The sequence below is a fragment of the Arvicola amphibius genome, chromosome 2 (genome assembly GCF_903992535.2).
Source record: "Arvicola amphibius chromosome 2, mArvAmp1.2, whole genome shotgun sequence".
NCBI lineage: Eukaryota > Metazoa > Chordata > Mammalia > Rodentia > Cricetidae > Arvicola > Arvicola amphibius.
Genome location: NC_052048.2, coordinates 76,454,997 through 76,508,961, shown reverse-complemented (window position 1 = coordinate 76,508,961; position 53,965 = coordinate 76,454,997). Strand labels below are relative to the sequence as shown.

The window sequence follows — 53,965 nt, the reverse complement described above, 5'->3', positions numbered from 1 at the left end:
AGAAGACAGAAAAATAATTCTATTCCACATATTCTTTAAAAATAGGAATAAATTTTAGCCAGGCAGTGGTGGCACACACCTTTAATCCCAGCACTCGGGAGGCAGAAACAGATGGATCTCTGAGTTTAAGGCCAGCCTGGTCTACAAGAGCTAGTTCCAGGACAGGCTCCAAAGCTACAGAGAAACCCTGTCTCAAAAAAAAAAGGTAGGAATAAATTTCAAGGAAGTAAAAGACCTTTACGATACAAATTGTAAAATAGGCCTGGTGATATGACCTAGTAGGTAAAAGCACTTGACACTATGCCTAGCAACCCAAGTTTATAGTTTATATATAAGTTTATAAGTTTAACCCTAGCAATCCTCTGGACCCATAATGAAGAAGACAGACTTCCACAAGTTGCCCTCTGACCTTCACATGTACATATAGACACATGCACACATAAAAATGTAAGAATTAATTTTAATACAATGATAGAACATTTAAGAAAGAAAGTAAAAGAAACTAAAGAATTGACTCAGCAGTTAAACTGTGTCCATACTGTACTGAAGAGGACCTGAGTTCAGTTCCCAGCTCCCATCCAGGGCAATTCATAATCTCCCATAAGTGCATAAGGGGGTCCAGATGCCTCTGCCCTCCTCCGGCATACACTCTCACATGCACAGACACATACACATAACTAAAACATTTGTAATTAAGAAACTAGACAGTGGAAAGGCCTTGTGTGTTCATAAATTGGGAGAATTAGTTTTATAAAATGATGATTCTGCTGAAAGGTCTACAATTGAATGCAGTCCCTACTAAAGTCAACAGCATTCTTCACAGACCTAGAAAAGACAATCCTAAAAATTAGACATGCACACAAAAGACCCTGATGGCCAAAAGTCTGAGACGAAAATACAATGCTATCAGGCCTGGCAACACATGTCTTTAATTTCAGCACTTGGGAGGCAGAGATAGGCAGACCTCTATACAAGTTCAAAGCCATTCTAGTCTACAGAGTAAATTCCAGGACAGCCAGGACTGTGTCGACATACTTTTTTTTAAAAAAATAATGCAATGCTGAGACATCACAGTACCTCATTTTATACAGAGCCATGGTAACAAAAATAGCATACTACTGCCGCAGAGATGGAAGCAGAGCCCAATAGAACAGCTAGAGTGTCCAGAAATACACCTATGCATCTACAACCATCTGATTCTTATTGTAAAACTCTAAAATTAACTCTGAGGCCTCTCAGCCTTAGTGCTTTCCCCCCTCCCCTGGGAACCAGGAATCTAACAATTACCCACACACTACTGAAATGTTGGGAACTTTCCATCTCCCTGAGTTTTTTTGTGAATGTTTTCCAGATAGAACTCAGTTATTGAAATTAGGGCAAGATAACTCTTAAGATGTTGACTCAGTTCCTGATGTTTTGACTTAGTCCCTGGGAGGGGGTCAAAGTAACCCTCAAATGTTTCCTCTTACTTCACCTGATCTGGCAACTGCCCTCTAGCCCTGGCTCAGACTAATTATTGCTTGTAGCCCTTTAAATAAGCCAATCCCAATAGTTGGAAAACAACCCCTGAGTTCCCCCCCCCCTTTGTTTCTATGACTTTTTGCTTTAAATGTAGCCTGTACCAGCTATTCAGAGTCTTTTGGCTTCTTGAATGCTGAAAGACCCTGTTGCAACAGAATTAAAAATCCTCATGCTTTTACATCAACTGTGGTGTGAGGGTAGTCTCTTGGGGCCACTCCTTCTAATAGTTGGACTTCAGGGTCCAACACTATAAAGTTGCCAAAACCACATATTGAAGAAAACACAGCCTCCTTACCACATGGTGCTGGTTAAAAATGCATATCTGTATAAAAAGGTAAAAATTACATCCTTTGTTTGCATTCTGTCGAAAAAACTCAAACTAGATCCAGTCCTTAATGTAAGACCTGAGACTTTGAATATATTAGAGGAAAATAGGGGGAACACTTCAAGTGGAGGAAAGGATTTCCAAATAGGACTTCACTAGTTTGGGAAATAAAAGTTAGAACTGGCAGAGGACTATATCAAAATTTAAAGAATCTGTATAAGGAAGGAAGCCTTCCATAAAGACAAAACCTCCAGAATAAGAAAATCTTTGCCAGCTATTTATCCCCCGTAGATGATTAATCAAATGGTCAGAATATTAAAGGAAATCATGGTTGTAATGGTCTGACCTGTCCCTTTAAGAGACAAGCCATGCCACTCCCTCCCCTGTCTGCAGAGGCAAGCTGATCTTCAGCCTTAGTCCCGTCACTTTCTGTCTCTCAAAGAGGCAGCTTCTGTCTCTCCCTTCTCCCTACTTCTCCCTTTCCCCTCTCTGTTTCTCTCACTCTGCCTGGCGTGCCTATCCATGTCTCATCTCTCCCCCCTGCATGGTTCCCTGCCTGGGACCAGCCATCTTTGGAGACCTGTGGCATGGTCTCATGGCACGCCCATCTATCTGTCTCTCCTCATGGGACTGGTTGCCCCATTGAGGTCTCTCATCCACCACGCGGCTCCAAGCCTGGGACTTGCTGCCCCTCGTGGCCCACTTGGGGAACTGCGCAGTCCCTGCCTGGGACTGGCTGCTCTCGGGACCTGCTGCCCACTGCCTGAAATCACTCGGGGACCTGCAGCATTTTATTTAAACCATAACAATGATGGCACATGCCTATAGTCCCAGTACTTATAAGGCTAAGACAGTAAGATTATGTATCTGAGGGCTATCCTGGACTACAAAGTAAAACTGTTCTCAAATAAGATTGTTAGCAATAAAGTAATAAACAGTTTAACCAATAGGCAAATTATTTGAGAAGTATCTTTCAACAGGAATCCAAACAGACAATAATATGTAATGAAAATATTCAGTATCTTTAGCCATCAGGGAAACACAAATCAAAGTGACAATGAGATTCCATCTAACTTTGTTCAGAATGGCTGTGGGTGGGGGTAGGGCTAGGAATGCACTCGAGTCTGAGAGCTGTGCCACTATACTGTTATTTAGGAGGTTTGAGGCAGGAGCACTGCCGCAATACTCAGGTCAGCTTCATAGTGAGTTCTAGACCATCTCAGGCTTCAGAATAAGACCTGTTTTAGAAACCAGTTGTGGGGGAAATGGCTCAGTCGATAAAAGCACATAGCCCAAGGACCCACGTGGTGGAAGGAGAGACATGACCCCTGCAAGATCCCTGACTTCATAGCATACTATGGTTTGTATGCACTCTTATTCTCACACAATTAAACAAAGAGGATACACTTTCAATTTTATTTTTAATTTCTGAAACTTTATTATAAAAGCGGTTGAAAAAAATCACACACCAAAATTAACCAGACACAAACACTATACAACTCAATGGACTTCTATGCAATTGGAGTAGACTTTTTTTAATTTTTTTTTAATTTTTTGGTTTTTAGAGACAGGATTTCTCTGTGTAACAATCCTAATTGTCCTGGAACTAGCTCTTATAGGTCAGGCTGGTCTAGAACTCACAGAGATCCACCTGCCTCTGCCTCCCAAGTGCTGGGATTAAAGGCATGCACCACCACTGCCCAGCTTCAAATATATTTTTATACACTTATTCACAATAAAAACAAAAACAACAACAAAAAGTCACAGCAGAGTTAGAACTAGAAAAACAACTATGCTTATATCCATATCCTCTTTTGTAACTTGTGTTTATTACCTGAATTCAGGTTTTTTTGGGGGGAGGGGTGTTGTTTTTGAGATGAGGTTTCTCCGTGTGACCCTGACTGTCCTTGAACTCATCTATAGACTAGGCTGGCCTCAAACTCAGAGACCTGCCTGCCTCTGCTTCCCTAGTGCTGGGATTAAAGGTGTGCACCACCACCATCTGGCCAGCATTTTTTTAAAAAAAGAAACAAAAACAGGATAACCTGGAAAATCCACATAGGACTATCACAGAAAGGAAAGGGGTGGGTGGAGAGCACACTTGGGGGAGTTTTAAAGGGGGTACTACCGTGCAGGACAGCAGCAAGGGATCAGACACCTGGGCTAGGAGTGACTTCACGGAAGATGAAGGAACTCAGCCGAGCGGTGAGTTCAAGGACAGACTGGTCTACAAGAACTAGTTCCCGGACAGGCTCCGCAGCTACTGAGAAACCCTGTCTTGAAAAAACATAACAGAAGACAGAGGAACTCCAAAGTAGAGTTCCTTAGCTACACTGTGGTATGGCCACAGCGGGCGAGAGAGCTGCTTTTGCCAGACTGGGAAGGGAACTCTGAGCTGGCAAGCAGTGTTTGGGTGTCAGGATGTACTGGAATAGTCGCTGTGGCTAGCAGTAATCTTTCCCCGAGGCAATGACAGTCTTAACTCTGTGTCAGAAATGCCAAGCATGACCACCCACCCATCCTACGCTGGCGACTGCATTTTGTAGCGAGGGTTTTTAGGATTAGCTCCTTTGACAAGGTAATGATCCTGGCTGGAGACAGTGGTGACTTTGCCCTGAGCACAGCCTTGCTCTGAGATCAGTGTCTCAGCACAGCCAGCCCCACTACGGCATCCACAGATAAGACTGAATCAGATACGTACACAAAATAACAATGTCACCATGAAAGTCCCTCCAGTCTATAATTGTTACTAATTATAATTCAAAAGATGAATAGGGGGAAAAAATTAACCCTGTAAGAGTGGTTGCTGAATTTGACAATATTTTCCAAAGTACAGCATTTAGGATTGATTGTAGCTCAGTTGGTAAGAGTGCTTGCCTCGCTGGCATACTAGAGGTGCTGGGTTCAACCCTTAGTGCATGTAAACCCACATGCTGGCTCAGACCAACAATCCTAACACCCAAGAAGTGGAGCCAGAAAGCTTCAGAAGGAGATCAAAGTCATCCTTTGTAGAGTGAGACTGTCTCAAAAAGGAGGAGGAGGAGGGGAAGTGCTTGGTGGGGGTGGGCTGGAGTATACTAAAAACTTGGATTGCTTCCCCCCGCCCCCCCCCGCCCCCCAAGACAGGGTGTCTCTGTCACTTTGGAACCTGTACTGGAACTAACTCTTGTAGACCAGGCTGGTCTGGAACTCACAGAAATCTGCCTGCCTCTCCCTCCTGAGTGCTGGGATTAAAGGCGTGCACCACCATCACCTGGCAAAATTGTATGTCTTATTTGCTTTTTCAAGATAAACTCCAGACAGGATTGACTAGGCTGATTAAGCTACATTCTGGTTTTTGTTGTTATTCGCAGGCAGTGAACTCAGTTGAGGTCTTTACTCAATCCCTTTAAAGTGTAAGATTGGATTTATTTCCCTGTGACCTAGAATTACAGGTTGAGAAGGCAGAAGCACCAGAACCCAGATAGGAAGGGGCGTGACCTCCTACTTCTGGCTCCCAGGCATCCTGCCCAGAAGAGCGATTAGCACAGTCGCTGGGAACCTGGGATTCTTCCGGTGCTCCCTGTAATTCGTCATCCGTGTGAGGCTCTTTCTGCAGATTCTAGCCAGGTAGACCCTGCGGCTTTGTGGTATACAAGGGTCTTCTGCATTAAGGACCCCTAAGGCTCGTGAGCTTGAGAAGGCCAGGAATTGTGTGTGGCAGTCTTTCTCAGTACAAGGTGATCGTTCCAGATAGGAACTGACCCAAACGTGTTTCTCATTCGCTCTGATGTTTGGTGGCATTTTGGAGCACTAGTAAGGACCACCACTCAGGTACACAAGGGAACGCTGGGACTGGAAGGGTGGGCTGCTTGGATCTGGGGTTCCTAGTGAACCTCAAAACGTAAGGAGAGGTCAGGGTCTTTCTCCACTGGTTTCTTCGTGAAGCACCTAGCTGACGCCAGGCAGAGTTGGGCGTGGCGAGGAAAATGGTGAACAGAGAATCTCTGCTCGTGAGGACTTTGCGTGCAGTGGAGGAAGTTAGAAAGAACCTGGCGTGAGAAAGTGTTAGTTCTTGCTGCTCTGTGTGGAGTGGGTGAGAGAAGGGCCGGCAGCAGCAGGGAACCCGGGAGAAGGGAAGCGCCGGAATCAGCTGTTTGCGATGATAGCCAAGGCTGAACTAAGACTCAGAAACCCAGCTAGCTCTACACTCAAAATCCTGCTTCAGCCTCCCTGGTGCTGGGCTTACAGGCACATGCCACCACACCCGATTCCCAATCGGCCATTGAGCTTGCATGGCATGCCGGGAAGCTTAGGGAATGATAACGCAGGGGATAGCAGAGGGGTGTCGTAGTGGTCATCAAAGCTGAGGTTGCATTCCAACCAAGGCCTAGGTGATAATCTTTCGGTGTGCTTGCTTAGAGACATGGAGCACAAAGGCTTGGAGACCAGTGTGCCTGTGTGTATCCTTCTGGCAGAGACTGTGTTTGGAAGGCCAGAGCAAGAGAAAAATTGTCTTGAGGATGCACGGACCCCAGGGCTGTAGGCAATCAGTGGATAATTGACCTTCCCTCTGAAGGAGGGAAACCTGTGAGCAAGTAAGAGGAAACTATAAGGATTATTCTGAGTTTGGAAACAGACCCGGTGGGCTGGAGCAGTGAGCCCAAGTGAGAGGGAGTGTCCCCAGTCCAGAAGTGATATTGCAGTTTGACCCTGGAAGGAGCATTTTGGATACTGAAAGTGAATGTGGGGGCTGGAGTATAGCACAATTGATCGAGTGTTTATCTAGCGTGCACAGAGCCCTAGCCCAGCATAAAGGTGGGTGTGGTAGTACATGCCTCTAATTCCAGTGCTCTGGGGGTAGGGTCGGAAAAGGCCTCCGAGAGTTCAAAGCCTTCTTTGGATAGATGAAACCCTGTCTCCAAAGGAAAAGGAAAGCCAGCACTGACAGGGTTTCCTCCAGGTAGGGAAGAAGCCAAAAGCAGAAGAGGCTGTCAGTGAGGACAGGTGGGCACTGGTGAGGAGAGAGCACAGGCAGGAAGGGCTCCCCAGGTAAGGAGATTCCCCTGTGGTGAGCACGGCCTGGAGCCTCCTGCATCCAGGGAGAACTCGGAACAGAAGGAAACGTCTGGTCTCAGCGTGGCAGTTTTCTTCCTTTCCCTCCTTTTTCTCAACTAAATATTTCTTAGGCTTTTTTTCCCCTTGTCATTTGTCTCTGTCTGTCTCCCTCCCTCCCTCCCTCCCTCCCTCCCTCCCTCCCTCCCTCTCTCTCTCTCTCTCTCTCTCTCTCTCTCTCTCTCTCTCTCTCTCTCTCGGCTTTTCAAGACAGGGTCCTGGAACTCCTTCTATAGATCAGGCTGGCCTCAAACTCACAGATCTGCCTGTCCCTCTGCCTCCCAAGTGCTGGAATTAAAGGCATGCACCACCACCATCACCCGGCTTGTCATTTTTTTGGTTTTGTTTTCTCGAGGCAGGGTTTCTCTGTAGCTTTGGAGCATGTCCTGGAACTCACTTGGTAGACCAGGCTGGCCTCAAACCCGTGGAAATCTGCCTGTCTCTGGGATTGAAGACATGCACCACCACCTGGCTTGTTCCCCCCCTTTTTTTCTTTCTGTTGCACATATAGCAGTATTCTCTTGGATACAGTACAAGAAGAATAGCCGGGTGGTGGTGGCGCACGCCTTTAATCCCAGCCCTTGGGAGGCAGAGGCAGGTGGATCTCTGTGAGTTCGAGGCCAGCCTGATCTACAGCCAGGGCTACACAGAGAAACCCTGCCTCAAAACAAAACAACCCCCCCAAAAAAACAAAACAAAAAACAAAACAAAAAAACTCCAGCTCATCTTGACTAGGGGTAAGAATTCCTGACAACCCCAGTTCATGTTTCATGGCCAGAGGGGAAGCCTGGATCCCAAACAGGGTGAAAATAATAAATACTGTGAGTAAGAAAAGACTCAAAGTGGGTGACCTCGAGTCTTAATAAGTATTATCATTTGAACCAAAGAGAAACATGGGGTTTTCAGCTGGCAATGACATGATCCGATGAATCTTAAATCAATTCTGTTGTTGCTTCTTGGAAACTGGCTCCTAGTGGGCCAAAGTAGAAGGAAGACTGAGGCACTAGATGGGTGTGGTCACATGAGCCGGTAATCCCATAATCCCAGTGGAAGTACCGTGATCTAGTCCAAGCCCAGTATTAAGGGGTGATATGGACCAGTGAGTAAAGCTCTCACTGCCAAGGCTGATGACCTGAGCTTGGTCCTACATGGCGAAGGAAAGAACCAACTCCCCAAAGTTGTCCTCTGATCACTCATGTGCCACAGAATATGTATGCCCCCCATTTATGTACATACCCACACAAATTAAAAATGAATGCAATAAAATTGGAGTGGGGGTTGAATTGCAGTTTTGCAAAATGGAGGGCAGTAGGTAAACCCCATGGAAGCTGAGTAGGTAGACTTGGTGAACGTGGGTGCCCTTATTTTCTGCCAACATCTAAGCCCTTTTTAAAGAAGGTCATTGGCAGAGAAAGAAGTGGGCAGTCGTTCCACCCAGTGTCACCACCCCTGACTTCCTCTTCTCCTCGTCCCTAGAAGACAACCCAGGCCTTTCCTGTTACCAGCTGGAGATTAAATGTGGCCGCCCCGTGTTCTCCACGCTGCACCCCCAGCCCTTGTTCTGCATTTTGGGGTGGGCTCAAAGGTCATCTATTATCCTAGCATCAGCAAAACTGGAAGCTTGGGTGTGCTCAAGGTCAAGCCTGGCTCAGAGGAACTGCAGCAGATGGGACACACCATAAACTGCCAGCTCACACCACAGGGCACTCCCGCAGAGGAGCTGAGGTACTGAAAACAGCAATCAAGCAGGTTGGCACATGAGTACAGGACAGTGTGGTTCCTAAGTCACATCTTGATGTGTGACCTGCTCATAGAGGCTTGCCTAGGATCCGGAAGCGAAACCAAGTAACATCTGTGCCTCTGGAGTGCCTCCTCCCCCCTGTGGGTGGACATTGGTTTTCTCCCTGGCACCTTACAGAACACCAGGGTGCTAACCACCTCCCCATTACTACTATGGGTATCTCCGTCAGAAGTTCGCTCTTTGTCTTTCCACATTGAAGAAACATCTTGAGGCCAGTGAAAATCATTTTACTTCAACCAAATCTGAACTCAATTTAAATCTTTCCACAGACAAAATAAAACCCAAGACTGGGGAGGTAGTTCAGGGGTAGTGAGCATGAAGCCCTTGTCTGCCTTCCAGCACCACATAAGCCAGAGAGGGTGGTGGTGTACCTTCCTTCAGGATTTGAGAGGCAAAGGCTGGAACATCAGAAGTTCAAGGCCATCTTTGAGAACAGAGTGTTCCAGGTCAGCCCTGGACTACCTGAGATCCTTTTCTCGCAAAAAGGGTCGGGGGGGGGGGGGATAGGAAAGGGCGGTGGAAAAGGAGAAAGACCTAAGTCCCTGGTGGGAACTTCAGCTTCCACATCTGCTTTAGAATTAGGCTGGCAGGCATAAGAATGGGGGTCTTGGCCCCAGAGCCTGCCTCCTAGGTTTGAACCCTATATCCATGGCAGACTACGTATCCAGAACACTGTTGCTTCATTAGCCAAACCTAAAACCACAAATAACCTGAATTTAGAGACTTGGTTAAAAGAAAATCACATTTCAAACCTGTTTCAGCGTGCCAGGCAGCTCTCTGAATTATATACACCCACTATGAAATAGAAATAGAAAATGGATATTAACATAGCTGTGCTTTGCTTATCAATGAGGATGACATATTAAGAAATATGGGTTTTTTGTTTGTTTGTTTCTTTGGTTTTTGGTTTTTCAAGACAGGGTTTCTCTGTGTAGCTTTGGAACCTTTCCTGGCGCTAGCTCTTGTAGACCAGACTGGCCTCAAACTCAGAGAGATTCACCTGCCTCTGCCTCCCGAGTGCTGAGATTAAAGGTGTGTGCCACTACTGCCCGGCCATATTATAAAATCCTAAGTGACCAGAGTGCCTGCATTCCAAGTAGGACAGCTGTGTGGTCACTATGCCACAGTCTTTTTGTTTTGTTTTGCCTTAAGGAGATTTTCATTCAAAAAATGTAGTATATCTTTACTTTAGTGTGTGTGTGTGTGTGTGTGTGTGTGTGTGTGTACTTGCACAGATGCCACAGGGCATGTGAAGGTCAGAGGACAATTTGTAGGTCCCAAGTATTGAACTGCGGTCATCAGGCTTGTCAGCAACTGCCTTTACCTACTGAACCATCTCACCAGCCCAGCAATGCAATCTTAGGGACCTCCGTTGTATATATAAATTCTGTCCTTGACTAAAATGTTATGTAGCACATGACTATATATATTTTGGGGGGATATTAAATCTCAAGCGAACATGGCAAATCTGACTTCACACTTAGTGAGTTGCATTTATAATTTTATTTATGATAAAGCAGCAATTAGCCCAGAAGGGTAGAATAGCAGATTAGATTGTATGATAGGTACCGCCTCTACAACAGGCTTTTTGTTAGAATTACGCTACCTTAGCTAGGTGGAAAGAAAACCATAGAGTAAAATGAAGTCAAGGTTTCAGAATAGGCCACCCATTGGATGCTGCTGGTTCTCATTCTACTGTTTATTGTTGTTGTTGTTGTTGTTTTTAAACATGGTCTCATTATGTAGCATTGACTGGAATGGAGTTTACTACATAGACCAGGTTGGCCTCAAGTTCATGAAGATCACTTGTCTCTGCCTCTCAAGTGCTGGAACTAACACCCTGCAAAAAACATGCCTGGCATAATTTCAGTTTAGTTTAGTTGCATGATAGTCTCTGTGTTTTCTTCTTTAAATGTCTTCATCTCGCTGGGAGGTGGTGTTGCATGCCTTTAATCCCAGCACTTGGGAGGCAGAGATAAGCGGATCTCTACAAGTTTGAGGCCAGCCTATTCTACAGAATGAGTTCCAAGACAAGATCCAAAGCCACAGAGAAATCCTGTCTCAATAACAACACACACACACACACAGTCTTAGTCTTATACATGGAATAGTATTTATGGTATAAAGAAAAGATCTAGGCCTGGCGGTGGTGGTGCACGCCTTTAATCCCACACTCAGGAGGCAGAGGCAGGCAGATCTCTGAGTTCAAGGCCAGCCTGGTCTACAGTGCAAGTTCCAGGACAGGCTCCAAAGCTACAGAGAAACCCTGTTTCAAAAAACCAGAAAAAAGTCTAAAATTACCTGATTTTTAAAAAAAGATTTATTTTTATTTTGTGCATGTGTGTGTGTGCTTGAGTGCCTATCTATGTACAATCTGCATGCAGTGCCTGCAGAGGCCAACAAAGGGCAAAGGAGTCCCTGGAGCTAAAGTTATACAGATGGCGGTAAGCTGCCACGTGGGTGCTGGGAACTGAACAATCCTCGGTAAAAGCAGCCAATACTTTGAACTGCTAAACCAACCTTATCTCTGTAGCCCAAACTCTGATTTTCAAACCTGTCACAACCATTCCATTGGTAATACTACCTAATAGTGTGTGTTACACTTGAGCTCTGGTGACGGCTCAGTCCAAAGAGTACTTGCAGGGCAAACATGAGTGCTGAGTTCGATCTCCAGCACCCACGTGAAAAATTGTGGCACATGTGTGACCCCAGTGCTGAGTCGGAGACAGAAGATCCGAGAGATCACTACCAGGCATCCTATCCTAAAGGGCAAGCCCTGGCTCCCAACAAGAGACCCCTGGCTCCCAACAAGAGACCCCGTCAAAAAACAAAGCTTCTGAGGAATAATCCCCGAGCGTAGCCTCTAGCCTGCTCACACATGTACAGCTGCACACAATGAATGCACACTCAACTGGGCACACACACATGCTATACACTACTATGTTTTACCTTTATTTATACTTCTAGAACCTAACATTTACAGTGATTTAAGACTCATTTCCCACCAGCTATGACAAGTGCTTGTAATCCCAGCTCTCAGGAGGCAGAGACAGAGGAACACAAGTTCCAGCCTATTCTACAGAATGAGTTCTAAGCCAGCTAAGGCTACTTAGTAGAACCAAGTCACCGTGTTGAAAAAGAAAAAAATGTTGGCTTGAGAAATGGCTCAGCAGTTAAGAGGAACCTACATAAGGTGGCTAACAACCACCTGTCGCCCCAGGGGCATCTGACACCATTGGCCTTGTGGGCACTGTGTACAAAGCCATACTCATGCATACTTACACTTTTTTTAAAAAATGAAACGACAAGAGCAATCCTTTTCCTCCTCCCTTATACTATCCCGTGCACAGTACATCAAAAGTGCTCCTGTCCAACATCGGTGACTACTCGCTGTTTACTGTGTGATGTGTAATGTAATGCTCTCCCTTAGGACAGAGAAAATGTCGTAAGCAAAGCGATGTACTAACAGAATCTTCCCCCATTTCATTCTAGAGAAATCTGTCCGTGGCCAGTGTAATGGGAGAGCCCCAGACCAATGACTCTTTTCAACAAGAGCTTGAAGATTTCATTAGAAAGCAGAAAGCCAGAGGATTACATCCAAGGGTCAACTTCAGAAATATGGCAGAGAACTCTGTTTACCAAGAAAGAAACCGTGTCAACCCTGGCGCTCCAATGCCCTCATTCAGAGAGCATCCCGGATCCTCTACTTCCTATGAAAGATGGATGGTGGAAAGCGTGGCACCTCACTGCAGACCAAGACTGGAATCCCTAAGCTATCATCAGAAGAACCAGAATCAAGACAGAAAGGAAATGCCACAGCACCAGGAGCGGGGAGGAGCTGCCACTGCAGAGCAAGAGTCGCCCAAGAGGAAACACCACAGAGAGAGGGCTTCACGCAAAGACGAGGAGGGCCTCAGGAGAAGGAAGTTCTCATCAGAATTAGCTGGTACCAAGAAGTCCAAACACAGAAAGGGGACCCACCATGATGAAAGAGACCCCACCAGAGGCAGGCGGCAGTCTCATCGAAAGAAGGAACCAGAGGAGAGGGATTTGTGGGATGAAGCAATCTTGGGTGGTTGCTACTGATGTTTGGGCGTTTGGGGTCCCAAGAGTCAGTGACTTGGTTCTGATGGTGAGGATGGATTAAATGACCTTAAAGCAATAGATGCCAGTCTTCTGCCATGGTCCATTTGCTGTACTGGTGTCAAAATTGTCAGTCTGCCTGGGGGCACTCTGCTGGTGCCAGCAGTGACCGCCCTTTAGTGCCAAAGGCCTTTGGGGTGTGCTGACAGGCCAGGGGCTTTAGAAGCCAGTCAATCAAGGCAGCTCTAGGTACAGAGGCTGGAGATGTTCTGTGATTTAACTAGCGGAAGCTCTCAAACAAGACAGGGTTTCTCTGTAGCTTTGGAGCCTATCCTGGAACTATCTTTGTAGACCAGGCAGGCCTCACAAAGATCCACTTGTCTGTCTCTGCCTCCCAAGTGCTGGGATTAAAGGCATGCACCACCACCGCCCGGCAAGCCACATGCTATTAAACAAAAAAGATTCATAAATATATTTGCCAAAACATTTAGAGTTTGTGTAACGCAGAAGATTTTGCTATAAAATCTATAAAAAAGTAGGATCTTGAAAATAAGCATTAAATAAACACAGAAAGACACTGAGTATCTGGTAGGAGACAAGAATTGAGTGGGCCGTGTGGATTAGACCAACCTTTGTGGGGCTAGTGAGAGGGCTCAGAGGGTAAAGGTGCTTGCCACCAAGCCTTGCTTACCTGAGTTTGATCCCTGGGACCCACGCTGTAAAAGGAGAGACCCAACTCCCGCAATGTGCCATATTTATTTATTTATTCTCATTCAGAATTTTGTTTCATATGAGACTTTTCTGGGAGATATTTGTAAAGGCAAGAAACAGTGGGAAAACCACTTTTACCACTTTGTTAGCTTGCATCTCTACCCGTTATCAAATTATCACCTCTTAAAGCAGGACCTTACAAACTAGCCTGTTTTCACTACTTGGCTTTGTAGTCTCCTCCAATAGATGGCACTAGAAGGTCATTAGAGTAGAAACAGGAAATGGGGGCTGTTCCTTCCCTTTCCCTGGCTTCCCCTTTTCTTGGTAACAAAAATGGGGAGAGAGGCTGGAGAGATAACTCGCCGTTAAGAGCACTGACTACTCTTCCAAAGGACCCAGGTTCAATGCCCAGCACCTATAAGGCAGCTCACTATAATCCAGTCCATAAGTCCAGTTTCAGGGAATCTGATGCCAATGTACATAAAATAAAGTTAAATAAATTTAAGAAACAAAAATGAGGAGGTGTGAGGAGTGTATCCTACCTGTAGATACCAGTTCTAGCTGCAGAGTCTAAATCTCAGTAGTCGTAGGGAGGACCCTCGGCCCCCCTTCCTCCCCTAGTTGTAGCTCCTCAGTGTCACCCATGAAGCCCCAGGCAGGCCAACAACCACTTGCAGGTCACAGCCGACTACCTACTTGGCCGTCTTGAGCTGACAGTGGTTCTTGCTTTTGAATCTCAACTATACAAAGTGGATATGTCTTAATTAATTGAAATGTATTTCGAAGCATGTATTTGTGGGCCTGGCCAATGGCTCAGTGGGTGAAAGCCCTTATTGTCAAGCCTGACAACCTGAGTTCAATCCCTTGGTCCCACATGGCAGAAGGATAGAGAACCACCTTCCCTAAATTCTCTGACCTCCACATGTGACATGCACCCACTCCCTATACCCTCAACACACAATAGATAAGCATAATACAGTTTTAAAAACATGCACTCATTTTTATCTTGGATTTCATCAATAAAAATGTGGTGGATGTTTACTTTGTGTTGTAACGTGTGATATTCTTGGCCATGACTCTTGCTCACAAAGCCCAAATTATGGCTTGCCCCTTTACAGAAGGCCCATCAACGCCTGACCTAGAGTCCTCTTGTACTCATTTGGTAATTAACCTTTTTTTATTAGTTACTTTTTTATATTTAATTTTCTCTGCTTAAATTACTGTTGTGGCTTTGATTTGGCCCTGACTGATAAAGTTCTACTAGACAAACCATTTCTGCCAATTACAAAATCATAAAGCAAATATCAGAGTAAGGATTTCACCTGTTAATTTAGACAAGAAATGCTGGGAAGGTGACTTGGTAGGCAAGACTCTCGCTGTGCAAGAGGCCCTGAGTTCAAATCCCCAGATCCCATGTGAAGTCAGGATATGTCTATAATCCCAGAGCTCCTATGGTATACAGGAGGTAGAGACAGAATTTTAAGAAACCTGCAGGCCAGCTAGACTGACATACACAGCAGCCAACCAGAAAGACCCTGTCTCAGGGTGAAGATGGCTTCCAGAGATGGTGCTACACACACCCTACTGTGGCTCACACTTGCCTGCACACACATTGTACACACATTTTTTTTTTTTTAAATCTGAACAGTGGCCTTGTGGTCATTTGCAGAAAATCACTTGAGCCATTGTGATGTGTTCCTCTGCCTCCTCTCAGAAAAGCGCAGGCCTCCCATGGACACTGACCAAACATGTCATAACAAGTTATGACGGACCAGGCACATATCATCGTCTCAAGGCTGGATGAGGCAACCCGGTATGAAGAAGAGAGTTCCGTAGGCAGGCAAAAGACTCAGTCAGTCGCTGCTCCCAACGTTAGGAATCCCACAGGAACACGAAGCTACTTGTCCACAACATATATGCAGAGGACCTAGGTCAGACCCCTACAGGCTCCCTGATATCTGCGAGCCCCCGTGAGCCCTGGTGAATTGATTCTGTGGACCATGTTCTCCTGGTGTCCCTGACCCATTTCATTGCTCCAATGCTTCCTCCCCCTCCTCCGCAGGACTCCCTGAGCTCTGCCTACTCTTTGGCTGTGGATCTCTGCATCTGCCCCCATCAGTTGCTGGGTGAAGTCTCTCCATTCTCTCTGTTGAGGATTCTGCTAGGCTCTGGTCCCAGGTCGCAGGTTTTGTGGCTGGGTTGGTGTCCTAATCCCTTCGCTTGAAGCCTTGCCTGGTTACAAAAGATGGCCGGTTCAGGCTCCATGTTCCCCGTTACTAGGAATTTTTGCTAGGGTTACTCTTGTAGGTTCCTTGGAGTTTGTACTGCACTAGATTTCTACCTGGTCCCTGAAATGCCTTCAATTCCAGCTGTTTCTCCCAATACTCCACCCCTCCCCAACACATACACCTGATTCCTCCTGTTCGCAACCCTACCTACTCCCAGTCCACTGGAGAAATCTGTTTCCTCTTCTCAGGGAGGTATTTACACATACAAAATTTAAGTTATTGAATTCTAGTCATAGGTCTAGCCACTGAGGTGCAAGAGAGAATGACAGAAACAGATACAGAAATGAGGGAAGAAGGAGAAAACATGGAGGGGATTGGTGTGTAAATTGGAGCTCAATTCTGGACATCTGTTGGAAGGAACAGGTAATATCTGTCACCCCTGGACCCATCCACTAAATGCTAGTATCCCTCTCTGTTTCCACAATAAGACAATCAATATGGTCCACCATAATGTAGAACATGCATCCTCTATGGGCTCCAGCTCACATCCAAAGTTCCAGACTCAACCCTTCAGTTCATGTGTAGGGGAAAAAAAAACACCTTTCTTCCTTCCTTCCTTCCTTCCTTCCTTCCTTCCTTCCTTCCTTCCTTCCTTCCTTTCCCTATCCTCCCTTTCCCCCTTCCCCTTTCTTCCTTTCTTTGTTTCTTTCTTTCTTTTTTTTTTTTCAAGACAGGATTTCTCTGTGTCCCTGGCTGCCCTGTAACTCACTCACTCTGTAGACCAGGCTGGCCTCAAACTCAGAGAGATTAGCCTGCCTCTGCTTCCCAAGTGCTGAGATTAAAGGCGTGTGCCACCACCTCCTGGAAAATGTTGCATTTCTTTCTGAGATGAATTTTCTTATGTTTTTATTATTTAAGTTTTTCTTTTCAAGGAGTTATGGTCAATCTTTGTTGTCAACTTAGCTGCATTGAGAGGTACTTCATCAGTACAGCAGGCTATGAGTGCCTGTTGATAGCTCCTGGAGAGACTTGTGTCACCAGGCCTCTGGCCTAATGGATCTGTCTGTACACTGGTGGATTTAGGCCACAGAGGATGCACCCTTGAGGCTCCACCCTGCTCTGGTCCCTTCCTATCAACTGCTCCACACTGCTTCTGGCCTCCCATGATGTGAGCTGTTCCATTCCACCATGACGAACGGAGACTTCTCAAACCCCAGAGAATTCCTCCTGGGTTAGTGAGATGGCTTAGCAGGTAAGGTGCTTGCCACCAAATCTGACCATCTAAGCTCGATCCCTGAGGCCACAAAGTGGAAGACAAGAACTAACTCCTGTGTGCTGTCCTTTGACCTCCAAATGTGGCATGCATGCCTCACCAAAACAAATATATGTAGTAACATCAACAACAACAACAAAAAATTTAACAGCCCACTTCCCAGGTGTTGGTCACAACAATAAAAGTATGACAGGAGTCAGATGTCCTCTTAGAATGCAGCTCTGTGAAAGCCAAAATGATGGTGGGTGGCCAGAGGCCCACAGACAGCACCTACCACACCAGGCCTGCCCTCTGCCTCTCAAACCCACACTAAAATGCTAGAGCTTGGGTACAGAGTAGAAAGTAATTGAGGGGAAATCTGGAAACTTGTTGGAGTGATTTCATCTGTAACTGGATATGAAGGCTGAGGTGTTTAGGTTTCCGGAAAGGTCCAGGCTAGCCTTGGCTAATCAGGAAGCACTTGATGTGAGCCATGTTTAGCTGCGCCTCTAATGAGCTGAGCTGCCCAACTTAACCAGAGGGTTTCCACATCAGTCAGTATCAGGATGTCCTGCAGAGCATCCACAAGCACCATGCCTGCATCTGGAGGGACATACCATCCACAAGCACCATGCCTGCATCTGGAGGGACATGCCATCCACAAACACTATGCCTGTATCTGGGGGGACATGCCATCCACAAACACTACGCCTGTATCTGGGGGGACATGCCATCCACATGCACCACGCCAGCATCTGGGGGGATATGCCATCCATAAGCACCACATCTGCATCTGGGGGGACATACCATCCACAAGTACCACTCCTGCATCTGGGGGGACATACCATCCACAAGCACCACACCAGCATCTGGGGGTACATGCCAAGCAGGTTCCACAGCAGGGTAGAGTTGGCAGGGTTCACCAGACTGAGAGCTGAGACCCTATGAGCCTCAAGGTAGCTAACAAGGAAACATCTAGAAATGAGCTCATCCTTATCTTCCTAGGGATCAAAAGAGCCAGGACTAAAAATTTTGTCTTTATCCAAAATTGTGGCTAAGGTGAAAAGGTAGAAAGTAAGGGGGTGGAGAAAAGTAATTCAAGATGAAGTGGGGGCTGGTCCCATGGCTGCCCATGCTTGCATGCCTTGGGCAGACACATGGCTGCATGCCTTGGGCAGACACATGGCTGCATATCTTGGGTAGACACGCCTGTATTCTTTGGGTAGATACATGGATGCATTCTTTGGAGAGACACATGGATGCATTCTTTGGGGAGACACATGCCCTAGGTCCCACTCTGGCTTTTCTACATCATAAGTGGCTCAGGCTGCAGGATTTCTATCAGATTCTACTAGACAGAGTTTTTTCCTGGTTCTAATTCAGGTTGGGTTCCCAGATTTACAGACATGCCTAAATATCTGTATATAATGGGTAGAAAGTTGCCAAACAGAGAGGCCAGACGCCAGGTGCCCCTCTCTGGAGTGTCCTCCAGGCAGGAGTAAGAAGGTTCAGATGGAAGGTTGAAACACAGGTAAACAGCAGAAAGGGCTGAGAAAAGCCAAGACAGAAAGGCTATCATGCAGGAGGCTTCTTTATCATGACAACTACAGCTTTCTGGTTTGGGAATTGGGCTCTTTTCTCTCCTGGGTCAACTTGGCTTGGAGCTTCAGCATGATTCACTTTAAGACTCAAGCTTGGGCCGGGCGGTGGTGGCGCACGCCTTTAATCCCAGCACTCGGGAGGCAGAGGCAGGCGGATCTCTGAGTTCGAGGCCAGCCTGGTCTACAAGAGCTAGCTCCAGGACAGGCTCTAGAAACTACAGGGAAACCCTGTCTCGAAAAACCAAAAAAAAAAAAAAAAGACTCAATCTTGGGTATAGACAGCTTTCAACTTATGTAACAGAATGCTGAGTCATGGGTATTAGTCAGGGTATCAATCAACTTATGTAACAGAATGCTGAGTCATGGGTATTGGTCAGGGTATCAATCAACTTATGTAACAGAATGCTGAGTCATGGGTATTGGTCAGGGTATCAATCAACTTATGTAACAGAATGCTGAGTCATGGGTATTGGTCAGGGTATCAGAACATTAAACAGTGAGCCAGGCAAACATATGCATGCAAGCTCACATAACTTCATATGTAGTCACAGTGACGAACACAATCATAAATGTTTGTGCATGAGCACACGTGTGCACATACTGGGGTCTTGAATAAAATGAGTACATCCCCTGATCAGCTCATTAATTTGTTAGATAAAATGACTGAGCCCCACATTGGAGCACCAGACTGAGCTCCCAAGGTCCTGATGAGGAGCAGAAGGAGGGAGAACATGAGAAAGAAAGTCAGGACCGTGAGGGGTGCGTTCACCCATGGAGACGGTGGGACAGAACTAACAGAACAACTCCAGTTGGAATGGGACTGATGGAACATGCGACCAAACCGGACTCTCTGAATGTGGCCGACGGTGGAGGCTGACTGAGAAGCCAAGGACAATGGTGCTGGGCTTTGATTCTTCTGCATGGATGGGCTCTGTGGGAGCCTTGTCAGCTTGGTTGATCACCTTCCTGGACCTGGGGGGAGTTGGGAGGACCTTGGACTTAACATAGAGTAGGGAACCCCGATGGCTCCTTGGCCTGGAGAGGGAGGGAGGGGGGTATGGGTGGAGGGGAGGGGAGGGAAGGAGGAGGAGGAGGGGAGGAGATGGAAATTTTTAAATAAAAAAAAAACATGAAAAAAATCATAGGTTATTGATCTAGACTAGGCTTTTGTACTGTGTGCCATAGAACAGATTAAAAGTCAAAAAGAGAGCATGTGGGAAGATGGTTCAGCCAGTAAAGTACTTACCGTACCAGCCTGAGGACCCGAGTTCAGTTCCAGCCACTACATAATAACTGAGTATCGACTCCTGCCTGTAAGGCCAGCACTGAGGAAGAGGGGGCAGGAGAATCCGTGGGGCTTACTGACCCGCCAGTCTAGACAAACCTGAAAAGTGCAGGCTCAGTGAGGGACCTGCCTCAAAAGGTGAGGTGGAAATCGGCTGAGGAAAACACCGAGTGTTGATCTTTGGCCCCTCTGTGTACCTGCACACATGCATACACGTAGAGGAACACATACATACAAGTACACACATGCATGTGCACAAACAAAACATCAAAGGGAAGTCACCATGCCAAAGTTCCATTTCATCAAATCAATCCTAAGCCATTTATTTGACCTTCCAAGAGTCAAAGAAATGAGAGGTAACTTCCAGATTCCCCCAGTGGGCTAACTTCAACTCGTGGTCATGTTTCCTCTGCCTTGTTTCTTCACTCTTGCAGCCTGTAAACATTTCAAAATAAAACAAACACAAACAAAAGCCAGCCAACCAAAGGAGCAAACAAAACACCCTGAAATGATCAAATATTAACCAGTCAGTTTTCCATTGTTCTGTGCCCACCTTAGAAGGCAAGAGCCCTTTGAAATGGCCTGGTCCAGACTGTTTAGTTTTGCTTTGGTGGGGTTTTATTGTTGTTGCTGTTGTTGTTTGGTCGGTTGGTTGTTTTGTTTTGTTTTTAGAGACAGAGTTTCTCTGTGTAGCTTTGGCACCTGTCTTGGAACTCGCTCTGTATACCAGGCTAGCCTCAAACTCACAGAGATCTGCCTGTCTCTGCCTCCCGAGAGCTGGGATTAAAGGTGTGCACCACCATTGCCTGGCCTAGTTTTGTTTCTTGATTGCTGTGCTCCTTCTCTGTCTAGAAAATCAGCCTCATCAGCTCAGACCCTAGGAACACTAATTCTGTTTTATGAACAGAAGTGTTGCTCCATTCTAGAATAGAAAATAAACTAGCTAATGTCTTTAAGTGAATGCCTGGCATAGTCATGCACATCTGTAATCCTGGCACTTGGGAGGAGCAGACAGGAGATCAGGAGTTCAAAGTCATGCTCAGTTGTATGGTGAGTTCAAGGCCTGCCTAGGATGAATGAGATTGTCTCAAAGGAAAAAAGAATCTCAATTTATTATTTTTATTTTTCAACTTTCATGTGTGTGGTGTATGTGTATGTATGTGTGTATCTGTATTTGTATGTGTGTGTATTCATATCTGCTGGCACACACGTGTGTTTGGGCGTGTGTGTGTGTGTGTGTGTGTGTGTGTGTGTGTGTAAGCTGAGACTGATGTCATGAATCATCTTGAATCACTTATCCACATTATTCATTGAGTCAGGGTCTCCCAATCAAACCCTGAGCTCACTGATGTAGCTAGTCCTGTCAGCCAGGCTGTTCTGGGGATCCCATGTCCCATGTCTAATCTGGCACCAGAGGTGGCCAGCCACACCCACTGGGCATTATACATGTGAGGATCTGAACTCTGGTCCTAACACTCATGAGGCAAGTGCTCTAAAGGCAGCCATCTCTCAGGCCCCCACCAGACATTATTTAAATTATCGTAATTTTGTACAAACTGCCCAGTTTTCCGTATCTCTTTAATATTTGTCTATCTCACAAAGACTGTCTACTTCCTGTGGATAGAAATTCTGTCTGCCTAGCTCATGAATCCACACCACTGCCTGGAAGGTATGGGGTCTGGAACAGCAGAACGTGTGCCCTGTAGCCACATATGCTGCCATGGAGTCGAAGACAGCGTTACACAATGAGTCAGTGTCCAGAGCAGGTGCAGATTTCTGTCTTGCTAACAAGCCCAGGGCATAGTACAGCTGCTCACACAAGGGGGCGGCTGATGGCTGGTGGCTGGTGGCTGGCCTCCTCTCTGCTTGCTAGGTTAGAGCAGAGAACCAAGATGGACTGCAAGACAGAGCTGAAGACATACAGCTACACAGTCTTTCAGAACCGGAGTTGATTTTAGACCAAACTCTCAGAGAGCATTTTGAGCTACGTAAAATAACAGAACCTCATATGCACATACGTATGGAGTATTACAATAGACAGAGATGATGTAGCTAGGGATGGAGATGACACCTGTGCACAGAGGGAGATAAACAAAGATGCTGTACTAGAGACAGGTACATCCTCCACCAGCTGAGGATCTGAGCACGACCTGATCCTTTAGGTAGCCTTCAGGACACCACCACCTGCACACACTGTCATACCTCCTTTCTTCTGTTCCCGTGTGCCTGCAGAAGAGATCAAGCTGGTTTGGAGAGCTGCTGGGCGAAGTATCAAGGGGACAGATTTGTGCTGAGTGTGCGTGCTGATTTAGACACAAAGACAGTTGCTGAATGAGATCAGAGAGATGGTTAGCCTTGAACCTTTGGTCCTCTTGCCTCCATCTCTCAAATTCTGGGGTCACAGGTATGAGTTCTATTGCCCAGCCTCCTTTGCAGCTATTTAACCTGAAAACCAAAGTCAGAGAATCTAGACCAAATAGTAAACATTAAATCAAATAATATCGTCCCCCCGGATACAGGAGGTCAGCAAACCTGTGCTCAATTTACACAACAGAATAATCAGGAAGGTGAATCTCTACAGGGGATTATCTGGATTAGGTTGGCCTTGGGCAAGAGGGATTATCTTAATTGGGATGAGATGGGAAGACCCACTCTGGACACGGGGCAGTGCCATTTCAGGGACTGGGCCCTGGACTGAATGAGGAAGGAGTGAGCACTGGTGCTCATGCATTCATTCATTGCATGTGGGTTTTTTTTTCATGTTTTCTTTTGAGGCAAGGATAATACTATGTGGCACAAGCTGGTCTCAAACTCTGGTTACATCCCTTCTGGCTAAGATCAAGTGTAATAGAAACCTCTGGTCTATAAGTAATCATCCCACCAGCCAGCCATCACAATTGACAGAGTGTGTATGGGGGTGGGGTTGTTTATTCCTTTGGTTTTTGTCATTTTCGAGACAGGGTTTCACTGTAGCTTTGGAGCCTGTCCTGGAACTTGCTCTGTAGACCAAGGTGGGCTCGAACTCACAGAGAGCCACCTGTCTCTGCTTCCCGAGTGCTGGGATCAAATGAGTGCACCACCACTGCCCAGCTGTTTTTGTTCATTTGTTTTGGTGCACGTGCTCTTGTATGCGCTCTAGCACTCAGCTATGCCCCCAGCCCATGGCCAGGACTATTAGAATACTCCAACATGATTGACGGGGGGTGGGGAGATAGTTCAACAGGTGAAGAAGAGTAAGGCTGGTGACCTATGCAAGCCTGAAGACACATCACACACACACACACACACACACACACACACACACACACACACACACACACACACTGAAAGGATTTTACTTGAATGTCTTCTTTCTATTTATTTTTATTAGATTTATCTATTTATTTGTATGAGCTCCTGTGTGGTACATGTGGAGGTCAGAAGGCTACTTCCAGTTTGTGGGTTCTAGGGATCAAACTCAGACATCCGGCTTAAAGCAAGCGCCTTTACCCACTGAGCCTTTTTGCTGGATTTCTCTCTTCTTGTTCTACTCCTCCTCCTTCAACAGGGTCCCACCATGTAGCTCAGGCTAGCTTCAAACTTGTGGAGATCCCTGCCTCAGCCTCCTGATGTTGGGATTGCAGACAAAAGTTACCATGTTTGCATGAGTAATTTCTTTTTAGGAAGAGGCTTCCTTTAGGTAAGGCCTTGATATGCACTGATAGAAGGACATAGATTTCCTTATATGAAACTTAAGATTATTGAGACAGGATCTCAAAATGTAGTCCTGGCTGGCCTTAAACAGAAGATCCTCCTGCCTCGGCCTTCTTAGTGCTTGAATCACAGTCATATGCCACCATACCCAAATTCAAGTAATTTTTAAAAACCCTGTATATTTGCTTTGGGGTGTTTACCCATTTGGGGTTGTTTTTCTGGTGTAGTAGCCATGTTCATTTTGGAAGTTAACACGATGCTGAGTCCAGTAAGATGAATTTGATTCCTAAGACCCACGTGATGAAAAGAGAGAACTGACTCTCGCAAGCTCTGCTTTGACCCGAACACACACACCCACAAGTAAAAGCAACCAAAACCTTAAGAAGCTAACACTATGTAAAGGAACCTTGTGCACGTTTGATGAAGTTGTCAGCTGAGACACACTGAGGGGTGAAGGGTAGGGTGGGCATATGGGTAGGAAGGAGAGCAGCCCGGTAGGAATTGTGAGGGATTTCTCTCAGTCTCTCTCTATTGGAATCATCTGGACTATATGCCTTGGACGATGATTGTACACTTTGTAACCAAGTAACTCAAAACAATGTATCAACGTTTAGCAGGGATTTATAAAATTTAAGAGAAAAGGTTGGTGTTACTCTGGCTTGTGGGTGCCATAAAGAGAAAGAGAACTTTCTACCACTTGCTTCTTTTGAATCTTACAGAACAGTTCAGAACTAAATACTAACAAGAAGACGGCACAACTTAGCCAGAGTAGTGCACACCTATGATTCCAGGGCTGGCAGGTAGAGGCGGGAAGATCAGAAATTTAGGGTCATCCTCTGATGTCCATGGAGTTCCAGCTAGCCCGGGCTACATGAAACCCTGTCTTGAGAATCTCACCCCACCACACCCTTTGCCATCACCACCACACACACAAAGGCAGTCAAATTCAACTTGAGGTCACGACCTGAGCAAAACCTGGCTTTGACTCTGAACTGAGTCCCATGGACAGAATGTGAGACAGTAAAGGTTGCAGGTCATGATGAAGGCTCCCTGTCAGAAAGATAAGCCTGGTTTCGCATGCACATGAACAGGAGCAAAGAAGATCCAGGGTCTGCATTCACTAGTAGTTGCTGCAATAATTTAGGTGCTGGAGAAAGGATGGGGAAATGAAATAAAGCCATGGCTGGCCTGTAGCTCAGTTGGCCTAGTGCTCGCCAGTATTCAGGAACTTTGGCTTCAGTATCCTGCACTGAATAAACTTGATGCGGTGGTAACTGCAGAATTCAAAGAGGTGGGGGCAGGTTGGTAAGAAGTTCCAGGCCAACCTGGGTTATGGGGCATCTTGTCTCAAAAAACAAAACAAATGAAAAACTCACCCCAAATTAAAAAACAGTTAATAATAGTGGTTCCAGTCCACCTCAGGCAGTGACCCAACCCAGGAAAGGTCAAGTGAATGAGGAAGAGAACTGAAGAATAGCGTATTGAAGTCCTGAGCCCAAGGCTTTAGCAGAGGCCACTGGTTCCCAGAGGTCAGCCTCGAAACTGCTGGAGGCACAGAAGCCAGTCAAACCTGCGGAAGTTCAGAAAATGACCTTTCGGTTGTATTTAGGAGCTCCCCTTCCTGCTGCCCTCCCTTCCATTCTTGCACCCCTGCCCCCTTCTATTCCTGTACCACTACGTTCCGTTCCCCTGAACTCCTACCCTTCCTCCTGTCCCTGCACCCCTGTCCTCCTTCTCATCCCTGAATATCTGCCCTCCCTCCTGTCTCTGCACCCCTGCCCTCATTCTAGTTCCTGAGCCCCTACCCTTTCTCCTGTCTCTGCACCCCTGCCCTCATTCTAGTTCCTGAGCCCCTACCCTCCCTCTTTATCCCTGCATCTCTGCTTTCCCTTCAGTTCTTTCTCCTCTATACTCTCCCCTTGAGAAGTCTGATCTCTTGGACATTCTTTTTTTTTTTTTCAGTTAAAAATATTTTAGATGTTTCTAACATTTTTTGAAATAAATACACTAAGAAGATTAAATTGGGGGCTGATTTTTGTATGTAGCTGCACAGGAGCTCAGAGATCTGGCTCTCTACCTTCCAGCAAGCACCACATGCAGATGCCCATGGAGGCCAAAGGGCTTCACATCCCATGGAGTTGGAGCCACAGGCATCCCTGAACCACCCGTTGTGGGTGCTGGGAATCAAACAGGGTGGTAGATTCTCTCCAAGGACTTCCTGTCTCTCCAGCCACAGCTCTGGCTGTGTTAACTCTCTGGGTAGTCCTGGCTCAACTGGAACTTTCCTCCTCCTGCCTCAGACCTTCGCCCCACACTGAGTTTCGTTTCCCTTATGCTAACAGTGGCATCGTTAACCCTTTTCCTGGAGACATTTACTGGCTTCTTTCATTTCCTCTTGGTGTGGCGCTTACAACATTTTCCTAGGGACTAGAAAAAGCTATCTAGATTGTTTTTCTTTCATTTGGTTTAGACCTAAGTGTGAGATTTCCAGGTGGAATATAAACACCAACCCAATAACCACCCCCCCACACACCCCACCCCAGCACACACATAGTCCAAAGTGTTCTCTGACAGGCTGAGTTAAGATCGGCTAAATATTTTCAACACGTGGTAATTTAACACCAGTTCAGCTTGCTGTGGGGCTTGAACCCAGCGCCTTGCACAAGTTCATGCTGCACCCTTGAACAGCATCCTCAGCGCTGATAACATCTTCGCTCGCAGTTCACCCAGCTGTCATTCCTTCCGCAGCTGAAGCCAGTCACGCTATCTGGAGCAGACCCGGCCTCATCAGACAGCTCCCTTTACCGAACTATCCAGGCTTTGTTTGGTTAGGTTTTGGCCTCTGACTCAGTGCGTGCCGGGGTGTGACAGAGATGGCCTTGAACTCCTGACCTCTTGCTTCCAACTCTTCCAAGTGCCAGACTTACAGGTTTGATCCACCACAAATTAAAATGGTTTGTTGGGCATGGTGTCACACACCTTTGATCCCAGCACGGAAGAAAGAGGCAGAGGGAAGCAGATCTCTGAATTCAAGGCCAGCCTGCTCTGTGTTGGGTCGCGGGGGGGGGGGGGGGGGGGGGGGGGGGGGGATGGCGCAAAGAGGAGAACACCACCAAGTCTAATAAACTAGAAATAAACTTTATTCCAGAAACCAGATCCTAGAAAAACCAGAAGCAAACTTAAAAATAAAAATAAAAATAATAAATAAATAAATAAATAACACTGCGGGGCATAGAAGCTTATCAGCTAGCTGAGACCACAGCCAGAGATGTTATTTGTTAGGCTGTGGCCAAAGGCCAGTTTTTGAACCAACTTTTTACAGTAGGGGCACCAAGCATTAGATCTGGGCAAAGGAATTTTTGCAACCTTGCCCTGACCCTTGGGAGACCCTAGAGAGGGGAGTGAGTTTTAATGTCAATGAGTAACTAGGCAGCCATCATGAAATAATGTTTTAGAGGAGATTACAGCGAAAGTCACTAACTGCAAGAAAACAGATGTCTTTAGCAATTAGTCAGAAAGGGACTGCTAGTCATACTAGAAGGTTAATAAATTAGGGTTAACTAGTTCTTAGGCTGAGAACTTAGAAGATAGTGGAAAACTTTTCACACTATCTCAAAGTAAAACTCAGATACTGACTGCCATACTTTACAACCTCCATTATCAGAGCTCATCAATTAAACCAGGGCATTTGTCCACTGTCTCCTGGTACCTCCAGGTGTGTACTGGAGCCCCAGGCCTCCCCTTTGGTGGCGCCAGTTTTCCATAACAGAGACAGTGCCTAACCCAGAAGCCAGTATCTCTGTCTCCTAAAGGGTAACTCGGTTCACATCTGTCGTTTATCAGGAATGGCCAGGACACTACTCTCAGTTTGCAGAGAGAAGCTCCGGCCTTGTATACAGAACAGCCAGTTGTAAAATGAAATGACCTAAGCTGATGGAGGCTTCCCAGGCATCCGAGAGAAGAGCTCACTGTGAATGACTGATCCTTGATCTGCTAAGAAAGCTGCTGATAGTCTGTTCTCATTCGCCTAGACTTATAACTTTATATATCTTTACTTTTACACTCTTATTTTTGGAATCTACATTTTTATTTTCTTATTCTTGGACTCTTCACTCTACATAATAAGTTCCAGGATAGCCGGGGCTATGTAGAGAGACCCTGTCTACAACAACATCAGTAATAAATAAAATGTTTTATTTGGTTATTGTTACTTTTAAACAATTGATTGTGTTTACTGTCTTGAAACAAAATTGACAAATGAGAAGCCCTGAATATCCACTCATGCAGTTCCCAGACAAACCCAGCGGAGTCTGGGCAGGAGGAGTTTCTCCAGTGGGAGGCCATCCAGGAGTATACTGCAAGACCTACCTCAAAACAACAACAGAGGCAAAACCGATGAACTGACGAGTATTCCGCACAGGTATCTCTGACACAATCGCCATCGAGTGAGATCCCTGGACACTCACACTGACTTGCGCCGAGCAGGTGCTGACTGTAGGTAAATCAGAGCCTATGATGATCGGTAGCAAAGACCACTAACTTGGGAGAACAAAGGGTACATGGTGGCTTTTATAAAAATGTACTTGAGATGCAATCCAAACCTCTGCTCAGGCGGTTATAAACGATGGCAGACGCTCCAGTTATGTGCTTCAAAGTCCCAGGAAAGGTCGGCACCGAGCACCTGGCTTCTCTTAGTCCCACTCGCTAACTGCCCACAGCACATCCTGCCAATGCGACTGTCAGAGAACCCTCAGTGTCCTTCCAAACTGCTCCCAGAGCAAGTGGCCCCGCCAAGTACGAGCTGCTACCCAGAAAGATGGGGCAAAGTGGGGGGGGGAATGGACACTTGAGCCCATGAATTAAAGGCCAGTGTGGGCAACATAATGTGACCATAGGCTGGTGAGATGGCTCAGCAGATAAAGGCTCCTACCTCCCGGCCTGAGGTTACAGGTTGGATCCTCAGGGTCCACATGGAAGAAAGAAAAAACTCCGGAAAGTTTTCCTCTGACGTCGACACATGCTGAGCACACACCCTTTGAATTGTAGCCACTGAGTTCCTTGTTGTCCAATCAGCATGCAAATCATTATATATATTTTTAAAAACTCCCAGGATGCTTTGCCTGGTGTTATCAACATTATTGAGGTCCGAGGACAAGTAAGTAGCAGAGGTCAAAACTATCAGGACCCCTCTGCCGTATGGAGCATGGTGGATGCTGGCCATGTGCTTGCTGACATCATTTCCCTTCCGTCTCAGGTTACCAGCTGGACTCCTTTTCTCAGCACGCTTGCGGCTTGGTAGGATCCATATGATGTAGGTCTCGGTGTCCAGGGCTCACCACGAAGTCATCTATTGGCTTTACATTGGCTCGGCGATTCCTGGAGCCATGAACTGAATATGGGGATTCACAAGACAGAAAGATGGTGGGCCCATGCAGGCTGAATGAAGCACATACTCCCTAGCCTGACACATTGCATTTGGATGACACCAAATGACTCAGTGGCTTTGTACTGGGTTAAACCACCAGTATTTAGAGGTTAATTTATCACAAGAGTGAGTTTCCAACTAATGTGCTCAGGAGTTCCTCTCTGTGGTTTTAAGAACCACTCCAATAAAACAGTTGCTCTTAATCACTCCCTGAGAAAGCTGCTTCCTGGTCAAGCTTGGTGTTCTGGTTTCACTAACACTGCTGTGGTAAAACACCTTGAGCAAGAGCAACCTGAGGGAGAAAAGGGTTTATATTAGTGTAAAGTTCCAGGTTACGTCCATCATTGGGGTGACATTGAGGCAGAAGCTCAGAGCAGCTAGTCACGTAACACCTACAGTCAAGAGCAAAGAGAATAAATGCACCTTTGCTTGCTTGATCTCTTGCTGGTTTTCTTCACTTCTACAGACTTCAGGGCCCAACCTAGAGAACCATGCTGCCCACAGTGGCCTGGGCCTTCCTCCATCTATTACCAGTCAAGACAGTCCCCCACAGACATGCCCACAGGCCAGCCTGATCTAGAGGTGGCTCTAGGCTGTGTCCTGTGAACGGTTAAAACTAGCTGGCACAGCTGTGTATCCACGAAGAGCGGAAAGACGATGCACTCACGGGGACAGTCACTGACTGAGGGGAGACAGTCTATGTGGGTGGCAGTGAGTGAGGAGGACCAAGAAAGCCAGGTGCAGAGCACAGATGCTCCTCCGAAAGAGGTAGAATGTGTTTTCTAAATCCCAAGTGTTTTAAACAGACACACAAATGGCCAATTAGCCATGAGAAGAGACTTGACGCCTTTAGTAAGAATGCAAAGTCCCCATGAGAAACCCCTTCCAAACGCTCAGCTATTTACAAAGCCAAAACCACAGATAACAGGTCCTGGCAAGGGTGCGGGGAAATTGAAGCTCTTTCCATCACTGGTACTCTTTTTTTATTTTAGTTTATTATTAATTAATTTATTTAGGTTTTTCGAGACAGGGTTTCTCTGTAGCTTTGGAGCCTGTCCTGGAACTAGCTCTATAGACCAGGCTGGCCTAGAACTCACCGAGATCCGCTTGCCTCTGCCTCCCGAGTGCTGGGATTAAAGGTGTGCGCCACCACCGCTGGCCCCATCACTGGTACTCTTGTAGACTGATGTCACCACTGTGGATAACAGATAGGCAGTTCCCAGATTGACCAAAGGACCCAGCTGTTTCACTCCTGTGTGTGTGTGTGTGTGTGTGTGTGTGTGTGTGTGTGTGGTGTGTGTGTGTGTGTGTGTGTGTGTGGTGTGTGTATGAAGAATGGGGGATTCAAACGCATGCTTGCAATGGGTGTAGATGACACTCCTGGCATGCCAGCCAGCACTTGGGCACTTCCCCAGCTTTTTAAATTGTGGGTCACAACCCCAGAAGTGATCATGAAATTTAATATAGGGGTTGCACAAAATTTGGCTGTGATAAAGGTTTTCTGAATGTGCACTAATCAAAAATTAATTCAAAACTAAATGTATGATGAGTCCAGCCCTCACCCCGTTGCATCTCATGACTCTGCCGCCTTGGTTCTGAACGCACGATGCAGGCACTTAGCCCTACACATACTATCATGCCACAGAACTTCAGCACAGAACTTCAGTCTGATTGAGACAATTCCGTGCTGGGCACTGTGTTTGTGATGTACTAACTCTGCTCTTATGAAAATGCCACGGTTTAATCACAGAACTTCTCATATTTTCCCATCAGCATCACTTAAATATTGAGTTAGTATATTTTTTATTGTATTGGATTAGAGTGCTTGTTTTGTGTTTTGAGGTTTTGTTTGTTTTCGTTTGGTTGGGTTTTTTGTTTTGTTTTGTGAGGTAGGGTTTCTCTGTGCAACAGCCCTGGTTGTCCTGGTATTCTATCTGTGATCAAGCTGCCCTTGAACTCAGAGATCTGCCTGCCTCTGCCTTCCAGGTGCTGGGATTAAAGGTGTGTACCACCACCATCCAGCTAGAATGTTTGACTTTTTTAAAACTAATGTTTGAGTTGCTGACTTGGGTTTTATTTAAAACAACAATAATAGAAACAAAACAAAACAAAACAAAACCAAAACCAAGATGCTGGAGATGATTCCGTGTACGAGAGCACTTGCTGCTCTTACAGAGGACCCAGTCAGTTCCCAGTACCTATGAGGCAGTTACTTTCTGTAATTCCAGTGCCAGGGAGATCCAACACTCTTAATTGCCACAGGTACAAGGCATGTACATGATACACATGCAGGCAAAACACTCACACACATAAAATAAAATAAATGCATCATTTAAAAAATGTTTTAAATCATTAAGTGGATTTGTGTTTGGGATTAAGAAAACAATTTCTGAAATATCCCCCAAACATACTTCTGCCATTCTGTGCTATGTTTATATAAAGCAGCTTTCTCTGAATTGACAATTATAAAATCAAGATGTCATTCAATTCTGCTGGTCTATGTCCTGCAGTACCAAACATTCAGGCCAGATTGAAATTTTCATGTAAAAGTAAACAAACACGTCCATCTCTGTAGTATGAAAATTTGCTTTCAACATTAATAAATGGTAACATTATTTGTACAGCAAAGAAATTATTTAAAACTTTTTTTTTCTTTTGTGAGACAGGGTTTCTCTGTCTTTGGAGTCTGTCCTGGAACTCTATAGACCAGGCCTCAAACTCACAGAGATCCACCTGTCTCTGCCTCCAGAGTGCTGGGATTAAAGGCGTGTGCCACCACCGCCCTGCTTATTTCAAACAAATTTATTGGGAGCTGGAGAGACAGTTCAGTGGTTAAGAGTACTCAATGTTCTTCCAAAGGACATGCGTGAGGTCCGAGCTCCTGTGTCAGGTGGTTCATGCCCTCTTCTAGCTTCTGAGGGCAAACACACACTCCCACACCAACACACAAAAATAGAATCTTTTGTAAAAAGTAGAATAAAACAAATTCGCTTATGATTAGTTATCAGTAAGTGGCTGCTTTGTATACCTGGGAACATGAAAGAATTTGGGAGTCGGAGAGGGGTCACAATCGGAAAGAGTTTAAGAAAGAGAAAGAGGAGAAAGCTGGAGGATCAAGAGTTCAAAGTCATCCCTGGGCCCAAACCCCTTCTCCAAAAACCAAAGAGGCAGTTTCCTAGGGACACAGGCTGTCCAGTTCCGCTGTGAGGAACAGGAGAATTCAGAATATCAGAAGACGAGTGCTGCCGGAGCTGGAACAAGGAGCAACGGGGAGCGAACGGACCACTCACGTACCAACCGGCACGCAGATCAACCTTCAAAAGTTCACTTTGGGATCAGTGACTTTTACCTGGATTTTAAAAACTGCTGCTGTGTGGTTTTCCTGGGACGAAGTTCTACCCTGCGCACACCCTGTGCACACCCTGTGCACACCCTATGCACACCCTATGCACACCCTGTTCACATCCGGGCCTGAGCAGAGTCTCCGGGGAACAATGACAATAGGACATTTATGACGGAGACCAGCCAGACTGTCAGAGAGCTGCACTCAGGACGTGACCACTTCCCTCTTCTTCTCCAGAACTTTGAACCCCTGCCTTAGTTCTTTGATACTAAGGAGTGGGATGGGAAGAATAGTGGATTTGGACGCTACCGGGACCATGGTTTTACCCCGTTGCCAGCTTTAGCCGCCAGTGATGCCCCATTCCCTCTTTTGACCCTTGAACGCCCAGTGTGCATGGCCTGTCTGGCTGGTGCTTGCTGCCACTTGTGGCCTTCTGCGGGATCTTCACATGGCTTCATCCTCCTTCTCCCCGGCAGACAGGTCATCGACAATCCATTTTCCCTGTACAGCCCTCCTCAACTCACCTCTGCCAACCTCCGCAGCCCAAACCAGGTCTCACTGATATGAGTTCTTCCAAGATTCTTTATGGGGCTTTGATCTCAAAACTGGTAAAGAAGCTCTGAGGCGTACAACGCTGTAAGGCAGGGCAGGACTGGGGAGACACACAGACACTGCGTGCCCCAGTCCTTAGGGCTCTGAAGGTTGGGGTCTGCCTCTGTCTTACTTTCAGGCAAGGTCTGGGCCCTCGGCAGCAGCTAGCTTTCCTTCGCCCTTCGCAGGGTGTCTCTGTCACTCCAGGGGCAGCTGAACTCTGGCACTAGAATCTCCACAGCTCTCCTTCCTGAGTCATACAGATGTAAAGCCTCTGTCCCCCGAAACTACATCTTCCCAACCACAATGAACTGTCCTCAAACCAAGATGAACTCCTCTTCCAGCCTGCTCAGAAGGAAACAAAAGAGTGTCTGAGTTAGGCTAGCCCAGCTTCCCAGAGCCGGGAGTCCTGGAGAATGCTGACCTCTGATTCAGCACTCCCAGCTGTCACCGGGTATCTGGGTTCTGTCTTGAGCCCTTCCCAGGGAAAAAGGTATTACACAGGTGTAACTGCTTGGCCTGACTGAGAGCTGTCACTTCCTGACCAGAAAGCAGAGTCCTGGCAGCCTCTTTGAAAAGTCAAAGCCTTTGATGCTGTCAAGGATCACACACACACACACACACACACACACACACACACACACACACACACACACCATGACTCTGCCCCTCCCTGGTGGCCCCGCCCTATTACTGCATCAGCACCCCACCTTCCTTACAGTCAGGGTGCTTCACCGGCCTACCCTTGCTCCTAACCCACCCCGACGGAGCCCTGAGGGAGCCCTGAGAGAGCCCTGAGGGAGCCCTGAGGGAGCCCTGAGGGAGCAGGCATCCCCACGAGCGCCAAGATGCAGCCATGGCTCTGGCTGTTCTTCAGTGTGAAGCTGGCAGGTAAGGCCCAGAGGGGGATAACACAAGCCTGCACTGGAGCAGTGCACTTAGAGCTGGCAGCCTTAGCAGCAGGAGGGACAGACAGGAGCCCGGCTGAGGGAACAGGGCAGGTGGGGAGGCTCAGGCCCTGACCATGGGAGAATCCTCCCAGGAGCTCATTTCCCAAGACGTCTGTCCCACAGCCTGAACTAGAAGGGGAGAGAGGAAAAGAAGAAGAAATAAAGAGGAGTGCGAAATCCAGAACTGACGAGGAAATGTAGTTGTTCAGGGTGCCTACAGGGAAGTGCCCCACGCAGCTCCCAGAGGCCCCGTCTGGCCCAGGCCAGGGTCTGTAGACACACTCTTACTACTTCCGGGGAAGTGTTTCTAGTGAACTGGACAAACATTCCTGTAGCTGGCTCTGGCAGGGTGCTCACTATGGCCACCTACTCTCCAGTGTCCTCTGTAGTCAGGGTCCTGTGTAGCATGGCTCCCCCAAGAAGCAGCACTGGGCACTGTAGATGGGATATTGAGACTGGCACAGACGTGCTGCCTAAAGTCTGTCATTGTGATCAGACCCAGTCAGTGGATTTTTTAGAGGGAGACTCCTCAAATCTTCTCTGGTCTGGCACCACTTAAAGTCCAAAACTGATTACACAGTTGACGGAGACGGGGCATGCCAGCCCCTGCCTCTGACCTGGTTAGCTCAACTACGTCACAAATGAAGAGGAGGCAACCCAAGCCTCTAAAGCTACTTCTGATCATCCTAGAAATGCCAGGTCCCTCAGAAAATGGAATCCTGGGCTACCAAACTGATAAAATGAGACCATATGTGACTTGAAGCCTGGCCGTGCGAGTCCTCTGGGCGCTTTGGAACGGTTCCTGCTGTCTGTGTATTTGTGGCCCCATTTTGTGTGCAGGTTTCCTTAGTTCGGTGGCTCTGAGTTCATTTGCCCAAGGCCTATGGCCTGGGTTTGGGAATGAGTCCACTGTATGCAGGCTGTGTGACCCTGAGTGTACCTTTCCTTCCCTCGAGCTCTGTTTGCCCCGTGTAGAGTCTCTCCCCCACAAGGTTTATGAGGATTAAATCAGACAGCACACGCACTATGCATGATGCACTGTCATACAGACCCACGTCCTCACTTCACTTTAGCTTCCCCACAGAGGCCAGAGACCCAAACAATACAAATGGCTGCGAGGGCACAGAAACCGTAGCCCCATCAGGGAAAGGGAGATGTAGTGGTACCTGAGCCACAGGGGAAGCTCAGAGTGGTCCGGGGTGGACTCTGGGTTTATATTCATCATATCAATCCTAGGGAAGGCTGTGATGGGGCCAGAAGGCCTGAGCCACAGTTAGAGACCGTGATGGCACCATTAACTCAAGCAGCTGATTCTCCCTAGCTCACACACCCTCTGGTCTCTGCTCAGCCTGTCCTGTCCTCTGTATTATATCTTGGCCATGGCCCTCGGCTCCAAGCCAAAGAAAAAGGCTTTCAGTTTCAACGTGGGTTTGTTGGAACCCACATGATCTTGGATGTGAAAGAAACTTAGTGGGAGACTCCTTGAGACTTCACTGGATGCCTAAAACATCCCCTGAGACCATAGACCTGCCAGCAGAATTCACCTGTCAGCTTCACACAGGCACCGCCACGGTCCACGTATGATGACCTGTGTGAGTGCTTCGCCCTTCGCATATGATTTCTCTCCTTTTCTTCCCCCTGAAATTCACTAGGTAGTGACCTCAGGCTGACCTCACACACAAAGCAATCCTCCTGACTCAACTTCTCAAGTGTACACCATCATGCCTGCCTTTTTTTCTTTTCTTTCCAATCCTCAGCAGCAAGCAGGACAACAACGGCAGGCCTAGCTGACCTTTCACAGGAGACCCGGACTTGGTGACCTCTGAGGTCCTATGACTGCTAAAGGGCAAAGCTGTGTGCACAGCCATGCCTGCAGCTCCTTCTGCCTGCTCAGTCTTCTCATCCGAGACAAATGGACTGTCAACCTGGTCTCTGTAATGGCTGCCCTGCCCTGAGGGGCAAGAAGTCAGTGACAGGTCCCCTGCGGGACCTACCAGGGTCGGCAGCACCTTTAACTAGGTCCAGAATCTCATGTTGTCCAAACCAGCCTTTCACTTGGCCTGTGACTCCAAACTCCTCTCCCAGCTTGTCCCGGATCACTTTTGACTGCCTAGAGCTACCAAAGTCTTATCTCTGCAGAGCCACTGCCAGGTGAGGCGGGCAACTCGCTTTGGCTTTCGCCATTGGCTCTTTGGATTTGAATTCAGTGAGACTCCAAACAAGTTAACTTCATGGCAGTGTTTGCTTGTCTGGGGAAGGGGGATAAACATCCTGGAGCCAGTCTGAGACTTGCTTAAAATGATTTATGCCCAGAGCCACAGGTGGCAATAGCTCGTCAACCAGGGCCTCGGCAAAGGTGAGCACAGTGAACCTCCTGTGCAGGCAATGTCTGTGAATTCGAAGACACTGACTGGTGTTAACACCCCGGCTCTTTCACTAGGCACTCTTCTGTCGTAGCCTCCAGTACAAACTCACTTTGATTCCGAGGCCCCACCACTGCACACAGAAATGTGTGTTAGTGTTTTCTAGTCCTTCTCGTTTCTAGGGGTTGAACTCAACAGTTCACGAGCCCTCCCCTTACTCTTTTTTTAAGCAAGTTTTCATGCAGCCCAGGTTAGCCTTGAACTCACACTGTAACCAAACTTGAAGTTCTGATCCTCCTGTTGCAGCCTACTGAGAGCTGAGATTCATGTGTATAACCAGCCTGGTTTACTTCTTCTGGTTTCCTATAGCTCTCTGGAGCAGCTCTGCCCTCGTTCAGACCCCTGACTCCAAAACACTTCTAACCAATCACGCGGTAGAAATATCCTGCGAAGCTAATACCCTCTCTAAGACCGCACTCATCTACTGGTTGAGACAGCGCCGGGAATCCAAGGACAAGCGCTTTGAGTTCCTGGTCTCCTGGAATCCTTCCAAAGGAAATGCTGTGTACGGTGAAGGGGTGAAGAAGGAGCACACAATTGTGTTTTCACATCTAAGCCGGTCCATCCTCAACCTCACGAGACTAAAGCTGGAGGACAGTGGCACCTACTTCTGCATGATGATCGGGAGCCCCCAGCTGATCTTCGGGAAAGGGACAGAGCTGAGAGTGGGTAAGAATGCTTTCAAGGCTATGAAGGAGCACGCGAGCATGTGCACGCGCACGCACACACACACACACACACACACACACACACACATACACACACACACACTCAGTGAGCCTCACTGTGAAGTCATGAATAATCATGCCACTTTTAAGACTAATAGGAAATACACACAGAGTTACCCAGGCCAAGCGACCTTTGGTTTCATGTAGCTGTGTCCCTTGATGCTGCCGTCCACCCATCAAATGGTATATTCTATTTCCACTTTGGATGGGAGGCAGATGAGGTGAAACAGACAGGTCAGTCAAAAGTGAGTGCTTGTGATTCCGATGGAGACACAGTGGTGCCCCTGCCCTTATACAATCTCAGGAACCCTGAGTGTACATACAGACTGTCACTACCTGGGCACGCGTGCGTGCGTGCGCGCACACACACACACACACACACAGAGAGAGAGAGAGAGAGAGAGAGAGAGAGAGAGAGAGAGGCATTTCTGAGGCAGCAGAGAAGCAGTTGTCCTCGGCATTCTTTGTGGGGTTCTATGGCTCTGTTCCACACTTGGGGCTTCAGGGGGATAATGGTAGCCAGGCTACCAATCCATTACATGCCTCCCCCCACCCACAGCCTCAGTTTCCAAATCTGTACCAGGCAGCTGCTGGCCCATCTCTAGTTCTTGGAAGCTGCAGTTTTGTTAATTAAACGATCACATGCAGAAGTACCTTGCAAACCATAGAAATGATTTTCTGTTTTCTGAGAGAAATTTAAGTAATAAGAAATAAGTGAAATGAATTTCACATTTTTATTGAGCCCAGCATGCCAAAACAGTCTTAGCATTTTGGCAAGTAAAACCTGCTTTTGATACAGAGCATTTGGTGCCTGTTTTATGTGTAGCACATCTCTGTTCAGGCTAGCCACCCTGGACAGTAAGGATTCACCTCTTGGGATGGAAAGTGATCATTGGAGATTCTGTCAGGCCAGCAGTTGGCTGTGGTTCTTTCTCCAGCTCAACCCAGGACTGGGCTTCTCACTGTCTTGCTTCCCACTCGCCTGAGGGCTGGAAGTCACAAGAGTACCCCAGCTACCCACAGAAGTAGGATCACTCGGGCTAGGAGGTACAGAGACGGTTGGGGGCTGGGATTATAATGAAAAGCAACAAGGAAAACAAAAATTAGGCGAGGTCTCCATGGCCTTTCTACTCTCTGGTCTTCCATGGTCGCGGTTCGGGGAGGAGTAAGGTCGGGTTGCGTTTGTGGTTTGCTTTTGTTTCTATGATCCCCATGCCTTCCCAGTGCTTCAGGGTCTGAGAAAGGTGGACATGAAATAAAAGCAGGTAAATTTTCTTCTTTACCTATCCTGGTTGCCATGTTTCTGAGTCCTGTGTGCTGCCCAGGATCAGCAGTGTCTCCCAGTGACAAGGGCACCCCGAGTCTGAACTTACCTGCCGGATGGACTGGAGGGTCCAAGAGTTTTAGAGGAGAAGCTTGGGTTGTTTAGAGAGTGTTGGGGAAAAGAGGCCTCGTTCAGGTCCTCAAGCACACTGTGGGTTCCAAGGACCTGTCCCCCCTCAAAAAAAGAGAGGGGGAGACAGAGGGAGAGACAGTTGAACTCACAGATCGGGAAGAATGAAGGGAACCTGACTTAGAGCAAGATGAAATGAAAACAGAGCAGCCTCCTCTTGTCCGGATCGCCCCCAGCAGACCCAGGTTGCTGTGCCAGTCAACACCCGGGAGCAGCTCCAGCTAGCTCCCCGCTAGGCTCGCCACAGAGCAGCTGAGGGACTCTTGCTTTTCTGTGAGGTGAGGCAAATGGATTCAGGTTAGGAGTCGTGAGCACAAAAGGACTCAACACCCAGCAGGTCCAGACCCTTGGACCTTGTCACTGCTGTTGGCTGTCACTTTACAACAGCTCCTTGGTGCCAATGGCCAAAAGCCTTGCGGTGACCTAATGCGGTTAATGCTTTGTCAGAGGTGGTATGGGAAATCATCGTTGTCAGAGGTGGTATGGGAAATCATCTTTTGGTTTTTCAGTCCCTCTCCTACTACTTCACTGGATGTAAGGAGCAGGAGATTTGTTTCCTTGGTCAGCAAAATTTAAGGGTGGTGGTCTGGTGTGCCACACCTCAGAACCTCATGGTCTCCCTGCTCAGTGTGTCAGCCCCACTGGCCTCGCCCTCCCTATCCCAACCCCTCGGTGTGAGATGAGGAGGGGCCATCCAGGACAAGGAGAAAGGCCTGGAGTCCCAGCCTTTCACTTATCCACCTCTCCTAGCTGTGGTGTTCATGTCGGGACAACCTTCTTCTTTCCACCGGCTTAGGGACTGGCAAGGAGGCTGAGAGCTTGGGCATGCAAAGGACCAAGGGGTCTTCTTTGCTTTGTCTTGTTTGCAGTAGGGTCTTTCTACATAGCCCTGGCTGTCATGTAGACCAGATGAGTGTCCTAGAACTCACAGAGATCCAGCTGCCTCTGTCTCTCGTGTTGGGATTAAAGGCGTGCGCCACCACTTCCTGGCAGTAGTCGTCCTCTTTACAGCAGATGGGAAGTTGAGGAACAGACAACAGCCCAGGCTGCACAGCTGTTGATTATGGCATCCGGCTCTGCTCATGTCTGGTGGCTCCATAGCCTCTCTCCAGGACACCAGGCTACGCACACGCATAGGCTCTGCATTCATCTGAGAACTGAGAAAGCAGATCTGAATTCTTGTGCTCTGGGACCTGATGCCCTGTGGCAGCCCTGGAAGGAAGGCACACACTCTGCCTGTGAGAATTGCTGCTTACATGGCTGACATATGGTCTTGCTTCTTTCTGTAGTTGATGTCCTTCCTACAACTGCCCAGCCCAAGACGACTGTCTTCAAGAAGAAACCGTGCCAAACCCCCAAATTAAAGGCCCAGAAGGGTAAGTTTTCCATCGTTGCACCCCCAGAAAAAAGGCAGCTCCCTACTTTCAATCCCCCCTTTTTCCTTCACCCCTTCCTTTCTCTGTTACAAACACTTGCCAAGTCTTCATTCTGCTGCCTATTTCTCTAGCTCTAAGCTGGGGTCAACAAAAGGGACGCTGAATATGCCAGCAAGTCACAGTCTAGTGAGGCCACACTTACAAAGCATCACAGAATAAGACGTTAAGGAAAATACAGCCACCCGAACACTACACGCAGGTGCTCACAGCAGCACAATTTATCATAGCCAGAGAAGCAGACACACCCTGATGTTCCTCAACTATGCACAGGCTAACAAAACAGGATACAGGGGGCTGGGAATATGGCTCAGTGGTAGAGTGCTTGCCTAGCAAGTGCAAGGCCCTGGGTTCAGCCCTCAGCTCCAGAGAGAGAGAGAGAGAGAGAGAGAGAGAGAGAGAGAGAGAGAGAGAGAGAGAGAGAGAGAGAGAGGGCGCAAGATCCAGGCAATACACGGACACACAGAGGATGAAATACTTGGGCTCACAAGATGGCTCCGAAAGCAGCAGCCCTTGATGCCAAGCCTGACTGTGCTCAGTGCAGGAGACCCACATGGTAGAAAGAGAAAACTTACTCCTGCAAGTTGTCCTTTAACTTCCACATGTGTATTCCACAGCACTCAAATGCCCACACCATATACTCAATCAATCAATCAATAAATGTAGTTTTAAAAAAAAATTAAGTACTGTCTAGGTATGGCAGTTCATGCCTATAGTCCTAACACTCAGGAGGCTGAGGCAAGATCACAAGTTCAAGGTCAACCTGAGCTATTAAGAGAAGCCCTGATGAAGAAAGGAAGAAAGCAGGAAAGAAAGAGTGAGTCCAGATGTGGCGGTGCACATCTGTGTTAGCAGCACTCAGAGGTAGAAGCAGAAGGATCGGGAGTTTAAAGCTATCTTCAACTGCATACCACATTTGTGGCTAACCTGGGCTATGCAAGACCTTGTCTCAATGTCCTCCCCCCAAATAATATACTGATACATGCTTAAGTTTGGTTGAATCTTGACAATACAGTGAAAGGTCAGTTATGAAAACAAAAAACAAATCCCACACATTTTAACCAGGTGGGGTGGCCCACGCCTCTAATTCCAGCACTCATGGGCAGAGAGAGGCAGGTGGATATCTCTGAGTTCAAGGCCAGCCCGTTCTACCAAGCAAGTTCCAGGCTAGTCAGGGCTACGTAGAGAACCCTGTCTTGACAGCAACGAAGACCATATATTGTGTGGCTCCATAGATGTGAACCGTCCATGGAGACAGAAATAGATAAAAGGATACCTGAAGGTAGTGCATTGGGGAGCAATGAGAAAATATTCACAGTACAGTTTTGTTTTTCTGGGACTCTCAGTATCTCAAAGTTAGACGGCGTGATGGCTTCACCTCTCTAGGAAGATTCTAAAAACCATTGTGTATGCTCTAAGTTTTCGCTGAGGCTTGGTTTTTCCATGTAGACCCAAGCTGCCTGGAACTAACTTTAACCCAGGCTGACCTCAAATTCCCAGTCCTTCTGCCTTAGGCTCACACAGGTTCTGGGAGTACAGACATGTACACCCTACTCAACATTCTATAAACAGGCGGAGTTTCTGGTTTGCAAATCATATCACAATCAAGCTGTCAATACACAAAGCTTCCAGGTCAAGCACCAGCCGTTCACTCTCTCTGTCTCAGTGTCTAGCAAAGGGGGGGGCGGGGTGGGGGGTCTGACAAGCTAGCGAGTGAATGCCAGGCTTCTCATCTGGAGTAGACACACGTGTACCTCTGAAGCCATAAGTTCAAATGTGCTCTGGAAAAATACTGACTTCCACCCCCCAAAAGTTACTGGTGACAAAAACAGTTCCATCTGCCACTACCCAGAGTACAAACCACATCACCAGGACTACTGGGTGCAGCTGGCAGAAAAGCCCCAGAGGAAGCCTCCCTGCAGGGTCAGAGAGACAGAGAGGGGGCTGCCTCCTGTGGTCTCGTAGGGGTTTGGTGCCTTATGCCTACAATCCCAGCCCCTGGGTGGTGGGTGGCTGAGGCCAGCAATCAGGAGTTTAAGGTCATCCTCGGCTACAATGCAAGTATGAGATCAGTCTGGGCTATTTGAAACGCTGTCTCAAACAAAAATATAAACCCCACAAAATACAGCCTTTGTTGGCCTCGTTTTTCAGAAGGCTGAGGCAGGGGGATTATTTGAACTCATAAATTTGAGACTAATCTGAGCAACATAATGAGATATTGTCTCAAAAAATAAATAAACCAGGCATGGTGGTTCTTGCATGTGATCTCAGCACTCCAGAGGATGAGGCAGGAGGATCAGTGTAAGTCTGAGGCTATCCTGGACTATGTAATAAGTTCTAAGCCAGGCTGATCTACAGAATGAGATCCTGAATGAAAAACCCACACATACATACATCGATATATATATATACACATAAATGGGAAGAGAGGAGGGCCAAAAAGAAGAACAAGAGGGAGAAAAGGAAGGAGAGAGGAAGTAAGAAAGAAGAGAGAGACCTTTTATATATAGAGAGGCAGCAATTAGCTGGAATAAATAACCATGCTCCTCCAACCGAAACAGCATCTCTGACTTCCACTTCAGGGTGGTCTCTCCACAGGAGCCTCCTTTGTCCCCGCCCCTCCTCCTCTGCTGCTCTAAAACTAACCACTACCTGTGACAAGACCTTACCAACTGGGTGAGCCTTGGTCAATTGGCCAGGCTGTGCAAGAGTCTCCATCAGCACTCAGCCAGCTAAGCTAGGTCCCCAGCCCAGCCCAGCCCAGCCCAGCCCAGCCCAGCCCAGGTTTCTCAAAACTATAGAGTGAGAGGGAGTGTGTGAAGCCACTCTTTGCCTTCCGCCCTCTAAAGCTGAAGCTTTCTGTTAGCATTGTCCCTGGCGCATGGTGAATGGTATGCACCTGGCCGAATTCTCTTCCTCCGTCACCTGCATAGGGTTTTCTAGATTTCTCAACCAAGAGCCCACCCAAACCTGGGGCTTGACTCTGCACCTCAGCCCTTTAAGGAGATCAACTATGGGGCTGATCTGAGGCCAGAGAGTATTGAAGACGGCTCTAGAACATTTTTTTTTTTTTTTTGGATTTTTGAGACAGGGTTTCTCTGTAGCTTTGGGACCTGTCCTGGAACTAGCTCTTATAGACCAGACTGGCCTCGAACTCAGAGATCTGCTTGCTTCTGCCTCCCGAGTGTTGGTATTAAAGGCGTGTGCCACCACTGTCCAGCTTCAATAGCATGCAAAAACTAGACAAGTGAACAGATACACAAATCACAGAAGAACGATCATGTAAGTGGCTAATGCAAGCAAACAGGCCAGAGCCCACACAGAAGTAGGATTGAAGTAAAATCTCTAGACTGACAAAAGCTAAAACACCATTAACAAGGGCCAGTGAGGTGCCCCATTGGGCAGGAGTGGAAGCAGAGGCACCTGACAGTCTAATACAACCAGAATGGACAAAGTCTGTGGTTTTGTAGTCCCCATTTTCAGCTTCTGCTTCAGGAAGGCACCTGTGTACAGAAACATGCCAAAACGTTCTCTACGGGGCTGTTTCTAAAAGTCAAGTACGGGAAACAGCTAAGTTCCCGCTGGCGGCTAAATAAACAATGGCACATCCTCGGGACCACCTGTGTCTCCGCTAGGGAAAAGAACATGCCAGTGTGATTAAAGAATGGGGAGGAACGCATTTGCAGGGGGAAAATGAACACAGTACAACCCACTGTGCTAAAAAGGAGAAACTGAGGGGCCGGGGATGTAGCTCAGTGCTTGCCCAGCAAGCACAGGCCCTGGGTTCAATCCCTAGCCTGGCAGAAATGGCCATAGCGGCCCACAAGTGTAATTCCAGTACTTGAGAGCTGGAGACGGGAGAATCAGAAGTTCAAGACCATCCTTGACCTCAGTGAAGTAGAGACCAGTCTGGGGTATGGGAATCTTTGCCTTTAAAATCAAACCACAAAGATAGTGGTCAGGGAGATGATTTCTCAGGGCAGAGTGCTCGCAGGGAAAGCATGAGGCCCCGAGTTTAAACCATGAGCGCCCACATGAGAAGCTGGGCATGGCGACAGACACCTGTATCCCAGCACCGGGGCCGTGGAGACAGGAGACCCCTGGGGCTTGCTGGCCTCCAGTCTAGCACCAGGCTCAGTGAAAGATGCTGACTCTCTCAAGGGAACAAGGTAAGAGGTGGTAGGGCAGGCCACCTACCATCCTCCTTGGCTCTCTGCGCTCACACGCATGTGCACACACCAAGTATGTATGCTCACATACTCGTATATGAGCAAACAATGAAAACTGTGCATGCCTGTGGAAGCTGAGTTTAGATGCTGAGTTAAAATACGAAATTATTAATGTTCTGTGAGCATTAATAATTTCCAACCAGGTGTAAAGAACAATGAAAATATAGCTGTATATTGTGAAATCCAAATAAAGGGTTTTTCTAATGAATAGTAAAATTTTATTACTAGGCATGAGATGTATCTACTTCCTTTGAACATAAACAACTCCCAGTTTTACTGACATTTTAAAAGTATGGATATAACAAGACATTTTCTATATAAAATTACCACCGTGTTATTTAAAGTGAATTTCAAAATCAACCAGAAGGAAGTATGCTAAAAATACAACCAGTGGGGTTACCTTCTGGAAGGGGAGTCCAACAGATCTCGGTGAGTTCCAGGTCAGCCAGGACTACGAAATGAGGGCTGCCTGGTGAGACCCATGTCAAAAGCAAACAACAAGACAACCAGTGGCACCCTCTGGGAGGAGGGCCTGCCCCTGCTTGTGTCTCAATCCGTACTGAATACATAGCATGTGTCATGTGTGTCTTTTTCAGGCATGACGTGTGGCCTCATTACCCTCAGCCTGCTGGTGGCCTCCATCCTGGTTCTGCTGGTATCCCTGAGTGTGGCTGTCCACTTTCACTGTGAGTTGATGCTTGCAGGACATTGTGGGGCCCCATTTCGCGCCCTGAAGTGTACCTAGGCATACTTGCTTCACCAGGGCAGCACAATAAAGGACAAACTTGCCCCCCAACAAACCATATGGCTCTGCAAGTGGTTCTTCCTGTCTTTGAGGGACTTTGCGGGGAGGGCAGCAACTTGGACCCGGGGCATATTGGATACTCTCTACCATAAGACACCACCCCACAGACCCAGAAGGCCAGAGTGAGCCTCTACCTGTGTCTACAGTCAGATAAACCCTAGGCTCTAGCCCACTGAAGTACTCCTTCCTTAAAAGACTTTCACGTTGTCAGCAATGGGTCTCAACTGCACACCCAAGCATAGAACTTTGCCATCTACCAGGGCTGCTATCTGAATGTCCTCAGGGTCCATGGGCTGTATAGATGGGTGCTTGTAGTCAGTAGACATGAAAGTCCAGGTCCCAAAAGACCTTATCTGTGGCCTTTGCGTGGTGTTCCTAGAAGTGTGTGTGTGTCCACACCCCTTCTCAGTGGCACTGCAGGGAGACTCATGTGGCTGCTGCCCTCTATGCCCTCAGCTCTCTGTCCCCCACGCTCTGCAGGCACTGGCCTCATAGAAAGGACAGGAAAGCAGAGGGGAAGCCAGACCACCCATGGTCCCTCTATTCACCCCTGCCACCTTGAGTACATCCCTTTTCCTCCCTGGGCATCTCTGAAGGGACGAGAACATCAGAGACACCAGCCACATCAGAGGCTCTCAACTCTTCCAAGGTCGCAGAGTTCTGTGAATTTCTGATAGTCGTGGGCCCCCTCCCCAGAGAACAGTAGCCGAGGGCATGAACACTGTGGTAGACTGTTATCCTCACACACAAGCGTGTGTACCCCGTTAAGAACCCCAGTGGGCAGGTTGAACCAAGCACATGAACCTGCAATCCCAGTGCTTGGGAAGTAAAGGAAGAAAGATTAGGAGTTCAAGGCCAGCCTTGGCTGCATAGTGAATCTGAGGTTTGAGGCCAACCTGGGCCACTTAGGATCCTGTTTCAAAAACAAATAAAAACATTCCGTGAAGTAAACACAATACACTTTTCTTTCCTTCCTACATACCATCAGGAGTACACATGCGCTGCTTTGGATGCCCTCTGAGCTCTGGTGCCTGGCCTGGTGCAAACAGCAATGATATTTATTTTGTGCTATTGAGATTTGAACCCAAGGCCTTGTATCCCACTACTGTGCTAGCTCCACCCCCTCCAGTCCCCAGGAAAGCTTATTTAAGGTACAAACTGGAGCAGAAGTACTTCATTGAAACTCTGGCACTAACTACATAGCTTTTAGGCAAGTCGTCTGACAATCACAAGCTCTGTGCCTCAGTTTTCACACACATAAGATGGATATAGTAGTAGGAGAAGGATCTGGGAGCATGCATCAAGGCTGTTAAAAATGTGGAATGAATGGATGAATGAATGAATAATTTTAAATATTTTTAACCTATAAAAGCAAACAACAACAGAAGTGTGAAATGTGAAGAATTTGGGGCCCACCCTAGTACCCCAGATGTGGTGTTGGCTAACCCTGCTATCTTCCTCTCAGACTCTGTGGACTGACGCTAGCTATCGACCAACCAATGCTGACTGGTTTTTCTCTGCTCTGCTCCTCCAGGCCTTCGCAGGAAAGCCCGAATTCGCTTCATGAAACAGTAAGTGCTGATCTCCAAAACGTCACGGGGACTGAGAGTGTGGATGACCGGGCAGAGAGCTTGCCTAGAACACTCAAAGCCCTGGGTTCGATCCCCGGCACTGTGGAAACCAAGTAGAGTGGTTTACTCCCATAACCCCAGCACTAGAAAACACAAAGTCACCAGGTGTGATGGTGTATGCCTTTGGTCTCAGCAATCGGGAGGCAGAGGCAGGGCAATATCTGTGAGTTTGTGAGTTCCAGGCCAGCCTGGTCTAGAAAGCAAGTTCCAGGACAGCTAGAACAGTTATACAGAGAAACCCTGTCTCAAAAAAACTAACGAACGAACGAACTAACTAACAACTAACTAACTAACTAAATAAATAAATCCAAAGCCATTTCCTGCTATTTAGTACCAGGGTAGCCCGGACTACAAACCCTACATCAGAAATAATTACCCAGCTACATCTAAAATACATGAAAAGATCAGTCCACTGTATCTATCAACCTTCGGCAAGAGCCTGAGGTTTGTGTAAGACAGAGGCTATGGTTGATCCCCCACCGCAGGTCTAGGGTCCCATCCTCAGTGTTCTTGGCTTTGATTTGTTGTTTTGGGACGGGATTTGGTTTGTTGTTGTTTTGATCCTCCTGCCTCCACCTCCTGAGCGCTGGGACTGCATGCCTGTAACACCCTGCCTGGTATATGAATGCTGAAGATCAAACTCGGGGCTTGGTTCACACAGGGAAGTACTCTGCCAACAGCCCCTGGATCTGATGTTTTTCTTCAACATAGAGGCTCTTTCACATCTGCCTGCCATACATTTCAATTCAGTCCTCAGAACACACACACACGCACACACACACACACACACACACACACACATTTTGTTATTTTTTAATTGATTTTTATTGAGCTCTACATTTTTCTCTGTCCCCTCCCTGCCTCTGCCCTCCCCTTCAACCCTCTCCCAAGGTCCCCATGCTCCCAATCTATTCAGGAGATCTTGTCTTTTTCTACTTCCCATGTAGATTATTATATCTATGTAAGTCTCTCTTAGTGTCCTCATTGTTCTTTAGATTCTCTGGGAATGTAATTTGTGGGGTGGTTTTCTTTGCTTTATGTTTAAAAACCACCTATGAGTGGGTACATGTGATAATTGTCTTTCTGTGTCTGGGTTACCTCACTCAAAATGATGTTTTCTAGCTCCACCCATTTGCCTGCAAAATTCAAGATGTCGTTATTTTTTTCTGCTGTGTAGTACCCCATTATGTAAATGTATCACATTTTCCTTATCCATTCTCCTGTCGAGGGGCATTTAGGTTGTTTCCAGGTTCTGGCTATGACAAACAATGCTGCTATGAACATAGTTGAGCACATGTCCTTGTGGCACGATTGAGCATCCTTTGGATATATTCCCAAAAGTGGTATTTCTGGGTCTTGAGGAAGGTTGTTTCCTAATTTTCTGAGAAATCACCACACTGACATCCAAAAGGGTTGTACCAGCTTGCATTCCCACCAGCAATGCAGAAGTGTTCCCTTTTCCTCACAACCTCTCCAGCATAAGTTGTCATCGGTGTTTTTGATCTTGGCCATTACAGGTGTAAGATGGAATCTCAGAGTTGTTTTGATTTGCATTTCTCTGATGACTAAGGATGCTGAACATTTCCTTAAGTGTCTTTCAGCCATTTTAGATTCCTCTGTTGAGAGTTCTCTGTTTAGGTCTGTACTCCATTTTTTAATTGGATTATGTGATCTTTAGGTGCCTAATTTCTTGAGTTCTTTGTATATTTTGGAGATCAGACCTCTGTCTGATATGGGGCTGGTGAAGATCTTTTCCCATTCTGTAGGCTGTAGTTTTGTCTTGTTGACTGTGTCCTTTGCTTTACAGAAGCTTTTCAGTTTCAGGAGGTCCCATTTATTAATTGTTTCTCTCAGTGTCTGTGCTGCTGGGGTTCTATTTAGGAAGTGGTTCCCTGTGCCAATGCATTCAAGTGTACTTCCCACTTTCTCTTCTATAAGGTTCAGTGTGGCTGGCTTTATGTTGAGATCTTTGATCCATTTGGACTTGAGTTTTGTGCATGGTAATAGATGTGGATCTATTTCTGTTCTTCTACATGTTGATATCTAGTTATGCCAGCACCACTTGTTAAATATGCTTTCTTTTCCCCATTTGATATTTTTTGCTTTTTTTGTCAAAAATCAGGTGTTCAAACACACACGTTTGAAGAAAGAAAAGACCATGCCTCCAAATGAAAGAGGGCAATAGAGCCTTGTGCTCAAGGGAGAGACAGGCCTACATCTGAATTGGAGGCAAGCATCTTGCCCACTGAGCCGTCTCTTCAGTCCTGAATGCTATATTTTATGGACTATTTACAATTGTAGTTTAGATGGTGAGCAAGTTCTGCTTGTGGGCTGGGATCAGAAACCACCTTCACCTACCAGACGAGAGCCATAACTTGAGGGTTTCTAAAAGTAGACCTCCGGAGAGTTCTGTGCAGAAGTCTCCCCTTTGGGACCTTTTGTAGAGAGTTATTCTAATTCTGTCACTCCTGAAGATTTGTCTCCACGTGTCCTTCCATTTCCACCTGCTCCCCAGTGACCTGGCAATGCCATTTTTGAAGAAGCTGGAGATGGAACACTGAGATTTGGCAACTAGGAGTTTTATGGACTAGTGAGGCAAGAGAGTGTACACAGTGTGTGTGTGTGTGTGTGTGTGTGTGTGTGTGTGTGTGTGTGTGTGTGTGCTGAGAGAAGATCTCAAAGGCTGGCCTTGAGCTCATCTTAGACTCATGATCCTGTAAAGTCGGTTTGTGGTTTTCAAATCTTTAAAACCCCTTCTAGTCCAGCTGTTATGGTCCAGGTATGAACACAGCAGTCCTTGGGCCTCACAGATCAGCTATTAGCAAACTCAAGCTGCAGCTTGAGGCAGGCAGTCCCACCTAGTGCTGTCCCAGAACGTCCTCCCAGCAGTGGCCCTGTGTGCACTGTCATCAGATCATCTTAGAAAGTGCTTCAAAGAGCAATGTCACTCAAAGCTAGGGGCTTCAAACAGTCTTTCTAAACATTTCTTTATCATGTGTGTACATGTTTACTACGGCAGATGAGAACAGCTGGTCCTGGATATTGAACTCAGGTCATCAGACTTGGGAGCAAGCACTTTAACCAACTGAGCCATCCTACTGGCCCCAAAGCTAGAGAGGTTTTGAATTATATTTGTGTGTTGGATGGTGGTGGCGAACGCCTTTAATCCCAGCATTCAGAAGGCAGAGGCAGGCAGATCTCTGAGTTCAAGGCGAGCCTGGTCTACAGTGCAAGTTCCAGAACAGGTTCCAAAGCTACAGAGAAACCCTGTCTCAAAAACAAAAACAAAAACAAACAAAAACAACAAATGAAATGGGGGAATTATATTTTGTGTGTGATTTTGTTGTAGCTTGTTTCTCTTTGTTTTTGTTTTTGTTTTGCCTTTTAATCTTGTTAATGACTGAAATGGGCCCTGAAAAGCATCCTAATATAAAGCTCTCAGCCCCGGGCAGACCTGCTTCCTCCTCCATCTGCCATTGTTTCTGTTACGAGAAATGTCATGTCACTAGCCTGAGAATAAGAATCTTACAAATTGCTGTTTCTTCCCAGGTTTTACAAGTGATCGGCGCCCACAGCACTGATATCCTGCCGCAAAAGGACAACGACAGCATTCAGTAAAAAGCAAATCTGGACAAATGAGAGAGGGGTTTATTTAACGATGGAGACTCCACTGCCTTGCTCAAGTCACCTGCCTTGAATTGCTGCAAATCTCTCTGTGGACCTCATGCGTGGGGACCACCTGACTGTTCACCTGGAGTCTCCCAGAGAAGACCCTAGAACCCAGAGTCACTCACAGAGTGTGCCGAAGAACCAAGAACTCCCACCATGGCTCCCCTGTGGTTCTTGTACCCTTCTTGGACTGAACCTTGGATGGTGGCCTTCTAGCCACCATCTTTGTAAGTTGCTTGAACAGGCAGCATTTTTGGCTCTTTGACCTCTCCTGGGAAAGAGCTGGGGGCAACCCTGGGTCTTCCCAGAGAAGACTGCCCACCTTCACAGGGAGAAGCCAGCTTGTGAGTTGCTGGGCCCTTGGCAGCCATCTTAGTCTCTCAGGACGTCCCTTGGGGCTGGGAGCCTGTTAGGTCAGGAGACTTCTACTTCATCTCCTAGTAGGAAGTTCTTAAGCTTTGCTTCTTCCTCTCGTTGCTTGGATATTTCTTTCACTCTCTGGCGTTTTTATGGAAATGTCATGGCTGTAAAAATAAAGTCCCACGCTAAAGATACAAGCGGTTCCTGTGACATCCAAGGGTAGCCCCTCTAACAGCAAAAGCGTTGACTTTAGTCAAAAAGAAGTAACAAGCACTGAGAGTGTAGAATTCTAGCCTAAACGCACAAGGGTTCAGTCACCAGCCCAGGGCTCGGGGTTTATTTTGTGTGTTCTCATCTTACATCTCAGACCCTCATTTGGTCACACAATGTACCCTTAACTTGAACTGTGGATAAAGAGGTTAGGAAGCACCTAGAACTCCCAAAGCCAGGTCATGCTGCCTTGGGGCCACATACACATACATGCACACGTACACACACACACATGCACACACACACACACCTGCAGTGATACTAGAAGCTCTTTTGATAGAAAAGAACAGGTGTTTGTTTCAGCCTTTGTAAGGCTTTGGAGTCTGTTAGCAAAAATAGAGTGGTATTTATTTATTTATTTATTTATTTATTTATTTATTTATTGCTGAGACAGGGTCTCACTACGCAGCTACGGATTGCATAGAACTCAATATATATATGCGGCTAACCTCAAACTTGCAAAAATCTACCAATCTCTGGCTCCCAACTGTTGGCAATTTAAAAAATATCTTATTTAGTGTGTGTGTGTGTGTGTATGTGTGTGTGTGTGTGTGTGTGTGTGTGTGTGTATTTGTGCTTGTAGGTGAGAGAACAACTTTTAGAAGCTAGTTCTCTCCCTGCCCTGCGATTCCAGGCACAGTACTGGGGTCATGGGGTTTGCCCCTTTACCCCCTGGGGCATCTTACCAGACACAATCCTGGACAACTTTTTTTTTAATGAGTTTTCTTATGTTGTAATGAGGTTTCACAATTTGGGAGCCATCATATTCCTGGAGATCCTGCAGATATTCCAGTAAAGTTTTGGTATTTTGGTTTTTCTTTTGTAATAAGCTAAGGGAGAAAAGAACAGGCATACTCAATACAATGTTGATAATTACAGAGAGGAACTCTTGGTAGGTAACAGGATTTACAGACGAGAGCCCTAAAATTCTATCACCAATGTCCCCATGAATCCCTCCCTATTTCTGTTTTAGCAGCTGCTCACAAAAGTTAAGGCCCAGGGACTCCTGCATTAAGACAGGAGTCTTGTCCCAAAGCAAAGGTGTAAGACCAGAGTTTATGATCGATTCATTTGCTAATCATGTTTACCCTCTGTGTCAAAAGAGGGAGTGACCAAGGAGCAACTGTCGAATGGAGTCAGGGTGGAGAGGAAGAATCCCAAATTTAAAAAGTCCCTGTTTGCCCCCACTGTGGCCTGGAGAAGCTTAGGACTAGCAAGGCAAAAAAACAAAAAAAAACAAAAAACAAAAAAACAAAAAACAAAAAACACATTGCAACTGACATGCGCATTCCCAGAAGCTCTGTGACATGGTCCATCCTGCATGCTCTTCGTGACCTCTTCAGAGAAGGGTTAGGGCAAGCTGGGCTGTGTTCTGAGGCCTCTGACAGTCACAGAAAATAAGGTGGCCCCTGAGAAAGGGCCTCTCCTGCCTCTGAGGTGAAGTTGAGGCAGAACTGGCTGTGGTGGGTCAGAGTCAGACAGTGTAGGTGCAGGCCGTCTTCAAGGGAAGCAGGGGCTCTCTGCAAATGACAGGCTGTGTCCCAAGACTGCTGGAAGAATAGAAAAGGGTCAAGGTGGTCTCTCGCCCTAGCCGCACTGTGTAAATGGCAAAGCTGAGACCCAGGCTGCGTGCAGCCTCTGCTCCGGGGACGCTCATAACCTGTCCGCAGCGGAAGGAAGAGCACGCCTCACGGTTGCTCAGGTCACCTCAGACTGTGATATTTGAGCCTTTCCCTGCCTCTGTCTCTGCCATTACATTTGCTGTTGACAAGTTCAGGCGGGGCTGGGCTGGCAGGAGGGGGTTGCCTGCCTGCTGTGCAGCAGGCAGCTGCTAGGATGGCTCAGCTGGATCAAGCTTGGCTGCCAAGGGTCAGGAGCTGCGGTGCGAAGTCTGTACCCAGCACCTGAATCTTGTACAGAAGAGGGAACTGGACTGTCACCACTGCCTATAGCTCTTTAACATATGCATTATGCTACCACATTGGGCTCGGCCTTTATTTTAAATAGGTCACACTCCATGCACAAAGAAAAACACAGCGAACTGCTCCTTGTGGTTCTGCTTGGTAGCCTAAAATTGGCTACAACAATGACCAACAAAAATGACTAACAAAAAATGACCACAGAACCCTGGGTTCAACACCCAGCGTGTTAAAAAACAAAAGGGTGGGGTGATAAGGAGCCGGTTAGATACACTATGGTCCAGCTTGGGATGATGAGGAGCCAGTTAGATACACTGTGGTCCAGCGTGGGGTGATGAGGAGCCAGTTATATACACTGTGGTCCAGCGTGGGGTGATGAGGAGCCAGTTAGATACACTGTGGTCCAGCGTGGGGTGATGAGGAGCCAGTTAGATACACTGTGGTCCAGCTTATAAATGAGTTCATGCCGCTCTTAAGAAATATGTTAGCCAGACGCCTTCAACCGAGCACCCAAAGAGCCAGTCAGGGCCACATGGCTTGTCTCAAAGTATATACACTAAATATTTAAAATATAAAATACGTAAGAAAAAATGATCCAGGTGATGGTGGCACAAACCTTTAATCCTAGCACTTCGGAGGCAAAAGCAGGCAGATCTCTATGAGTTTGAGGCCAGCCTGGTCTACAGAATGAGTCCCAGGACAGAGAAACCAGAGGGGGTGGGGGGAGACAGAGAGGGAGAGGGAGAGGGAGAGGGAAAGAGGGAGGGAGGGAGGGAGGGAGGGAGAGGAAAGAAAAAGAAAGAAAATGTCACCCCATTGTTCTGCAAATTGGATTTTCTTCTAGTGTAATCTACAGAGTCACCAAGCATATGTTTACATGCAAAGGAAAGGCCCTCTAAGACTCTGCTCTTCCAGAGGGTCCATTCCAGTATCTGTGTGTGTGGCACATAACCACCCGGAACTGGAGTTCCAGGCAGATCCAGTGCCCTCTTCTGGCCTTCACAAATGCCAGGTACGGAAGTAGTTCATAGACATTCATGCAGGCAAAAACACAAAAAATTTTTTTTTCATACACACACAAAAAAATTTTTTTGAAGAGGAATTTCCTTTTAGCTCTTACTAGCAGTAACTCTGGAGACTTT

The 53,965-nt window shown here is 47.0% G+C and overlaps 2 protein-coding genes across 2 annotated transcripts; both read left to right on the top strand.

Annotated features, from left to right (window-relative positions):
- The first annotated feature begins 12,257 nt into the window (after window positions 1-12,257).
- LOC119806439 (zinc finger matrin-type protein 1-like) lies at window positions 12,258-12,827 on the top strand. The gene has a single exon (XM_038318170.1). It carries the CDS (start codon window positions 12,258-12,260, stop codon window positions 12,825-12,827), a length of 570 nt encoding a protein of 189 aa, XP_038174098.1.
- A 20,886-nt stretch (window positions 12,828-33,713) lies between these two features.
- Cd8b (CD8b molecule) lies at window positions 33,714-50,697 on the top strand. The gene is made up of 6 exons (XM_038320285.1): window positions 33,714-33,844; window positions 36,636-36,995; window positions 39,797-39,883; window positions 44,766-44,855; window positions 46,509-46,545; window positions 50,155-50,697. Exons 1-6 carry the CDS (start codon window positions 33,802-33,804, stop codon window positions 50,165-50,167), a joined length of 630 nt encoding a protein of 209 aa, XP_038176213.1. The 5' UTR covers window positions 33,714-33,801; the 3' UTR covers window positions 50,168-50,697.
- Window positions 50,698-53,965: the final 3,268 nt, after the last annotated feature.

Bases quoted from the DNA above. Each gene is read 5' to 3' on its own strand.
- Cd8b (XM_038320285.1), top strand. From the start codon at position 33,802: ATGCAGCCATGGCTCTGGCTGTTCTTCAGTGTGAAGCTGGCAG. The intron at 33,845-36,635 runs GTAAGGCCCAGA...GGTTTCCTATAG, and splicing joins CTTCAGTGTGAAGCTGGCAG to CTCTCTGGAGCAGCTCTGCC. The intron at 36,996-39,796 runs GTAAGAATGCTT...TTCTTTCTGTAG, and splicing joins AGGGACAGAGCTGAGAGTGG to TTGATGTCCTTCCTACAACT.
- LOC119806439 (XM_038318170.1), top strand. From the start codon at position 12,258: ATGGGAGAGCCCCAGACCAATGACTCTTTTCAACAAGAGCTTGAAGAT.